We start from the raw sequence: 71,787 nt of genomic DNA on the forward strand, positions 1-71,787 counted from the left end.
CATACGAGCCTAAAGCATTGACTGAATATTTAGAAAATCTGAAAAAAAAAATGAAATCTGAGACTGCACTAAAGAATTGAATAGGACTCTAAATTGATTAATACTGAATGGCTCTGAACAGTTGATCTTGTTTGTTGGAAATCTTCAACCTGTTGTATAGTGGTTTCACACAGCAATAGTAGCTACTATATAGTGGTTACAGTGAATATTCAGCTGACAATGTTAACTTAGTACACTGAAAAGTACATATTCAGAGGAAAATGAACATTCGAACCTGACTGATGAAATGAATGAAATTGATATATCACTATCAAGTTCTTTTTCCCCCTCAAACATAAAACAATGAATCATCTTTATCCTCAAATATCCTTGGACTTGATCCATCAGAGGAAGCAAAATGTCCATGCCTCTCACATGAGTCTGCATCTGCCAGCACACATGCGCAGTGCATTTTAATTAAAATCAAAAGATGATATAATTAAAATCTGGAAAATGTTATATAATTCTTCAACTGTGTTTCTGATTGAGAGCTGGTCAAAAGAAGAAGAAAAAAGACATGACACATAGAAAGTGGAACAACCTTAAGACGGCATAAAACTGAAAAATGGAGAAAAGCAATGAATGGAGCAAGAACTGAATGGAAAAGGCACTCAACCATATTGCACTTAATTAAGAAGAGACTGAATGCAGAAAAAAATGGAGCAAATCGGAATGGTTACTACAAATAGACAAAATGAATTAACACATTCAGAACACCAAATATTCAGAGGTCAATGAATATTTAGAAACCTTAGCATATTGACAATGTTAACTGAATACACTGAATATTTAGAGATATATGAAGATTCAGAACCTAGACTGATGAAATGAATACACTAAGACACTGAAAACTCAGAGAAAAATGAACATCATAAACCTGATAAAATGAACCAGATATTACTGCACGAAGACATAGAACATAACACCGAATATTCATTTTTTAGAATCAATGATAGACTAGACGACTTCCATTATGGAAGTTCCATAGCCAGGGCCTGAGGCGCACCATGGCCACAACCTTGGCCACCACGATCCAAGCTTTGTTGTTGAGCACCACCAGGGCCTGGACCACAACCGGCGCCGAATCCGGGAGGAGCGTCGTCGTTGTCCGATGTACTTGCCTTTTCTTTTGTTTTCATACACTAGCTATAACAACAGACTAATCACAGACTTTGTTTGTGCCGGGAAGAACACACTACTCCATCTAGAGAAACCACGAACACACTACTTTTTTCCAGAGAAACAACGGATAAATTTATAGCACAAGAAAATGGAACACACCACTAATGCGGCAACTGCAACCCAATCCTCCGTTCGCTCCCCGACCGCGGAAACCGCACACAAAAATTTGCAATCGGCGGTAAAAAATTTTTAACAGCTCAGCAAGTAGCAACCCGCGTTAAAGGAAATCTAGAGAAGTATAGAAAGGTTTTTCGGGTGATCATATAAGGTAGTGTAATTGCAATCATGGTGTAAAGGCTGTCGGGTAGCAGAGCTAATCCTTGGCTACATCGCGGGTTCACGGTTTAGGAGTCATTGTATCTTAAAATTCTCTTTTCGTTCTTGAAAGGCAGAGCTCCTGCTATTTATGTTAAAAAAAATTAACTAACCCTAACCAAACTTGGTAACCGACCTGCTACCCTCACGCATCCACAAAAGCCATGTGCTGCAGAAATCAAAGTGACATGAAATCTCAAAATAATCGAAAATGGAGAAAATGAATGCGAAGGAGACGTGAGCTACTCCAGGTAGCGAGAGGAATACGTACAAGAAAACATCATTACCTTCAACGACGTATCCGAGAAAGCAGCAGGCTGCAGCAAGCGCAACAACGTATCCGAGAAAGATAAATGAATGTATTTAGAGATAAATGAATGCTAACAGAAAACCAAAAAAAAAAGGTCCGACAACCACAACAGGCTCACGAACTTGCAATGATCCTGGCCATGGAAATCTGGGTGAGAAACCAACACATAATCACCCGCGAGACAGTTAGAAATTCCGTTTTGGAAAATTAGAGTTTTTTTAGGACTGTTTGGAAAACTAGTGTCCGAGATTATATAACTTGTGGCTGACTGCCGCGTTGAAACGAAATAGGCCCATTTAGGATTTAAAGCCCATCATTCTATTAAATCCAGTCCGGCCCACCAAAACCCGCCATTCGCCTCCCACAGTCCCACTTGTCAGCCGCACTGACCTGATGACCTAGGGTTTCAGCCAGTATATATACAATCCCCTTCCCCCACTGCCCGCCTCTCCGCCGCCGCCGCCGCCTCCAAGCGCCCCCCGCTAGCTCCGGCGAAGCCGACCCCGCGCGCCGCAGGTAAGCAGGCAGGCAGGCAGCATCAAGCATGGCGGACACGAGGGCGGCGCCCGCGGTGACGCTCCGCACGCGCAAGTTCATGACCAACCGCCTCCTCTCCCGGAAGCAGTTCGTGCTCGAGGTCCTCCACCCCGGCCGCGCCAACGTCTCCAAGGTCAGTGCCCTGCGCTCGCCGGGACCTTTGCTCTCCGAGGTCTCTCGTTTGGGCAAGGCGGAGCTTCGGCGAGGCTGACGCGTGCGATCCGTTGGCATTGCAGGCGGACCTCAAGGACAAGCTGGCCAAGGTGTACGAGGTCAAGGACCCCAACTGCATCTTCGTCTTCAAGTTCCGCACCCACTTCGGAGGCGGCAAGTCCACGGGGTTCGGCCTCATCTACGACAACGTCGAGGCGGCCAAGAAGTTCGAGCCCAAGTACAGGCTCATCAGGGTACGCGTCTCGTGCTCCCCCACCCTCCCTTTGCTCACTGACCGACTCTGAATTCTTAGTTTTGCATACTTCATACACTAGCCACAAAACTTCATACACTAGCCTGTATCCGCGGAAAGCTCAAATTTTGCGTACGAGTTCTTACTATCTGTAGTTCCTTACGATTTTGATACGTTTTAGGATTCAGATCAGGTCGATGCTTACCCATTTCTTGGGACATGTTGGTCAGGTCATTAAGATGTTTGTGTAGATGAGAAATGGAGCCTTGTCATGTGATTTAATTTCCAGAATGATTGCATTGCTACCTCATGGTTCAAATCCTGTGTCATGTTGTAGAGTTACCATATATCTCATTGTGTTTGTTGACTTTGTTCCGTGTTTTTCATTTTGTAAGCCCTGAGGTTGGCAACTATCATTACATGTTTATACCCTATTTACTGCAAATGATGTTGCTGGGTTCTATTGTAACTACCATAACCATCCCTTGGCAAGACCTAATTTATTACTGTAATTAGTAGGCTGTTTTGTGAACTTGTCTATGACCACTGTGCTTATGAAACCTGGCGTGGAATGAACAACTGACGGCAGTAATGTTTTTGAGTAAAATGATTCTGCAAATTTATGTTTGCTGAAGTTTTTCGTTATAAATTGTATATACTGAGCACCAAACCTTGACATTGTAATCTGCAGAATGTGACTGAAACAACTTAAACTATGGCTTTGCTTGTTTTTGACAATGTGGTTCTGTTCTGTTTGTGCAGAATGGTCTTGCTACCAAGGTGGAGAAGTCGCGCAAGCAGATGAAGGAGAGGAAGAACAGGGCGAAGAAGATCCGTGGTGTGAAGAAGGTATGTTCATTTGCATTCATCATCAGACTGTTGTCCTCTAATATTTGTGCCTGTTACGGGGGTCGCATTTGAGCTCTCAGGAATTATAAACTGTTTCCTATGAAACCCTGGCATTGCAAACAGAATATGTTAATCTTGAATTTTGTTGGTTGTGACTAAAACCTTTCTTTTATTGGTTGTGCAGACGAAGGCTGGGGATGCCAAGAAGAAATAAGCAAGATTTCATTGTACTCTAGCAATCTTCAGTTTGAGCGCCCGCCTGTTCACCATCAGAATTTTGTACCCATCATCTTGTTGCTGATGCCCCTCTGCGCAATGCTTTATCCACCAGTAGAAAGAGAATTTTGAGCTGTTTCATCGTCTCTTGTTACATTTGATTTGAGGCTCTCCCTCGTATTTGACTTGGACTTGTGGGCTCTATGATTTTACATGAGTTTATGCGCGAACTGTCGTGGTTGTAGCTAGTTCTGGGAGATTCTGAGCTGCCGAAGTGATGGTTGCAAACCATACCGTAGTTCTGCTGCGTTATCCGAGACTGTGCTGTTAGAGTCTGAGTGTTGACTGACATCCGCCCCTTAGCAAAAGTTTGAAGAGGGAAGAGGTCATTTTTTTCTTTGGCGGCCGTGTTGAACTGACTGAATATTCGTTTGCTATGAAAATGTTCCTTTCATTTGAGCCAAGCTCCCCCTGCCCCGCGCATCATGCTTTTCCAAACCTTAATCAACGGAGCCGAGGTTTGGTCATTTTCAGAACTGTGCATAGAGAGGTTTGAATATTACGGAGCTGTGGCACTCTAGGTCGATACAACGATTAGATGTTATGGAATTTCTCCTCTTTTCTCATGTAAAACCATAGGGACCAGTTATCGAATTGGTGAGGTTGGTGGTTCAGTGATCATTTGAGTGTGTCAACAAGTTCAACCACGTTTCAAATAAGCTGTATACAGTATATCCCCTCAATTAAAAAAAAATGCTCATGAGATGACTAGTACTGGAGGCCAAATTCAACCTTTTTCTCTCCATTTTGAGTTGGTTTTACACATTGGGCCGCCCTTTGTTTTACACTTCGGCCCTTTAGCTACATTCGGCCGGTCGGATGCCGACTTTCAGCCCAATATACGTTCAACTGGAATCAATCGAGTACACATATATACGGAAATATACCGTTACGGTCATGACGAAGGCGGCGAGTTCAATGTAGCCTGCTAACCATTTAGTAACAGCTTCACTTACTAAGTAAGCCTAAATCAAACCCATGGTAACAACAAACGCAATAACATTTGGCCCAAACGCAACAATTGAACCATGCTAAATTCGTGACCGCAGACATAAAACATAGAGTAAATTTCCTCGATGCCATTGGAATCTATAGCACTTCTTTTTTGACATTTAAATTCTTCAATTTCCTTCGGTGCCACTACTTCGAATTTTCATTTCCTTAGCTTCTATTTTCGTGAGTTGACCACTAAGTTAGCAGGCTATGATCCGTTGCTGCAGGCTCGGCCAATTCGTTGCTGAGCGCTGGGTGCATTTCATGATGCGTGTCCATGAAGAGAAAACGCCTTTTTCTTTGTTTTAGAAAAAGTCTATTCATCACCCTCAACTATCGATGTTGTCCGATTTTCATCCCTCAACCGAAAAAACCGGATACACGACACCCACCAACTGTTGAAACGGTCTGATTTACACCCCTTGGTGGTTTCGGTAGTGGTTTTAGCATACGTGGCGTCACGTCAATCATCCTATGTGTCACGTCAGCCGTGAGGGGCGTAAACTGGACCGCATTGATAGTTCGAGGGGGTCAACTAGACTTTATAAAAATAAACTTAAATAAAAATATTTTTTTCTTAGAAAAGATATGCATTTAAAAATTCTAAAACCTAGTTTAATCTTAAAAAAATCATTATAGCTTAGAAAAATATGAAATCAATTTTGTATTTTTTTAAATCATGCTCTATCTTACAATGCCTAGTTAAGTATTATTTAAATCTTTTATGATCCTCTTTTGGTGTTTATTTGCTAGAAGTTAGTCTCATTATTTATTATAATTAGTCGATATTGACGACTCGGACTACGTAGAATAGAAGTGACTTGACTCAAGAGTGAACATCACCTCAAATTTTATCCTATTTAGAAATGTGTGACCCATATATAAGAATGGTTAGATCTTTTATTTAATTGAATGATCTATTTTTACAAGGCATTGTAAGATAGTGCATGTTCTAAAAAAAAATATGAAAGTGGTTTCATTTTTTTTCCGACCTAAAATGAATTTCTCATGAATTTTCTAAAACTAAACCATATTTTAGGATTTTAATTACATATCTATCCTAGCAAAAAATATTTATATTTTTATATTTTGATAAAGTCTAGTTGACCCCTCAAACTATTAACAGTCCAGTGGCTGACATGGTGCCACGTAGAATGGCTGACATGGCACCACGTCAGCTAAAACCACCGATAAAACTACTGAGGGTGTAAATCGGACGGTTTCAATAGTTGGCGAGCATGAAATATCGTTTTTTCGGTTGAGGGTAAAAATCAGACTAGGTCGATAGTTGAGGGGTGTTGAATAGACATTTTCCTATTGTTTTTATCCAACGGCTGGGCCGTCTCTCTATATAGGGGAAGGCGGATTTGGGCTTGCAGCTTTGTTACGATATCTCAATTAGCTGGGCCGCTCAAATAAAAAAATTAGCTGGGCCGTTGATTTGAGCACAGGAAGAGCAAGAACTACAGTACCTAGCTCGAACTGAATCAATCGATTTTCTCCCAAACTAGACGTGCGTGTCCAATGATTAGGATTCCTCGGAAGGTGACGGCCTTACGCATGCCCCTGTCGCGTGTCCAATCAAAGATCACACGCGCACAGCACAATGCAATGTAAGAGGCTAATAGCTAGCTTAATCATGGGGCGCATTGGCCTATACTACTAATCTGGCCTGCCTTAATCGGCTGCTGCTGGTGATTAACGATCAGTTAAAGATGGTCAAGGGCAATCAAGACAATAGAGCGTGCGTGCGTATGGGCTTCTTTTCATGCATGTCGCCTACACGCGATCGATGGCTTGTCCATGCTTCGTTTCAAGAAAAAAAAAGGGTTGTCCATGCACGGATTATAGCTAAAACTGAAACATTTCTATCAAAAGTTGTACACATCAGCTGATCTCCTGATTGCATTTGGCCTTTTTCTTTTCTTTTGCACGCTTAGTCGCTTACTACTGCCGGTAATTTCCCATGGTACTACGATATTGCTTTTGAGAGTTTCCTGCTAGCAACCTGCTGGTCCCTTGGCATATACGATATTACCATAAACATGAACGTAACGACCATCGACAAGAAGACCCAGAGAACGGTTCATCTGTAGTTCTTGCCACGTACGTACGTACGTACGTCTGCAGACACTCGGGACCGGCCTCATGCTAGCTATAGCTACCATGTACCGACCGTGCACTTGACGCATGTACATACGTACGCGTCTACACCAGGTTGCCTAGCGTGCACCGCACATCCATCCATCGCACAAGTACAGAGGAATAGTAGCAGGATTGAATTTGCAATCATGTGAAGAGGATGCGGATGGGCGGCCAAAAGTTGGCGCCACCTAGCTAGCAGGCTGCCGCCTGTGGGGGAATATTGGACCACACCCAAAAAGTTAAGAGCTGGATCGATCAGGCCAAACAACATCAAAACACAAAGTTAACGAGGGAAATTAAGAAAGAAAACACTGCTACCTCTGGATCCAGGTTGATCTTAAAACGCACCTCCTGTATTACTATTACACACCCCCTGATACCTGTTACTGTTATAGTTAACTAGCGTCTACCAACAATGCCCGCCAAAGAGCAGGTGTCAATTCATCCTTAGTTGGTCCGAAATATCAAGTTTGTAGTTAACTAGCATCTACCAACAATGCCCGCTAAAGAGCAGGTTTCAATTCATCCATAGTTGGTCCGAGATGTCAAGCAAAAACTCGACGTTCAGGTCTAGCTTTTGCTCCAAAGATGTAGGGGACCAGTGCACTGCAGAGAGCGAGCGGCGACCGGCCAAGATTTCTCTGATGATGCGATGCGATGCGAGGTGGTTGCGAGCGCAGATCGCCGGCAGACGGCAGATGCAATGATTCCTCCGAACCGAACCAACCACCGTGCACACCATGCTTTGCCTTGCGCAGATAGAGAAGCTTAATTATTACTAGCTAATTGGCAAATTATTGGCAAGAAAAATGCATGGCTTTATCTTCCCAGATGCGGAAAGTGAAGTGATGCTTGCTTGGTGTGTGTGCGTGCCTTTTTCAACAGAAGATCATAATGCATGCATGGCCGGTTTCTCCTGTGCTTCGTCCTTGGTTTCATGGTGATACGTTGTGTATGCGGCGCGGCGCGGCGCCAGCCACCGACGACTGCCTTGGAAATCACCATTTTCTTTTGTTTGCCTATCGGCGGTTAGGGAGGGAACTGCATTTGCTTTGGCTATAAAAGTTTCATATTCGTAACCTTAAGGTCATTTGATTCATATATAAAATGATTTAAAATAATAATGATCTTTTGTTTGGTTGGGTGAATTGTACCAACTCATCTAGGATGGAGCCGTCCCACTTGATAATATTATTCTAATTAGAACCATATGATACAAGCAAATTGGTTGAACTACCCAATCAAGGATCATCCGTGCATGCATCATGTGGTGCATGCAACCAAACACACCCTAAGGCCTAAGCCTTGCTATCTATCCTCCTATTTCATATTCTCCTCTCCCTCCTAATTTTTCTTGTTGCGAGGCTGTTACCTTATCCATAACCTTAACTGCGACTTGAATATATACTCGGGTTTTAAACATATAGTACTGTTTAGAAATAGAAAAGTTAATTATTTTATTTTAATCTACAGGCTAGTACTACGTCATATATTCGAAAATATAGATGTACATCTTAACCATCAGGCTGGTAAGATAGTTTTTTTTTAAATGTGTGGAACCAACCTGATTGTAACCCGAGCCACTTGAAAAAGAAACTTATATAATGTTTTGGCCATTTCGTGATCGAGCTGTTGCGGCATAAGTTGTCAATTCAGGCCTACTGGCATACTGACGCATCACTACTAAAAGTCTTTTTCTATCAATCCAAATCCCATCTTGCAACCTTTACCACTATACCCGCCGGCAAAAAAAAAAACTTTTACCACTCTACCAAACACTCGCATACATGACTATGGCAAGTAGGGTACCAGTAGTGGGTGGCCTTTTCTTAGTGCACTTTGTAGTGCCTAATGCTTGTGGTGTGAGCATCCTGTTCCGCTGTTCCGCGTTGATGTAAATAATTTTCTCAGATTTCATTCCAATGATATGCAGCTCTTCTGCATATTCGAGAAAACCGAGGTAATTCAAGAATTACCACAAGTGTACTCTCGTGGTTACGTATGTGGCTTTAAAAAAAAAGCAAGCACATTTCTTTTTCACACACAATAAATTTACGAACGAATGTATAAATATATCCTTGGTTTTTGTGGCGATTTGCTAGGTGCTAGAACCACCGGAAATATATCCCGTCCGTACGCCACGGGAGACCTTTACCACACTTCGAAAGAAAAAAAATCGAAGTTCGGACCCCTATAAAGCGAAGCGAGGGTATGTATGTCACTGTAGAGTAGCATATGCTGCTGCTGATTTTGCTGCTTGCTATACAGACAGTAGCGCACAGTCGATATTCGTGGCTGGCAGAGCATCTTCAGTCTTCAGAGACGCTACCTCACTTTTTCTCTGCTGTGGTGGCATATACGCACGTACTGTATCTCAGCAATATATCTCCACCTGACCCCTGGTCCACTCTCAAATCATTGACCTCACGACATCAACTAGATTTTCTCTTCATAAACCATAATCTTTTAGAAAAATTTTTCTTTGCATATTTGTATTTGAAAGGTGAAACAAGTACTTTGTGTACAAGCACAGACGTCTAACCTTTGTAGTACAGCTTGCAAGTAGTACTACATTGCTACTCAGCCACCATCAATTTTGAGTAGAGTTTCCTTGTTTCTGATATCCTCACACCCATTATTAGCTGCCAAAGCTACTACCACGATGGTACGGCGAGCGTAGCGTGGCAGTGCTAGCTGAGCCAGCCTGCAACGGCAAAGCGCTAGCTCTAGCTGAGGCTGACCCGGCCAGCTCAAGTGAGGAGAAAAAGCGCAGCTTTCTTGAGCCAAGCACCCAACCGTTTTCGACCCATGGGCACGAGAGCTGCTTGCTGAGCGGCAACAGGGGAAAAGCACGGCATATTTTTGTTTGTTGTCACCTTTTGCCTGCGCACTGTAACCTTTTCAGTTTTCAGTCCTGCTGCTGGCTGGCTGCTCAAACTGCAAGAGAGCCCTGTTCCTGACGAGCCCTGGCAGGGGAACAGCAACAGCAATGCGCTCGCAGCCCAACGCGTTGCTGGCTGGGATGCTTGCTGAGAGGGAGAGGGAGAGAGAGAGAGACAGAGGTGATGGACTGATGGCCATGGGAGAGGAGGACAGAGGAAGGGGGCACTGAGCCACTGATGAAGCAGAAAAAAGATGATGCTACTACATGGTAGCTACTAGCAGCTAGGCAGCTAGAGCTAGGAAGGGGAGTGTCTGGTAGCACGGGGCCGGCCAAAAGCTGGGATCGTGCAAATCTTCCCCCGCCTGCACGCCTAATTATCCCCTTCACCCACCCACCCTTGTCGTCTCCTGTCGCTTGCTTTGCTTGCCCTCCTCTTCCCTGCTTCTGCGAGCAGCCAACAGCCAAGCACCGGTCCCCATCGCCATTGCTGACTGATCACCCCCTGCTCCTCGTCCTCTCTCTGTCAAGTACCGTACGAACTCTCTTAACCGACCTCGCTTCGCTAATGCTGAGGGGTTAACCGGTTAACTAAACGCCTGTCACCTTTTCAGAGGCTCTGTGTGATGTGACAAGCAGGAGGCTGCAGCAGGCCTGCATGATGGTAGTACATGGGCAGCAGCAGCAGCAGCTATAGATGCCATATGATCCTGAGCACGTTGGCGTGTGCCGTGCTCCATTCCCGTTTCTGCTTGCCCCTAGCCCCGTGGAATCACCCCCAACCCAAACCCGTCTCCTCTCCTCTCCTTTCCTATCTCTGACCCTCACCATCGCTAGCAGCCAACAGCTCGCTGCCCATTTTGCTTGCGCTCCAGCGGCTCACGAGCGAGTCCACAAGAGGCGACCGCCCCGGGGACATTTGACTCCCGCACGGCAATCGCTTGCTTCCTCCTCCTGCTCTTCCTCCTCCTCCTGTAGCCGCAAGCTGCTGCGTCTGCTCATTTGTTCGCTTCCCTTTGGGCGAGCAGAGGTAGCAGCCGATCCCGACATAGAACACGAAGGAGGCGAGACGGGGGGAGCAGAGGTCACTGTTGATTTCACATCTGCATTTCTTTAACACGATTTCCTCTCCCTTGTTGCCGAGATGAGCTGTTGTTTTGTTTCTACTCACCCTACGTTGTTCCCTTGATCCCTCTCATCCTCTCTGCAGGGTATAAGAGAGCCCACCACAGCACAGCACCTTCAGAGCACGCCGTCCCGTCCAGTCGTGCTTGGCAGCTTCAAGGGAAGGGAGGAGGAGAGATGGGGGAGGCAGCAGAGGGCAACAAGGCTCTTCGCAACTGGATGGGCGAGCCGAGGCCGAGAGACCAGGACGACGAGGAGAAGACGCTGCAGCTCAGCCTCGGGCTCCCCGGAGGTGGGGGAGGAGGAGCCTGGGGAGCGGCGGGCAGAGAGAAGGGGAACCACCACCACCACCACTCTGCTGCCGACACCTCCATGCTCTCCCTCGGCTACTCCAACGCAGCAGCTTTCTCCCCCTGCTCACAAGGTATGTCGTAGGAGTTGGACGCACTCCTCTCTGAATCACAGCACCACAGTTCTCACTTCTCTGCAGTAGTATTCAAGTCCAAATGTTGTTCTTCGTCTGGTTGGCTGGTTGCATTGCATGATGCCGTAGCAGAGTTGCAGAGTTCTAGTCTTTGATAACATATATGAATATGAGCAAATGAAAAATGTGAAGGTTGCATATCTTGAAAATTTGCTGTTTCAGACATGAGTAGAATGGCTGTTTTTTTCTTCCTCAGAAACTAAGTCTACAGAGAACATGATCAAGGCCTAAAAGATCCTGCATACTTTCTCTCTCAAAAAAAAAAGATTCTGCATACAGTCTGATTTCGGAGGGGTTTTGTTATTCAGATACACCTAAAGAGATGTCTACAGATTGGTAATTTTGTCCTAGCTTAAGTTTGTGGCCAACCACACTGTTCTTGCATAAAACTCAGCAATTGAATACAAATAAAATTCATTTATTCCAAAGTAGTATGAGTCAAGCAGTCGAGACTTCACAACTTTGAGAACCAAAATTCGTTCTGTTTCATCTTATGATCTTCGTTTTCTGCTCCAGCCCTTCCATTTGTTCCTGGTGTTTGTTTGTTTCTTCATTTGTTCTCGACTCGGTACTCAGTAGCAATGAAAGTGAAAAGTTCTCGGCATGAACTCATCTTGTTTCTTTCTCCTTGTTCTCGTGCAGGCAAGGCAAAGGGGTCCCCAGCAGCGGCTCCAGCTACAGGGCATGCTCTTGCGTCCACCAACAATGCCTCCCAGACAAGGTGTGGATCAATCATAACCCCTCACATGCCAAATTCCACCGAGGAATTCTTACCAGCTTTTTAGTAGCAAGAGTTGGCAGCTAGCCCTGTTCAAGTGTTTATGCCCCAGAGTGATTTCTTTATTCTTCCCGTCTGCCCCGGCATGAGTTTAAGAGGGAGGTGGTTCCATTTCCTGCACTGGACTGCAGCTCATTCATGGCGAAACCATCCAGGATTCGGGGGCCGGTTGTCTTGTTTGCATCTGCCTGCTGCCATGCATGGAGGCATGGAGCTGGATGTGGAGATGTAGCTCCTCCCATTTATGAGGGATGCAGTTTTTTTTGGCTCTGTTCACTGCTCTTTGTTTCGTCCCTAGTCCCTAGTGGCCAGTGCTTGGATTGGAACATGCCATGTTGCCTCTCTACACTTTACACCCCTTAGAATTACCAAGCCATAGTATGAGACGACGAGGTCTGTATTTACTTTTTTTAGAATAAAAATAAACTGTGCTACTGCTAACTACTAGCATAGTCTAGATTTAATGTTTTTTATTGGGAAGGATGTTTGAAGTTTCCAATCATTTGTTAGAACCGAGGTGTGTGAATAACTATAGACATTGAAGTTTCCTTTTGTTCCACTTCCACTGCAAATTTCTGCTGGAAAGTGCTACAAGCCTTAAAATTTCAAGATTCTTAATATCAGACAACAAAAGTTGTTACTTCAAAACTGTTTTGAACATGAATCGTTTCCAATAAACAAAAAGCCTAAGGGCCTGTTTGGATACCCTGTGTTAAAATTTAACAAGTGTTAAAGTTTTAACACTCTCAAATAGAGTGCTAAAGTTTAACACATTGGGGTGTTTGGATGATGTGTTAAACTTTAACACCTTTGGTGGGAAATGACTCCATTGTCCTCTCATTTATGGCCGGCGGAGAGAGAGGGAGGAGAGAGAAGGAGTAACCTGGGGAAAAAGTGGAGAGGGGGACCACTTTTAACATCTTTAGCAAGTTTTAATACCCCTCCATGTGTTTATGAAAAATGGGGTGTTAAAGTTTAACACCCCACATTTAACACTTTTTAACACTTTCCTATCACAGTATGTCTACCTTAATCTCTGTGCATTCATTTTTGGCCCTGTGCACTGTTCTTTGTTTTGTCCCTAGTTAGTGGCCAGTGCTTGGATTTGAACATGCCATTTTGCCTCTGTTTACAGTTTACAACCCTTAAAATTAACGATGCCATAGTATGAATATGAGTATGAGTTGTGTGTTTACTTTTCTTTTGAATAAAAATAAACTGTGCTACTACTAAATACTAGCATAGTCTAGTTTTACTTTTTTTTAGTGCGAGGATGTTTAATTTCCAATCATTTGTTAGTAGTACTGAGGAGTTTGAAAAACTATATACATGAAGCTTTCTTTGCTTCTGCTGCAAATTTCTGTTTCCAAGCGACATAAGCCAAAATTTCAAGAATCTTAATACCAGTCTTCTGAAGTTGTTAGTCAAAACTGTTTAAACATGAAGCATTTCCAAGAAACAAAAAGCCTAAGATATTTCAGTTAACAGTACATCTATCTTAATCTCTGTGCATTCACTAGCAGGAACTTCTTTGTTTGTTAACTGTAGTTCTTATCCAGTAACCATTATTTATGCTTCTTTCTCACATCTCACTGTTTCATTTTCGAACTTCAGATCTCCTAATGCCCCAGTTATCGGGTGGCCTCCAGTTCGTACATTCAGAAGAAATCTGGCTACCTCTAGCAAAGCATCCCTTGATCATCAGAATGGGAAGAAGGCTGCCAAACCTGAAGAGACCACAAAAAGAGCTCCATTTGTAAAGATTAACATGGATGGTATTCCTATTGGTAGAAAAATCGACCTGAATGCCCTTGATAGCTATGAGAATCTGTCTCTGGCTGTTGACAAGCTATTTCGTGGACTCCTTGCAGGTACATGATCAATCCTACTTGTCTTCGTGTATCTTTTACCTTTGCTCGATATAAGATTATTACAAACATGTGTTAACTTTGCCTTATACGAGTGTCGGCTCCATTTGCTTGATTACAACATTATGATGAAAAGCTATTTTCCCTTTTCCATGCTATCTAGCTTTCAATATTTTGAATGTTTGAGTTGCTTGGTCAGTGTCTCTATTCAAATTGTTCAATTCTTTTATTTCTTCATGCAGCACAACAAGACCCTCTAGCTGCCGGTACAAGGGAGTGTTCACAGGAAGAGGTGGCCATATCAGGTTTACTAGATGGAACTGGCGAGTACACTCTAGTTTATGAGGATTATGAAGGTGACAGGGTGCTGGTTGGCGATGTTCCCTGGGGGTAAGTTTAGCATTTGAATGATATTTTAAAATACGTACCTATACGGATATAAAAGTTGTATCTGATAGTGGCGCCTATAAGCTATTATTCAGGCTTTCAGACTCAATACTTTATTCTCTTAGTTAGATCGCAAAATATATACTTGATAAGATTTAAAATGCCATCTGATTGGCCTAGACTGCATATTCCATTATTCATACACAGATTTTTGTCAAACTTCTCCCAAGAAATGCTGCCCAAAGTTGAATTCTGTCACCTTCAGTTTATAGGTTTGTTTACTGCAGGAAAAGCTTACAGTATGTTATACTTGGATTCCTGCAGGATGTTTGTTTCTTCAGTGAAGAGGCTGCGAGTTCTCAAGACATCTGACCTCTCTTCATCTGTGAGTAACTCTTCCCAACTCGCTGCTTACCTTGACCCTGGCTTCAGATTGCTGACATCTCATTATCCTTGCAGCTAACACCATCAGGCCGGAAAAGAGCGGTGGCTGAGTGTTGACACCTCCCGTGATGTGCCGTGAAGAAGAAAACATCTTCTGAGCTTGTATCATCTTTCTTCCTGGGTGCCTTTCTTTCGCCAAGGGTTCATCGGCGTGGCGAACTGGGATCATCGGGGCGCCAACCTTTTGGGTTTTATGTTCTTATTATTCTGTTTCTGCCTATGGAGATTCCGAGAAGTGATGTGTTTGGCGCAATTTGACATGGCCGTATGTAAATGTTCAGACGAATCAGCACCTGTCTAATTCTATCTGTTGCCTGGAACCTACTAATTACTCGTGCTGTTCTTCGGTTCAGTTCATTATATGCCCCCTTTCTTGAGTAAAGATTCATGCGCTGCATTCCACCAAAATCTGCAGTTGCTTTTATACGGCTAGTATACCAGCCTCGGTAGAATACTGCCAATCATCAGTTTCTCACATGATTTGCAGAAACTATTGAGTAATCGCAGTGATTAATGTATCATGGCTGCAACAGAAAAGAACACAAAAAGGATACTACTACTCTAGTAGGACCAGCAAAGCACTGACCCAGTGGAAAAAGAAGACGCTGCTGTCTCATTGCACCCATCCATTGTCTCCGATCACCGGCCGGCGACGCAGGGAGGCGGGTTCTTGGCCAAACGTGCGTGACGGCCGGACCTGAATGTACCGGCGCTGTGCGTGGAGGTTGGAGACGGGGCAGACAGTTAGCTGGAGAGAGCGATCAGGACGCCCGGTGCTCGGACAACATGTACAGGGCTGCAGAACAAGTCGAACGGTGTCGAGGACCGGCGGCGCTGCTCCACCGTCGCCGTCGCCACGCCGCGCTCGTCGCCGTCGCCACGCCGCGCTCGTCGACGTGCGCTGCAAGGTCGTCGTCGTCCACCGCCGCCGGGTCCGGCACCGGCAAGTCGGATGGATCAGGTGCGCCGTCGGGTAACTCGGAGGGGCAGGGCTCGTTCAGGCCCAGCACGCTGGATGGACGACCGGCTGCGTCGTCGTCCGAGCCGGACCCGACGGAGCCGTCGCCCGCCGTGGCGGCGACACAAGCCATCGCGAGGTCATCGGCTGGAAAGAAGCCTTCTTCTTCATCCTCCGACGTCGGCTCGTGGAATAAGGCCGCGACCATAGCATCACGCACAAGGCCTTCATCGAAGTCCGGCTCGGCATTGGACGCCGCACCCAGCGTGGCGCCGGTGGCAGGCTTGCCGTGCGACTGGAAGCGGCTGCCGTCGTCTTCACCCGGCGCCGCCGCGGAGCCCAGCCTCAGTCTCAGCGTCGTGTCGACGGTCCCTCCACGGTAGTCGCCCGCGAGAGGCCCCACGCCCAGCCTCAGCGTCACGTCGACGGGCTCTTGGCCCGCCGCGGATGCACCCGCCGCCGCGCCGCCGGCGTCGGCGGCGGCGCCCGGGTGGACTCGCAAGAACTCGAACAGTTGCCGCGCGGGAGGCGCGCCGTCGTCCGCCTCGTCCAGCTCATCCTCCTCCTCCTCATCGTCCGGAGCGCCCCGCTTCTGCCCGCGCTGCAACGACGACGCCACGGTTACCTCCGGAGGCAGGCTGCTGCTGCTCCCCGCCACGCCAGCGGTGTCTTCCATCACTACTAGAAAATTGAGCATCAATCCCAATTAGTCTAACCGGGATTAATTTTTCGAGACAAAAAAGCTTCCCGGATCATTACCCCATTTAGTCCTGATTGGTGTTACCAATCGGAACTAAAAAGTTCAAAAAAACAAAAAAAAACTCGTGCCCGCCGGCCGCTTGTCCCGCTCCGCCTCCACCTCTACCCCCTCCCCCGCTCGTCCTCCACCTCCGCCTCTCCCGCGCCCGTCCCGCTTCGCCTCCGCCTCCGCACCCCACCCCCACGTGCCGCCTCCGCCTCCCCGCCCGCCCGCGCCCGTCCTGCTCCGCTGGCCCGCTCACCCGTGCGCCGCCGCCCACCCTCGCCCCGCTGCCGCTGTCGGTGGAGAAGAGGAAAGGGAGGAGGAGAAGAGGAGAGGAAACACCTGTGAAGAAGACAAGTGTGGAGAGCGCTGGCTGTGGGAGGGAGATAAGGTGGAGAGCGCTGCCTCGAGGGCCGCATGCCTCCGGGGGGGGGCATATCCAACCGGGACAAGGAGGGCGTTGCTGCCAAATCTTTACAGCCGGGACTAAAGCTCCTCCCGTCGGTATCCTTTCGGTGCCTCAGTTTTGACCCAGGATTAATGGCACTTTAGTCCTAGGTCCAAAGTCAACCGAAACAAAAATGGTTGGATGGAAGGTCAGTTCTCTAGTAGTGCATGGCCGTCGTCGTCGACGCCGAGTTGGCGATGGCTGGAACGTTATAGGAGGATTTGGTTGGGAGATGCGGCAGCGATCGTACGTACGTGATGCCTGTGTTCTCCGTGGATTGAAGGGTAGGCCAGGTCTCAATGTTATGGTAGGCTTGCACGAGTTGGAGTTGCAGTCGGGCTGGGCGCGTGCGGAACCTAACTCAACAAGGATTCGTAAGTCCGTAGATAGACGATGGGCCTCCATCTTTCTCACGCAAGTGGATTTTCATGTTGCCCTTTCCTAAATGCTCCTCGCCGTATTTATTAGGTAGAACTTCTGCAAATTGCAAAGGTTGCGCAAGCATCGGTGACCACTCTACAAAGTGGTTCGAAAGCCTCGCAATATTTACTCTGGGTGCATAAAAGCATTGGGATTAAGGAGGTGCACAAATCTTGGCTTACCTCTAGGCTAACATCTAGCGAGATGCATTAATTATTTGGCCTAAACTAGCAAATCAAGCCCTAAGCCTATGTGATAAGTAAGGGAGCACTATTAGGTACACTATAAAGTATTTTCATCCTTTACTTCTTCGATAGGGTATATGTTAATACCTTTTTCTCATGAACTTGATCAAACTTAAGACAATTGATTTAATTTGGACAGATATAGAAATAAATGGTTACATTTTGGAATTGTGGGAGTAGAAATTTAGAATTAAATCATACTTGTTAAAAATCATCTCCTTTTGGAAGAGTGATTCAATAAGAAACATGAGTAATAAAAAACATTGCGACACATTGAGACCAATTCCTAAGGATGGCCTTAGCTGTGGAAGCCTTAGCTGCCCAGCTGATCAACCTTTAATTTGTTAATTTTTGGCCACCAATCTTCATCCTACAAAAGTTGTGATGGAAACTAGCGACTCATCCACGTGCGATGGCAACCATGTGTGGATACTGTTGTGAAATACATCGACAACAGTTGAACCTTCTTCCTCTCACGACAAGCATAGGAATATAGGTAGAAAGTAGACAAGATACAAGTACGGGGACTATTCCTTTTTCTCTAAATATCGATGCTCTCTCATATATATACTCTGAACTAATAAGCATGTTCTTGGTAAGAACCTCATATGCAAACCAGATAAGGATTAGAACTTCGTCATTTCCATCTAGGCTAAGTTCGATTCACTACTGGGGAATACGCTATTAGTATCGGTTGGGAATCCCCTTTTAGTACCGGTTTCGCAACCCGCCATCCCCGTCTCCACCCTCCGCCTTCACCTCCATCCTCCTCCCGCCGCCTGCCCGCCGTCCACCCCCACCCTCCGCCGCCCTCCTCCCGCCGCCCGCCTCCGCCCATCCTCCTCCGCCCGCCCGTCGCCGCTCCAGCCTCTGCCCTCTGACCTCTGCCCCCACCCACCCGTCCGCCTGGGCCCGCCGCCCCCGCCCGCCCGCCGCTGCCGCTACCATCACCCGCCGCCGCCGCCTCACCTCGCCTCACCGCTGCTCCTCACTGCCGGTGAGGGGCGAGTGGAGGGGGAAGGGGAGGGGAGGCAGTAGAGGAGGAGGAGGAGGAGGAGGAGGAGGAAGGGAGACAGGATAAGGAGGAGACTGTGAGAGATAGAGATAGAGGAGCGGGTAGCGCCGTGAGATGGGATAATTAAGAGGAGGAGCGGGTAGCACGCGAGGGGGGGGACGGGAGTTTTAGTACCGGGTGGGAACCCCTTTTAGCACCAGGTGGAGGCTCCACTAGGTACTAATGGGTGACCTTTAGTACTGGGTGGAGCCCCCATCTGGTACTAAAGGATGGGGGGGGGGTCCTCAAGGACTATTCGTTAGGCCCGGTACTAATGCTCACATTAGTACCGGGCCAAAATGCAACCGGTACTGAGCCTCGGGACGAATGCTCAGTTTTCAGTAGTGATTGTTTTACAATACATACCGTGTACAGTCTGCTCTTGTTGTTGTGGTACTGATTGGGCAGCCATGTATGACAACATCGATTACACCTGACGCCGCGATGTTGGACCGGGCTTCTCGAACTTTTCTTTCTCTACTCTCATGATTTTTCTAGTTGGATAGTAGAAAAAGATTCATTTATCAGGAGGCTCAACCTACCACTTAGGCCCTATTTGGCATGGCTCCAGCTCCACAAATTTCTGCTCAACTCCACAACTTCAGTTGGAGCATGCTTCATGTGGAGTTGGAGCTGTGTGGGAGGGGTGTTTGGTTAGCAGGATATCCCTAGCTCTGGAAAAGAGGGTTTTGAAGGTGAATTGTCATTCTTGCCCCCAACTCATAGTCCCACCTGTCATCCTCTTATTCCCTTCTTCTTCTTCCTTAGGTAGCCAAGTAGCTCGCGCAGGACAGGACCTCCTTGCACCGCCACTAGGCCCCAATTGAGCTAGCACAGGGGCGCGGCCCGTGGGACGGGTCTGCCGGTGTCGCTGGATGGGGGTCGGTGGCGCGGTTGGGGTGGCAGCACGGCGGGATAGGCACGGTGGCGTGGTGGGATGTGGCGGGGCAGAGAGGAAGGAGAGAGGCCTGTGCTTGGCTGTCGAGGGCAAGAAGGAGAGGGGACAGGGGGCAACAACCTGGAGGGAGCGGGGGCTTGGTGGGAGAGTGCCAACGGCGGCCTGGCAAGGGCCTCATCGAGGCGAGGTGGCCTCTCCATGGCACGGCGACCCCTGCAGGAGGCGAGCAGTGTTGGGAGGAGGTGCTTGGGAGGAGGTGCGGCGGCGAGAATTTAAGGAAGAGGGGAGGGAGGGATGGCGGGAGTGAAGGGCGACGGCGGCGGCGGCCAGGAGTGCACCCGGCGGCGGCGGCGGCCAGGAGTGCACCCGGCGGCGGCGGCGGATGTGGGAGGCATCGGGGAGATAAAGTTGGGAGGTGCCGGGATGCGGAGGAAATAGAAGCAAACCGTTTTTTATGTAACCAGTGGCAGTGGTGAGTAATTACCCTTCAACTCCACGTCTAGGTTCATTTCAAAGTAGTTTGGAGTTGGGAAAGTGGTGCTCCAAGAAAATGAACTAGAGCTCCACCAACTCCATGGAGTTAGGCTGCTCCAAAAAATGGTGAAGTTGGGGTGTTTGGCTGGCTCCACCCAGCTTTGGTATGGAGTTTGGAGTTGAAGTCATGTCGAACAGGACCTTAGTAGCGATAGAACATGTGACAAACATAGACTTCTAAACAAATAAAAATGTCATCACTAAACGCATGCTAAACCTCCACCCATGCTCCTCAAAGATATCCATTGTCGTCTTCGACAAAACAGCATGCAATCTCTAGTGATTAATGTCATGTTTGCAAGTTCCAACCACAAAAAAAATAAAAAAAATAAATGTGCAATTCTTAGGATCAGCAAAATACTGATCCACTGGAGCACAACGCTGCTGATGACAATGTCAACCACGATAAAGAAGAAAAATCAAACACCACGGAAGGAATGCTGCTATTTGACACGATAAAGATATATAGGATGACAATGTGCATGGAGAATGGAGACACCTAGCTAACTGGAGGAAGAGGAGAGCCGCCATGGCAAACCATCTGTGTTCGTCGATGCATTCCTTCGTGTGTTTCACCTTCGGCTTCTCTTCAAGCCGGGGCCTAGGGCCAGGCCAAAGTCCACTGGAAAGCCCAGTCCCACAGCCTAGTAGTAAGTGAGCGTCGCCGACGAGTCGATGACACAGGTGCGCCACCGTTCGGAAGCTCGGGCGGCTCGTCGGCTTCCGGCGCTGCAAGGCTGCCCTCCGCCGGGGCTGGTGAAGGGTCCAGCACGTCGGAGGGGTCAGGTTCACCGTCCGGAAACTCGGCGGGGCATGGCTGGTTCAGGTCGAAGACGAACCCACGGGAGGAGGGGCGAGCGGTCGCGCCGTCCGCCGCGAGCTCGACGGAGCCGCCATCGTCGGCGCCCGTCGCGGCGGCGGAGCCATCGACGACGACCGCGTTTTCCGGGACCACGGGGAAGCCTTCGTCATCCGACACGTTGGAAGACGGCAGCTGGTTGAGGTCGAAGCCGAACGGCCCGCTGGAGTAGGTATCGGGTGCGCCGCCGCCCGCGAACTCGGCGGAGGTGTCGCCGCCCGCCGTCGCCGAGAAACCATCTACGATCGCGTCGTCCTCCAGCGACGCGGGACCGTGGGAGGGGTCGGCGGCCGCGGCGTGCGCGAACTCGACGTCGTAATGGATATACGACGGCGGCAGGAGCGGGAACAGGTACGGTGGGTCCCACCCGCAGATAGTACGGACGACGCGGTCTTCGACAAGCGCGGGAGCATCCGGAGCCGCGGAGCGCGACAGCGCGGTCATGACCTCGCCCATCCCCGGTGCCGCGTCGACGGGGTCTTGATCCGAACCCATCTTCGCGCCGCCGCCGCCGTCGTCCTGGACGACGTCTAGGAAGTCCATCAGGCTGCTGCTCCACCGCGGCACCGCCACGACCTCCTCCTCCGTCGCGAACGACCACGCTGACTTTATTTCCAAGAGGGCGTCGGCGCCGGCGGCCGGGCGCCGGGGCCAGCCGCGCGCCGCGCCCGCGCCCGCGGCCTCGTCGCCGTCTTCCTCAGCGCCCCGGCCGCGCTTGTGGCCGCGCTGCGACGACGGCACGGTCGTCATCGGAGGCGGGCCGTTCGTGTTCGCCGCCGCCGGTGCAGTGTCGTCTTCCATGGCCGTCGTCGGGATCAATGAGGGTTTAGGGCCGGCGCGCCTGCCTCTCGATCGCCGAGTTGGTTGTGGATGGATTGATCGTGATCGGGTTTGGATCGGATACGGAGGCGATCGCGCGAGTTGTTATAGCTTTTGGTCGTGGGCTCGCACGCACGAGTTGGAGTCGGGTCGGGCGCGCGCAGGAACCCAACAAGCTCGACTCGTATCTCGTACGTAGACGTAGCTCGCGATCCGTTCGTGCAGGCCTGCTCTCGTCTCTCTCTTCAATCCAAGAAAACAAAAATCTCGATCTCAGATTGGATCATTGGAAGAGTTTAATTTCGGCTGACAAAAAGACTGAATTCAAACAAGAGAAAAGGACTGTCGTGCGTTTTCACCTCTGAACCTACTCAAAACCATGAGTGCATGCATAGATTGTTCATGCCTGGGACTATTCAATTCTAGTGAACATAATCTGTGACCTCGATCTGAACATAGATTGTCCAGGGCATGTTCTTTTGAGCCTAACATTGTCATGCCATAGCTTGTTAAATACTTCAATTGTTGTTTTTGTCGGTTGCAACCCTGCAATAGCTGTGGCAAGCTACACTTTCTCATACCCAGGCACTTATCTTAGACACTTGGGTTTTTTCTTTACTAATAACTTTGCCACGATTTTGGTTAAGAATTTGTTTTTGTGGCTTGCAAGAGCCACACGTTATTTAACCCAAGTATTGCAAAGTTCGTGACCAAACAGACTGTACATTAACAAAAAATAGTCAATATTTTCTTGTATTTGTATGCATACTAGTAACAAAAGAGATAATAACCAGTTCCCTCTTTCCCAGAAAAAAACCAAAACAAGACAGCACTACGAGAGGAAAGGAACATCACAGCAGCTGGTCATCAGACTTGAACATTCAGAAACTTGGCAGCCCAAAATGGGGAGAACATGAAAGAGTTTGATCTGGGCCAGTTTTTCCGATCCGTTGGGCTGCGCTGGCATCCAAACAAATTTGGGCCGGCACAGATAAAGCTCTTTGTTTTTTTGAGACCAACAAACAGATAAAACGCTTTGCCATGGCCCATGGACCCGCAGCTGATTTTCATCGTTTAGTTGAGACACGATGGCCCTTTGTTTTTCTTATTATAAAAAAACAGAGATCATCGAAATCATTTCCTAATTCCTATGCTATGAGCTTATTGATGTAGGTTTGCACCCATCATTTAACTAGTTTATGCTTTGAACTGTTACCTACATTCGTCATAAACATGCTTTCGTAACAAACTACCAACTTCGACATGGTCCCCGGACCCCAGTGCCACGAGCTCCACCAAGAATGCCAGACACAGGCATCGCTGCTGAGTGCTGACCATAGCTTTCATCTTCTTTTCTCTCTCTCTCTCTCTCACTGCTTGTGTTCTGTTGTGCATTCAACGTTCAAAGTTCATTCTTGGACTCATCCATCCACCAAAGCATGCAAGTCCATTAGTTTTTTCTCATAGGTTACATCGCAACACCTTATCTTCTCTTTAAATTACGTACTGACGCCGCCACTTGGTTGGTCTGGATTCTATCGTGAGTGATTGACTGACGTGCGATACAATTTAATCTCATTGGTCACACGTATTGGATGAGGAAAAAAAAAAAACAAACAAAACAAAACAAACAAACGAAGACGACAATGTTTGTGCCCCACCAAGTCTTTGTCTGATGCTCACTAACCCCTTTAGTATCGGTTGTGCAACCGGTATTACTACTTCGGTACTAATGGGGACCTTTAGTACTGGAACAGATAACCGATACTAAAGGGTATTAAAAAATAAAAAAGAAATCCGCCGACTGCCCGAGCCGCACCCCGCCGTCGTCCGCCGCTCCTTGCCCCACGCCCTCCCGCTAGAGCTCCACCACTCCTTGCCCCACCACCACTCCTTGCTCCACCACACCTACCGACACTCCGCCGCCGTGCCCTCCTACCGGAGCTCCGCCGCTCCTTGCTCCGCCACACCCTGCTGATGATGCTCCGCTGCCACGCCCTCCTGCCGGAGCTCCACCGCTCCTTGCTCCACCATGCCCTGCCGACGCTCCGCCACCTCGCCACGCCCTCCCTTCTTGCCTCCGCCGCTCCTCGCCACAAGTAAGAGGTGAGGGGCGAGCGGAGGGGGGAGGAGAGGGGCGGCGACGGGAGGGGCGGCGAGGTGATCGATTTGTGTGGGGGAGAGAGGGGATTCGGTGGGGAGAAGAAGTAAGAGAGGCGTGGGTGAGAGGCCGGATGAGGGGGACAAGCGGATAAGTACGTGTGGGGAGGGGGAGGTACCCCTTTAGTACTGGGTGGAGGCTTTACCCGGTACTAAAGGGGTCACGGGGCTCCTCGGGGATTGGCCGTTAGGCCCGATACTAATGCTCACATTAGTACAGGCTAAAATACAACCGGTACTGAATCTCGGGATGAATGCTAAGTTTTCTAGTAGTGGCTTGTATATCAGTAGTTGATGGAACATGGAGTGGCCAAGCAGAAATTTGGTACTATGCTCACATGATGAACATCAGTAGACAGAAAGTGGCCAAGCACTATGCTCACATGATGAACATATCCACAATCCACTGCAAAAAGTGGCCAAGCAGAAGACAGAAAGGTGATGGAACATGGAAAGGAACCGGCAGCGGCAGTGAGTTGCTTTGCGTCGTTATAACGTAAGTATAGGGTTCTACCAATGCAGCACTTCTTGACGTACGGGCCGGGGTTGCTTGGCAGGTGCCCCTGGTACAGTTGCTCCAGGGGTAGATATAGAACTTACAAGGACCAAGTGATTGAAATTCCTTTCTTTTCATTCAATTGACGGCAAACTCACAAAACATCTGCATTCATAAGCTTCGTAGTTTATCACCTGCCACGTTTTTCATAAGCATCTGTGCACAAAAATACAGAAGAGAAATACTGGAAGTCTACTAGTTCTTTAGTATGACTGTCCCTTTTCAGCCGTGCTGGGATATAGTTTTGTCCACAGAGAGATAGGGACTCCTCTCGGTGCATAACACTTTCGATCAGTGACACAAAGCAAAATTTTACAAGAAAAATTATGGTCTTAACCCAAGTGCAACCAATCATGTGGAAGACTGGAAATGAACCTTTATTCAAAAGAGAATTGCCTTATCCAAAGAGCGAAATTCAAAGTTTCTTAATTTCTCATCACACAAGCATGGCTAGACTTTTCGTTTTCTTTTCTTATCGTAAATCAATATTTTCTATTAAGAGCATTACATTTATGTTGTAGTATCCTGCCCTACACAGTTTAATACCAGGCAAGCTATGAAATTGTAGTTTTAGGTGATTGAGAGATTGAAAATTTTTCACGACTGAAATTTAGCAAATTAAGCTTCTTCAAGTACTTATATATACCCAAGTTAGGATCCTATGATCGAGATGTGAGTATGTATTGGGTGCTAGATATGCAGGAAAATCGAATCATCTGACAACATTTCATAGTACACCACAGTCTACATTTACAGCTTTATCCCATAACTGAACCGTAAATTAGCTACAAACTAAAAAAATAACAGAAGACGTACACAGCGTTCTTTAATGTGATTGTGTTACATAATTCTTGACAACTCTTTGGAAAATGTAGTTTGTCTGTTTCCCCTGATGATGGATCCTTTATATTACTCTAGATGTAGATTTTGTCTACTTTTAAGCATTTCAAATAAAGTTCATTACTATTGTACCGCTCATCTGATGAATATTCCAGCTCTAGAGTTGGCCCTTATAATTCAGAGTTCTTCATTGATTCTTGGACTCCTTCCATCTCATAGAGTAGAGTCTATATAGGAGTACTTATTAGTCTGTTAAAAATCAAACTCACGCACTTATCTTTAAAAATACTTATTAGGCTATACTCCTACTCAGTAGTTTAGCTAGGGTGGGGAGGGATCTATGGACTATGGTGCCTGATGCCAAAAGGAATTTGGTTCCATCATATCGATTGTCTTTGTGTGCCATCTTCTCACGCACAGATTATTTGTCTCTGATGGAAAAAGATACCGAAGACTATTGTCTGTGTGGAAACCAATGTCGTCTGTCTGTCTCGTGCAGATTTGCACCGTGCATGTATCCAAGCCACCAACAATAGCAGCCCAAAAGAATATATAGGGAAGGAAATCACTAGTCTGGCTATTGTGGTTACCGTGCATGTTATACATACGAGTAAAAAAAAACTGTTCTTATGTGTTGTGTATTGATGCAATATCATTAATTGGAGAAGCAGTTGATGCGTTAGGCAGAGATGCACATCAAGTAGCTAAACTCAAATGCCGTGAAAAAGGAGTAGCTGGACAATAATGCACACCACTTCATTCTCATTTCTTACTGATTGCCTGTTTGTTGTCTGAAGATTGGTGGTTAGGATCGAGGTCAAATGATTCGAAGGAAGCACATATTCTCCTTTATTTTCCAAGAAATATCCCAATCCATGGTGCTGAAAGAGAACAAATCTTTCGCGCGCATGCGGGCCAACTTGATGGAGTCTGATTGCCGTGCGGTTCGGGGCGCATATGATCACTCTAGTCCAGGCACATTGGCCCACTGAGGGCATCACAGTCGTCAAGTCAGTCTCTTAGTTGTACTGGCGGATAAAAAGCCACACCACGAGGATGCGTGGCCACTTGATTGTATTGCATTGCACATCATATTAATTCACTAGTTTTCTTTCGAATTTTGCCCCTTAGTTTTGTCATGACAATATAAGCGTGCTTTGCGGGTTGTCCTGAATGAACACTACATACCTGTTATTTTCTTCAGAGATAGATGATGTCACTGTCTGAAAAGAAGAGAGATGATCCCATATCTAGGAGAGTATAATTTGGTGTCACTCCTTTTTACAATTCTCATATTAGTTCTGATGAATTTACATTCATCTTTTGTTATTAGCCCATTTCCATATTTTGTCGTCTAGACAATGGAAGAAATTAAAGTCATGGCCTCTGCATACCAAGGTACACAAAAGCTCATCCGTAGCCTAAACCTACCACCACACCTGTTATCTCAAGATATCAGTCTGCTCCGTGGCCGTGCAGTCGTGTATCCAACCAAGAAAAGCTGCCAAACCCTACTGAATGTTCCGTAGGTTGGCACATATATGCATATAAAGTATATATGACACTACTACAGTCTACTTGGTTGGGTCTCTTAGCTTGAGGCATGTATTCATGCATGTTGGGTTGTTGGGACACATACAGCGCTGCAGCGGCGTCCTGAGTCACCATTGTTCAAACAGGAAGCATAGGACGAATGGAATCGCCGTGCCCAGTGCCAGCAATCAGGCAGCTAGCTTGTTCAAACCGGCAGGGTCCTACGACGTGCCATTGTTTGCTTTTGTTTGGCATGCATCAATGCATGGCATGGTCCATGAACCCCGTCTTGCAAGTTCGATTCGTCTCTGCTGGCCTGGCTAGCTAGCTCCCTGCAGACGACCACATACAATGCAATCATGGATGAAGGAGATCGATATCATGGTCAGGGACAACCCGCGTCTAAGGGCTCGTTTGGTGCCGCTCCATCCAGCTCTGGCTCCTGCACTGTGCGTGGTAGGAGCGTCAGAGGAGCTGAAGCTGGTGGAGCCAAAATTTGTGGCTCCACCAGCTCCTTGCCGGTTTGTGAGGGAGAGGAGAAGGAAAGAGAAAATAGGTTGAAGAGAAAATGGTGGTGACCGCTGGAGGGAGAAGAGAAGGCGGGTGGTCATCGGATTTCTTCGTGACGACAAGCTAACAGAGGCAACTTCGCTTTACGTGGCCACCGTGCAGCCAAAATAATTGCAAGGCTAGAAATAAAGGTACGACTTCACGTCAATGATATGTCCATTTTGGTGGTGGAAGTTGTGCATATCCTTTCAGGACCCACTGCACTGTCACCCCGATAGGCACCGGACACCAGCCGAAGACCTTCAAAGTTAACAAGTCCATGCATTTTATTGTTATATATACTCTTTCAATTTCAAAAATATACCCGTGGTATCGAATAATCATTAGATTTGCTAAACATAGCTCAACTAATAACGTTTCTTATGATGAATCTATCCGTTCAAATTCTCGACCTGACACAAGTACTCGTATTTTCTAGGATTTAGTTCAGAAAATTATTTGGGCAATTTTTTCAGATGTAGATGATGTGCATGTTGACAGTAAGGTGTATGTGATAGCTAATTCCTTAATCTCAAGATCCGCTCATTTTGTGTCCATGTATTCATAGCAACAAATGCGCACACACGTATGTGTGTCTATGACATGAACCGAGGGAGTAATCATTAAATTCCTACATGATGCCACCGCTTCTGTCAATGACATGTGTGGCCAAGACCCACCTGTGATTGACACACAGGCAGTGGCAGTGACTTATACAAGAGAGGGTAACTTAAACCTACGCATTCACAAACACGCACACACTCAATCCTATGAATACACGAACGTAATTCTACCCTTATGAGCATTGAACCGACAGATCCTTGAGATTGACGAAGTCACTACAGGCGTCTCGCTATCGACAGGCACGCCGCCTACCACTGAAAGAATAGCGCCGGTTAATTTCTGAAATAAATTTAGAAAAATGCTAGCACCAGTGCCGAGTCGAATACTCGAACCCTGGTAAGTGTGTAGGTTCCACCACAAGAAATTTTACCAGCTGAGCTACGCTTAGTTTGCGACTATTACATACCTTTTATTATAACCTTTCTAATATATAATAAAAGTATATGGTTGTGAAACTACCTTTTATGATAAATTACTCATGTTTTTTATGAATATTCAATTTCAATATATAAAAGTAAACCACCTTTCAATCATAGAATAGCTAATGTTGTGGGCTACGTGTAATCAATACCATTATTACAAATTACTATATAGGTGTTGATCGAGCTTGTAGATCTATGAAACCATCACTATATTTTGATAAATATATTAAACTTGTCACGAGAAAAGAATTAAATAGAACCTAAAGGACGGGAGTAAATTCAGAGCACATATATCGGGCTAGTTTAATGATGCTCCTCATTCTATAGATCTATCGTGGGTAGTGATTTTGTGTCTGAGACTAGTTCTCCAAGTTAAATTTTAAGTATCGAGTAATTTTGAGCGGGAAGTAAATAAGGAGAAATTAATTTTTTTAGCACCCAATCCCTCGGTCTATTTTAGAGAATCAGCCTAGCTAGAATCATATCATTTCTATGCTAAAAAAATCATTTAACAAAGCTCGTTCTGGATTAACTGGAAGAGTCCTACCAAACAGGTCCTTTAAGCACACAAGCTCATAATTTTCTCTCAAAAATATGTGACAACTAAACTATTGTAAGAGATGTTCTAATTTTTTATGTCAAGTTTCTAATAAGGACGTATCGCAGTATATAGTGACCTACTATCTATGTAGCCCCTTACACGAAAATAGCCCACATGGATGAAACGACTCTTGATGACAAGTGAGCCCCACTCCTCTTTAGCTCATCCTCGCTCCCTCTTGTTGCTGTTCGTTGAGCTTGGGATTTAGGGTTCGGGAGCTCCAACAAACCTAAAATTGGCGGAGGCTGGACTGGCAGCAGCAGCGCGTCGAGGACAACAAGGTGAGGTGGTAGGGCGACACTTACCATGCGGTGGTCTAAAGCCGGTGGGTGGTGCCAGGGTGAGGACGAGGAGGGCAAGAGTGAGGGTGAAGGTGTGGCACTAGCAAGATTAGGAAGGACACAAGGTCTGGAATAGGCGGTGGTGACCGCTGGAGGAAGAAGAGAAGGCGGGTGGTCATCGGGTTCCTTCGTGATGACAGGCTGATAGAGGCGACTTCGCTTTACATTGCCACTTCAGCCAAAATAATTGCAAGGCTAGAAACAAAGGCATGACTTCGCGTCAACGATATGTCCATTTTGGAGGTGGAAGTCGTGCACATCCTTTCGGGACCCACCTGCACTGTCACCCTGATAGGCGCCAGACACCGGCCGACGACCTTCAAGGTTGACAAGTCTATGCATTTTATTATTATATATACTCTTTCAATTTTAAAAATATACCTGTGGGAGATAAAAAGAAATATAGGGCGCAATTCGATAAGACCGCACTTACTATGGACGCGGGAGGATATGGACGCGGGAGGATATAAGGAATCCTAAGATTAAAGATTCTAAAGATACCAGGACATAATATATGGGAATGCTTCTTTGAGAAATAGTACTCCCTCTATTTTGAATTGTACAAGTTGTTTTGATTTTTCTAGATATATGTATATGGTCTTTTATGCGCCTAGATATAGGTTGTGTCTAGATATACATCATATCTAGAAAAACCAAAGCGATCTATATTTTGGAACAGAGAAGGTATTATATAAAAAATAACGCAAAGTATAATGTACCACGGTGCAGATCACGTATACATGGTGGCGATGAGCATATCGTTTTCCATAGTATAGCACTGGTGAAAGATTTTTCCATAACAACAATTGGATCGCGCTGAGCCAGGCCGACTATTTATTTCAATTCATTTAATATATGTGAAAATCATGGGCGAGCATGGTCTAGAACGAAACCTACCAAAAGCTATTCGAACCTACCTCATGGTGGTATATTATTGGCAAAATTTGCTACAGAACATGCAAAAGCAAATTGGTGTTCATTTGTTGGTGGACATTGTTCAAAACACATTATAATTTGCTGGAAGACACCGCTTTTATTAAAATATTATGTTTAACCTGGAAAGGAGAGAGGAACATGATGAAATGTCATTTTTACCCCCTGACCCCACAAGTCAGATTCTTCTTCCCCATCCCCTTCTATTATTTCTTCTCCCTCCTTTTTTTTCCACTCCGTCCAAAGGATTGCCAGATCTTGCCCACCAGTGGAGCTCCAGTGGGGCACACCTCATCGCGCTGGTCGTGGAGCTTGAGTGGGCAGGGCTTTCCGCGCTGGCCATGGAGCTTGCTCGCACCGGCCATGGAGCTCGAGGGGGCCGGAGTTCGCGTTGCCGGCCGCAAAGCTCGAGCAGTGCTCCGTTGTCACAACGGTCGCAGAGCTCAAGCGGGGCGATGCTCGCCTATGTTGGCTTTGGAGCTCCAATGGTTCGAATTGCAAGCAGACCCGTGATTAGAGGGAGGAGGTGGTGCCGCCACCCCTCCATTCCCTACATCAAAGAAGCTGACGACGGCGTGGATTGGCTCCACCCAGCTCACAGCATGGATCTGGTGGACCCGTGATTAAAGGGAGGAGGTGGTGGATCTGTTGCTGGTGTGCTGTAGGCTGTAGCAGGGAATGGAGCTTCTTGGGGCTGCGGCTTGAAGATGCAGCGGCAGCTACTTTGGTTGGTACGGGAGGAAGGAAGAAGAAAGAACAGAAGGGGAGGGAGGAAAAAAGAAATGGTCTAACCAGTGGGGCCAGGGAAAAATAGACATTCCACTAAATTTCTCTCTCCTACTCAGTCCAAAATATTATTTTAATCACGGCGGCAATATCTTTCAGCAAATTGGTACACAACTAGTGTCACCCAGCATATTAAGGGCCAGCTTGGCAGGGCTCCGGCTCCTCTAAAAACGGCTCCGGCTCTGGCTCCTCTGGTGGAGTGGCTTCTCTGGTGGAGCTGAAGCCGTTTTGGAAAACGTTTGGCAAAACAGCTCCATCCTGTTTTTCATGAATGGATTGGAGGTGTCAAATGTCGAATATGCCCCTTGATATATGAGTTGATTGTTTAGCTGAATTGTATGTTTTCCTTCCATTTATAATTTTAGTTCGTATAAATTAAAAAAATAAATAGAAATATTTTCTAGATCTCATATTTTAGATGGTTTGTGTCTTTGTGATGGTCACGTCTTTGCTCATTTGCAATTACTAGCTACTGGATTTTACAAAAGATGAGGCATAGTCCTCAGCATTAATAGTAGTGGTTTTTACAAAAGATGAGGCATAATCCTCGCATCAACCATAGAAGCCAACATAATGCTCATGATGATCTAGACAGAAATATCGCCCTTGCAAGGTCATCACGGAATCTATCCATTGCTCGATCATTCGATTCAGAAGTTGATGTATCCCTTGCATTTTGGGAAGGAAGATGTCGTGCATATCTTGATGGTATAGTAGGCACATAATCAAGATTCCGATCACATTTGCGAAAATGTTTATCTTGTGCATTGTTCTCACGAATGAAGTTATGAAGGCACATGGTTGCAGCAATGATCATCATTTGCTTCTCCAATGGAAAAGTCGACATCTTGAGAAGTATTCTCCATTTCATTTTCAACACTCCAAAAGCACGCTCTACCACATTACGAAGACTTGAATGCAAATGATTAAAGAGCTCATGCTCACCGCTTGGAGCAGGACCCCTCCTCCATTCTGGCACATGGTACCTTGCGTCCTTGTATGGAGTCAAGTAGCCAGGTCTATTCGGGTACCCAGCATCAACATTGTAATATTTTCCTAAGCACATATGTAAAATTATATGAGTTACATTCTAAATATGTCCATGTGCACACTTATGACAACTATAAGAGAATATGAACCTACCTGCAGGAGGGTGAGGGAATTTGTCATAATCATATATTAGTACATGGAACAACACATTGGTGTCATGCATAGATCCAAGCTATCCAATAGATGCATATGTAAATCGCAAGTCAAAATCAACAACAGCAAGAACATTTAGTGTCACTTTGCCACTTCGCCAATATATCTTATGAGGTCATGAGGAGGTGGTGTTGCCAAAATGTGAGTACCATCTAGTGCACCAATGCAATCTTTGAAATGTGGCATCATCCTCTGATCATTACTGATCCTTGATTGTGTAGTACTGAAGTTAGGATCAATAGGTCTTATGTAGTCCTTACACATACCCACCACACAATTCAAAACCTCAAATTTTCTACTGATGGTCTCTGAAGAATGGTTGAATATACCATCAATAGCACTGTTCGACATACCTTGGCCACACACAAGGAGGAACATAGCAAGTGATTCCATAGAATTTATGTGCATAGATGACTCAAGACCATATGAACTCGCTAGCAAATCATGCAGCTGGTAGAATAGGTGTGGGTCCATCCTGAACATCTTAAGGCTCTGTCCCAAAGTCTGAAGTTTTTCCATAGTCCAACCAAAGCCACTCTGTGATGGAGTTCTATTCTTATTTTTGTCATGATATGTCAAGAAATATTTGAAAGCAAGCATAGCAGTCATAAATTGAATATTTTGAGCACCCCTCAACAATGCAAGAGTTTTTACAGTCCATTCATCATCATCTGAATCACTTTCATCAGTCTCATGAGAAGAATAATCAGATCTGTTCATTACACAAAGAATAATCATTAAAACAGTATCATTATTACAACTCCAAATAGTAGCAATGGAAAGTCATACAAAACCTACATATTACAAACCATTAAACTAGAACAATAAATAAATAGCACTAATTGCAAGGATACAATGGTTGCTCTACTTAGGCACATCATTTCTAGTCATCTAGTCATGCTTTCTAGTCAACCAATCAAATCTCTCTTCAGGTGTGTCCAATGTCATGAACATCTCTCTTTCAGCTTTTTTGGTAAAAACAAGTGATGCAATGAAATGTTCATTTGTTCCTGGAACAGCACCACATTCCTTCACCAATGCCATGACATCCTGGATTGAACAACCAGATTTGTCCTCCCTCCTCGCAATGGACTCACAGGATGCAGTTGTTCGCTCATTCATCTCCACAATCTTGCCCATTTGTTCTTGAAACCAAAGACCTCCACTTGTCTTAGGTTTCTTTCCCTTCTTGTTATCAGCCACTCTACCTCTCTTCCCTCTCACAGTAGTAGGTGTCACCTCCTCTGGTTCACTGTCATCGTCATTGTCAGCTTCATCCTCATCATCAAGGTTAATGGGAGAAGTATCACAATCCAAATTTGTTTGAGAAGGTCTTGCACCACTAGAAGCACACCAATGATCATCCCCGGTGTTACGAAGATCTTCGAACATAATTCCCAAGCTTTCCTCATTTTGGAGCCCTCTGTGCTTAAATCTAGTACATCCCTTTACTTTCTGTAATGCAAGAATAATTGTCAGTACGGAAATAAATCATTCACCAAAACAATGGAACATTGTTAAGCATGAAAAATAACTTGCACTTACTCTTGCTGTTTCCTTCCACCAACTCTCTGGCATAACTATATTTTTTCCTGATTCATCCCATCCTATGCCAGTCTCCTTATTGGTCAGTTGCTTCCAAATTCCATAATCAATTTTCAATTTATCCCATTTATTCTTGAATTGTTTTCTAGTATACAGAGTACCAGTCCTCTCATGAAACCTTTGGATGACATTCTTATAACCTATCTTATTCAAATGAGTGCTTGACCGATTTCCTTTTTGAACTTCGTCTGCAAAAATCTCACAGACTATTCTAGTGTTCTCATCACACCAAGCGGCTTCTCTGTTGCAAATCAGTACGGTAAGCACCAAATAACAAGACATACAATTTTCACCTAGAGATGTATGACAAGGATTTCTGAGGTCATGAACCTCCTGCTGTTTCCATTTTGACAAGGATTTCTTCATGGAAAGATATTAGAGCTGCCCACGGTGAATTAAGTTTGACAATGTAAACAAGTTCAGGCATATAGACTACTTAGAAGTTTATGTTGTGCTAAGTTTATCTAATATCTTATCTCTTTTAAATTATTTTTCAAAACAGAGAAGAATCAGGAAGTCCAAACTTTTGGTCAGGGATTTGTCTACACAATCTTGCTAGAATATCCAGGGAAGGAACAACAGTACGACGAGTTCTGGAAGCTATATTTCGTTATTGTGATAATAACAATGTTCTAAAGGATTTGCACTGTGTGTCCTGCTAGATATGCAAATTGTGATGGACAAATCTGGTATTCATTGTTTCCTCAATATCTTATTTTATTAGTTTACATTTTGCACTTCTGTGATATTTATACTCTATAATCTATATATACGCATGTTTGTCTTCAACCATTATTTTTGGTTCTGATAGATATTTATGTCATTGTATGCCAGGACAGAATGCCATTATTTCGACGGTACCATTTTCACACATAGGTATGTCACACAATACCATTTTCTGATTCCAATATAATAAACCTTTACAATGCCAAATGCAGCATAATTTATCGAATGCGTTGTCTGAATGATGTCATGTAGCAGTTTATCAATTGAAAATTTCTTATTCTTGTCGCGGCAGCTATGCTTTCAAAAATTATGAGCTAATCTGTTCGGTGATAAAGTATAATTTTCTTTCATCTATATGAGCATCGCCGAGCTACTTTTGATTGTAATTCCTTAAAATTTCTAAACCCAGCTCGATGAGACTTCCCTTTGTGGGTTGTCTGGGATAAAAACAGCTCAATAACTTTTACCTTCCATCATCGACGGTTACTGGGGCAGCAGGAATCGGCGCTGGTGTTCTAGGTGCTCGGCCACCGCGTCCTCCTCCACGGCGAGCAAAGGCTCCTCGAACTGGCACCGACATTGCCTCTTCGAACTCGTTCGCCGCCGCCACCAATATGTTAGACAACCACTCCGGCCCGAGAGCTGCGGCCGCCGCTGCGCTGCTCCACCAATCCGGCCCCATCCGCCGCCCGCCATCGAACCAGCAAGTAGCCCACCGCTGACAGCACAGGGGGGGGGGGCGCCGCCGACAGCACAGGGGGGGGGCCGCCGCCGGGCCACACTCCTCTGCGCGCCGTCGATGCTTGGTGAGCCATCTCACCCCCGGACTGGCAAGCCGCCTGCTGCCCTCGCCGTTGGTCGGCCGCCGCCGGTCCGGGAAGGGCCGCATCCGGCCGAGATGCGGCGCCTCCGCCGCCCCCAACCCCTGGATTGAGGTCAGCAAGGCTCGATCCGCCGGTTTCACTGCCCGGAGGACCTTCCCTGCGCGCTGCCGTTGGGCACCGGCCCTGGGACATGGCGCCGCCGGCGCTGCTGTTGCGCGAGGCGAGAAAGCGGCACGGGGGGAGAAAGCGCGTGCGGAGGCCTGAAGGCCTAGCGCCTCTGTTATTTGCGGTGGCAATTGACGTAATTTTGAGAAACTTGTGGGCCATCTCCCTGGCGCAAGTGGGAAGGAGCCGTCGGAGCCCATTTTTCCGGCTCCGTGCGTGCAGTGCAAAAAGTGCTCCGGCTCCGGAGTGCTTCTCGGTGAAGCCGTTTCCGTTTTTTGGTGTTTGGTTCGGCTCCGGCGAAAACAGCTTCGGGAGCCGTTTTTGGAGCTGTACCAAAGGCGTCCTAAGTGGTCAATGGTGTCTTCCAGCAAACCAACATCATTTCGCATGTCTTGTAGCAAATTTTGCCTATATTATTTGGAGGGGATTATTAAATCTAGAGCTAGATGGTTGAACACGAGACACAGTTCGAACTACCAAATATCTGTAATACGTAGACTTGTGCTTGGGATTTATATTCTCAGCGTATAGCGTATTGAATATGGTTTGGATTTTCTGAGAGAGTATCTGCCCATACCGGGAGGCAAGGTTACAAATCTATTCCATATCTAATACTAGTTGGTTATAAGGAAACACGTATGATCTTAACACAAGTTATTTTTTACACATTTGAACTACTCTATCTCTATCTTTTTGCACGACATGCCTGGCTTACTCCGTATGTTACCGTTTGCCCGTCCGAATGGTACCTAGAGATCATATACCCATAGGTATTTTCCACTGGTATTTTGGACCCGAAACGTCTTGGGTTTTTTTGTCAGCCTGCGTTAAGTCCTATACCAGTTCCAACAATAATCCACGTTACGTTATATTAATAACCCATGACAATATATAAGTTTATCACATTTTAAGTAAAATATTTTTAATCTATCTACATGCATGGTTTATTTTTAAGAAACATAAATATTTTAGATTGGTATTATGTTAATGAAATGAAAAAAAAGAGCCGCACCAGTCTCCTTTGATTCAATGAATTCACCACTGTCGATTTAAGTTGAGACTTAGACCCTGTTTGGGAAGGGGGTGTTAAAGTTTAACACCCCACTTTTAACACTTTTTAACACTTTCCTATCCAAACACTTGTGTTAAAAGTGAGGTGTTAAAGTTTAACACCCCATTTTTCATAAACACATGGAGGAGGTGTTAAAATTTGCTAAAGGTGTTAAAAGTGGTCCCCCTCTCCATTTTTTCCTAGGTTACCCCTTCTCTCTCCTCCCTCTCTCTCCGCCGGCCATAAATAAGGGGGCAATGGAGTCATTTCCCATCAAAGGTGTTAAAGTTTAACACATCATCCAAACACCCCAATGTGTTAAATTTTAGCACTCTATTTGAGAGTGTTAAAACTTTAACACTTGTTAAATTTTAACGCAGGGTATCCAAACAGGCCCTTAATATTTTATAACCGGAGGTTATCGAAATATCAAAGCACAACTCAAATCTGAACAGTAGGACATGCAATTCATTTGAAGCAAAAGTAATCGATTCTGGTATTCCTCTTATATGTATCTCAAAGGTTACCCAAGATCACTTGCATATTGGTTCACGACATCGACATCATCACATTGCATATAAACACATAAAATTATTACAAAACTTGATGAATAAATTTGAAATATATATGCGAGAACACAAAATTACATGCATGAATGGTTGACTTTCACATCAACTAGACAAGCTAACAACTTATGAAACAAGTTTGGAAGTCAGCTGGTAATGCCTTTGCCAAAGGCATGACCAAATGATATTATATCATAACATAATCCATTAGGACCTGCAAAACAACAACAAAGGAATGGTGAGTACAGAGGTACTCGCAAGACATACTCCCATGTGGGTATATATTTATCTTGACGCCATGGATCATGCATTTGGCTCAAGTAGCAAGTAATAAAAGTCACAACTTGTTGGCAATTTTGCATGAAAAAATCTTACAAATTTGTACAACCTCAATTTTTGAACATATAAGTCACAGTTTAAGCATGCAACTACAACCATGTAATTGAACATGTAAGCTAAACCCAAATCTATATAGTGTCCAAATTAAGTATAAGAAGTTGTAATCATATCCATTACCCATATTTCACAAGTTCCATTGTTTTATCATGAGTAATTGTTGGTGATCAAGTGGTGCTCATAACTGAGTGCACAACAATTCGAATTGATTTACCAAACCTTGCAGCATTTTTTTTTGTTGGGGTGGGGGTGGGGGGGGGGGTGTTCATCAAGCACTCGACATATGAGTCCAACTACTTGGCCCTGCCAAACCTTTTTTTCTCCACACATGCCCACACGTTTGAACCATCCTCGTGATGTCATGAGTTGTCTATGCCCCTGCTTAAACTAGGATGATACAGTGGTACATGCACACTTATATTGCTATTAGCTTCGCAATTGCACGGGCCACTCCTCTAGTTATACACAAACACCGACAGGTGGGACTGAGACACGTGCCATAAAATCAGCTTATCCTTATGGGTTCCTCTGTTTTTGTTGAGATACTCCTATAGAAATCATGGTGAAATTTCGAACGGGGTCTAAAATTTGACAATCTGGTACCTAGGCTTGCTCTAGGCTTTAGCTGAACTTGCCTGTTAATAAACAATTTACAATCCTAGCCAAACAAGTTAAATGAGAATACGAATTGCAGTCATTTCTGGTTCAGTTTTTCAGCCTTTTCCTACTGTCTAGAGAGTAGAGACTGATTTCAGTCTTGCACCACTGTAGAATCTCGCCTTGCAAATTTCTTGCACTGCCAGCTCAACCGTTCACTCATGACAACGGCTTGGCCATTCAACAGTTACTCCTCCGCTGCTTGCTGCCGATGCTGACGCCGGAATAACACAAACACACACGCCTCATCCTTTCGTCTCTGAATCTGATGGAGACGCAGATTAGACTTGGAGAGATCTTGCCTTCGGGTGAAGCTAGCAGAGGACTATACAGCGCAGTGCGAATCATTATATTCGTCAGAGTTTTTCACACGCGAAATCACGCCGGGGGACTCGGCGGCGCTCATGGTCGATCGACAGGACGGTGCTGCATATATACCCTGCTTGCTGCTTTCTGCTGGAAAGAGGTGACATATATATGTAAAGCACACAAAAATTAGATGGAACAGAATCCAAAACGTTTGGAGAAAGGCGAACACAGTAGATCAGGCCATGATCTCTGTTCTTGTGAGCAGCATCTGGCTAGCAAAAAATAAAGCGAAATTTTCTTCATTGACTAGCCCTGCCTCATACTACCAGTCTTGGTCATCAGTGCGGACGTTGTAATTGATGATCTGGGCCCCAAATCGGATCTAGAAGCATAAATTAGTGCTTGATAACAAATTTTTCAGTCAGAGTGCCTTTCTCATAATTTATTGGTGGCTCATGCGCGAAGACTTGACTAACGGGTCGTTAATCCTTGTCCCAATCATCGCACGCCTAAGAGTCCACTGGCCACATCTTATAAGAGTATACATGTTGAGGAACCACACCATATCCGAGCCTCAAGCTCACACACTAACACTAACACTCACAGAAATGGTTCACTCCTATCTCCTCCTCCTAGTGTTCCTCTCTTTCATCTCCAGCTCGCCATCCATGGCGCAGATCAACTCCAGCGACTATGAGACACTCCTAACTGTCAAGAAAGCCTGGGGCAGCCCTTCTGCTCTCAGCTCATGGACTTCCCAGAACTCTTCCTACTGCAGCTGGGCAGGGGTAAGCTGCAACAATGGCCGAGTGACCAAGCTCTCCTTTCCAAATTTCAACATAACCAATCCGATCCCAGCTTCCATTTGTAGCCTCAAGAACCTGTCCTACCTAGACCTTTCCTACAACAACCTCACCGACCACTTCCCGATAGTGATCTATGGCTGCTCGGCTCTGAGCTACCTCGATCTGTCCAACAATCTCTTCTCCGGTGCCCTCCCGGCCGACATCGATAAATTGTCGTCGGAGATGGAGCACCTCAACTTGTCGTCCAATGGCTTCACAGGAAGCGTGCCATCAGCAATTGCTGTCTTCCCCAAGCTCAAGTCCCTTGTTCTTGACACTAATAGCTTCAACGGGACATACCCGGCCTCGGCCATTGCAAAGCTCAACGAGCTCGAGACGCTAACTCTAGCAGATAATCCTTTCGCGCCAGGCCTGATCCCTGACGAGTTCAGCAAGCTTACCAATCTGAAGATGCTGTGGCTGTCAGGGATGAACCTTACCGGTGGCATCCCCGACAAACTCTCGTCGCTCACTGAGCTGACCACGTTGGCTCTGTATAGCAACAAGCTTCACGGTGAAATCCCGGCGTGGGTTTGGAAGCTTCCGAAGCTTGAGCGCCTGTACCTTTACGCGAACAGCTTCACCGGTGGGATTGGGCCCGAGGTCACGTTCTTCAACTTGCAGGAGCTCGACCTGTCGGCGAACTTGTTCACCGGAACGATACCGGAGGCGATCGGCAAGATGAAGAACTTGACAACGCTAAATTTATACTACAACAAGCTCACCGGGTCGATTCCTCCGAGCATCGGGCTGCTCCCCAACCTCCTTGACATCCGGCTATTCAATAACAAGCTCTCCGGACTCCTCCCGCCGGAGCTCGGGAAGCACTCGCCACTCGGCAACCTGGAAGTGAGCAACAACTTGCTCTCCGGCAAGCTCCCAGACACCCTCTGCTACAACAAGAATCTGTACGACCTCGTGGTGTTCAACAACAACTTCTCCGGCGTGTTGCCGGCGAACATTGGGGATTGCCAAACACTGGACAACATCATGGCGTACAGCAACAACTTCACCGGGGAGTTCCCAGAGAAGGTATGGTGGGCGTTCCCTAAGCTGACCACTGTCATGATACAGAACAACGGCTTCACCGGCACTCTGCCCAGTGTGATATCCCCCAACATCACACGGATTGAGATGGGGAACAATCTGTTCTCCGGTGCCGTGCCGTCATCCGCACCGGGGCTGAATGTCTTCAAGGCGGAGAACAACCAATTCTTCGGCGCGCTACCGGCGAACATGTCGGGGTTCGCCAACCTCACCGATCTGAACCTCGCCGGCAACCGGATATCTGGCTCGATTCCACCTTCCATCCAATCGTTGAAAAGTCTGAATTACCTGAACCTTAGCAGCAATCAGATATCCGGCGACATCCCGGCGGCGATTGGGTCGCTGGCGGTGCTCAACATGCTTGATCTCTCCAACAACAAGCTCTCCGGCGACATACCACAGGAGTTCAACAACCTCCGTCTCACTTTCCTCAACCTCTCTTCCAACCAACTCACCGGCGAGATCCCCCAGTCGCTGCAGAGCACTGCATTCGACAAGGCGTTCCTGGGGAATCGTGGCCTCTGCGCCACGGCGAGCCTGAACATGGACATTCCGGCGTGCCCTTACCACGACCGCAACCAGATGACAACCGGCCTGATCATCTTGTTCTCGGTGGTCGCCGGCGTCCTGCTCATCGGCGCCGTCGGGTGCTTCGTCATCCGGCGGAAGACGCGCGAGAGGGACCTGATGACGTGGAAGGTGACGCCGTTCCGCAAGGTCGACTTCACCGAGAGCGACATCCTCACCAAGCTCGGCGAGGAGAACGTCATCGGCAGCGGCGGCTCCGGCAAGGTGTACCGCGTCCCGCTCCGCGGCGGCGCCGTGGTGGCGGTGAAGAAGCTCTGGAGCAGGGGCAAGACCGAGGAGAAGGCTGGCAAGGAGTTCGACTCGGAGGTGAGGATCCTCGGCGACATCCGCCACACCAACATCGTGAGCCTCCTCTGCTACATCTCGAGCGACGACACCAAGCTGCTGGTGTACGAGTACATGGAGAACGGCAGCCTCGACCGGTGGCTGCGCCCTGCCGGCGGCGGCGGCGGCGTTGCCATGGCCCCGGCGCCGCTGGACTGGCCGACGCGGCTGGGAATCGCGATCGACGCGGCGAGGGGGCTCAGCTACATGCACCACGAGTCCGCGCAGCCCATCATGCACCGCGACGTCAAGTCCAGCAACATCCTCCTCGACCCGGGCTTCCGCGCCAAGATCGCCGACTTCGGGCTCGCCCGGATCCTCGTCAAGTCCGGCGAGCCCGAGTCCGTGTCCATCGCGGGCGGCACCTTCGGCTACATGGCCCCAGGTAAACTAATGGCAAGATCGACACCAACTCCTCTGATCTCAGACATAAATGGAGATTACTAAATACTGATACGTGGTCACTCTGCTCTGGTGTGGTTGCAGAGTGTGGACGTGGCGCGAAGGTGAACGAGAAAGTGGACGTGTACAGCTTCGGCGTGGTGCTACTGGAGCTCGTCACTGGCCTGGCGGCGAACGACGGCGCCGCCGAGTGGTGCCTGGTGGAATGGGCGTGGCGGCGCTACAAGGCGGGGGGACCCCTGCACGACGCCGTGGACGGGGGCATCCGGGACAGGGCCGTGCACGTGAGGGACGCCGTGGCCGTGTTCTTGCTCGGGGTGATGTGCACCGGGGAGGACGCGGCGTCCCGGCCGACCATGAAGCAGGTGCTGCAGCAGCTCATCCAGTACGACCGCACGGCCAGCGTCGCCGGCGCGTGCCGGGACGCCCGCGACGATGACGACGACAACGCTGCGCGGGCGCAATTAGGCAAGGGGAAGAAGGGCGACCGAGGTGTGAAGGGAGCGTTGGATAGTGGAGGAGAGTTTTGGGATGGTGATGTGGAGATGAGCAGCGGCTTCGTAGCACATCCCGTTTAAGGCGTCTTTTTTTAAAAAAAACTAAGAAAGGAAAACTAAGCAAGATGGTCCGTGTAAATAGTGCGGTTAGACCTTGGCCAATCATTACTTATGGTAAGAAATGTAAATATTGTTTTATTACAAATCCACAGCTTTGTCCACACACACACGAAATGGGTGAAGGACAAGTATCAGCAGTCAGGGAAACGAAGGACGGTGAAAAGGAAAGTATGCAAGATAAAATACAAACTTATTATTACTGTGGCAAGGTATGCAAATAAAATATTACTGTGGCACAACAATTTGGCCATGCTACAAAATTTCCATTCTATAGTATTCATCCTTTAAACGAGACAAAATTTTTTTTTAACGAAGCGGGCACGACACCGTGCCAAATTCATTGATCTAGAAGGAATCAAACGAGACAATAGAAAAGGTGACATTTTACCATCAATCTATGCTGATGACATCTTATGTCAGCAACTTGGACCTGGGTGTTCTGAAAGATAAACTACAGAAGTTTTGGAAGTAGACGGGGAGACGTACAGCAGGGCAGCGAAAAGATAAGGTTGAGAGGAGAGAGGAGTGGGCGTAAGTTTGGTCAAAACCAATAATGATAAAAATTTCGGGTCCGACAATGCCATCACCAACGGCTCATAATAGCAGCCAGCGGTGATAAGTATCACCGCTTATTTATCTTTGGAACCGGCGGTGATACTTGTTTTCACCGCCGGTTCTAACATCCACTACGCCCATTCATCTGCGAACCGATGGTGATACTATATCATCACCGGTTCACCTCAAATTGATGGTGATAGGCTATTTGTGATGGCTTTGTTCTGTAGCAGTGGATGAACCACATTCACCTTAGTTAGGAAATAGATCTGAATCGGCAAGCAGAGGCAGCTTGGGTTCTGCGTGCCTTTTGTGATGCTACTGCTACCAGATTATCAGTTGACCATCACTTCTATAAACAAGAAAATAATAGGATTGTGCATGCTTAAAATGCTGGATTTATTGTGTACCTTCACACCTAGAAAATAGAATACACGAGCAATGAGGTAAGGAAGGATTACACACCGTGCATGTACTACTTTTTGTATCTTATTATATACTAATTGGAGTCTCCTTTTGAAACCTCCACATGAAGCCACTTAAGAATCGTAGGTAGACACTCTAGAAAAAGAGAGAAATCTTAGAAATTCTTTCAAAAATGCAAAACATCTGACTATTAATTCAGTGCTCAAATCATCATAATTGGATCTATTATTTTTCAAAAAATTACCTACCTATGCCATTATGAAAATAGCCTAAAATAATCCCCTAAATTTATATCTAAATTACCCACCTATGCCATTATACAAAATAAACTAAAGTAACCCCTAACCTTTATCTAAATTACCCACTTATGCCATTATAAAAAATAATTTAAAATAACCCTCTAAATTTGCATCTAAATTGCCCACCGCTAAAATTATAAAAAAAACTTGAAATACCCCTTAGATTAGCTTCTAATTACCGGCAGATGCTATTATTAAAATTCAAAACCAAATCACCTTCATAAAAATATACCCAGAGGTACATGAATATATAATTTTAAATTATCTATTTCTTACACTGTTAGTATGTAAAATAATAACTAATGTATATACACATGATGTCTCACCATTTACCAATATATAGAGAAAGTGATGATAATATAGATTTGTGTGTTAAGATATAGTTTAAACTTAGGATCCATTAAATAAATTTAACCACGTCCGTGCAATGAAAAGTGAAAAAAGATTATAAATGTGGATGGAAACATTCTGAAATAATTACTAACTAAAGTGTATCACAATCGGTTGAAGATAATAATTATATATCTATATAAGAATTGTGTTAGAATAGTTAGCAAATGAGAGAGAGAGCTCAAGGTAATAATTTTGATTGTTAGCTATATGCCCTTATTTTTTTCAATTGAAGACTCTATGGGCTAGGAAAAAAAGATAAATACTAGAAATTCTCACAAATGTATGTGTATCAATTCTGAAGGCTCTAATAATTATAGCCATTGATCTATATTTTATAAAAAATTACTCACTACTATTATTATGAAAATATTCTAAAGTAAACCTCTAAAATAATATCTCAATCACCCACCTTTGCACTTCAAAAAAAATATTTTAAAATAATCATATAATCTTCATCTAAATTATCAATACATGTCATTAAAAATAACTTAAAATGCCCTTTTAAATTTGTATAGAAATTACCCATGTATGTAATTATTAAAAATAACTTAAAGTAGACACCTAAATTTTAATCTAATTATCTCCATATTTATTATACAGGAATGTCCAAAAGTATACAAATATATGTTCTAATTACCTATTGCTGTTGTTTTTAATATAGAAATATTAAATTAAGGTATATATGCATATTATGTTAAAATAATAAAATAAATTTGTGAATCGTAGATCAATAATTTTGATTGTTAGATAGGATCTAATTTTTAAATAATTCTAACATAAAGATTCCTGCACGGGTCGATGAACTAGTTCATTCAATTACGAATATTCTACCACATACAAAAGAATCAAAATAAGTGATCCTTTTTTTGAGAAAATCATGTGGGTTAGGGTGTCAAATCTTGAAAGGTTTGCGAATTTAGGGTCAATTTTTGAAATTTCTCCCCATGATCACCCGCCCACAAAACCCTTCCTCGACAAAGATCATGTCCTGGGTGGAGGAGTGGAGGTAGATTACTGTGAGGCAATGGGATTGAGAGCAAAAGAATAAAGAGAGGTGCTGTCTTGGAATGATCCCACCAACCGAACAATGCAGTGTGCACCATAAAGAGATCGGAATATAGGCAGTGTGCCATCTTGCGATTGTAGCATGGTAGCTCTACAAACAATTTGATTCCCTGTAGTGGACATCACATACGACGTTGCACTATGCCTATAGACCCAGAGGGGCAGGAGGAAGGACGAGAGGGAGAGGGTGCGCGTCGCTGGAGCTGCCGGCGGCGTGGGGAAGGATAGGAGAGTGGCAGCGATGACGGGTGTCGCAGCATCGGAGGAAGGCGGCCGTTCAGAAGAGGGAGGGGAAGAGAGAGAGAGAGAGAGAGAGAGAGAGAGAGAGAGAGAGCGAACCAGAATGGGTGGGGCCGGTAGGCCAGGGATGGCGATGCAACGCAGGCATTGAGCGGTGGGTGGTTCCTAAATGTAGTAGCGAATGGTTTTTTTTTTTTGGCAAAAGCGACACGAAATCGGAATTTTCTCTTCTTGGTATTGAAATTTTTTTGAGCCCATGGGGCGTGGCGCAAAGAAATCAAACGTATTTACTGTAGCGCAAGGGTCTACGTGGACCAATCTACGATTATAGAAAAGGTGAAGGTTTTTTTTCAAAATTGTGTGCGCCAGCGGCAGCCTCTGAACCACACGATCGGCCACTAGCCAGCGGAGGTCTTGATTTGCTGGAAGACACTGCCTCAATTAAAATATTATGTTGAACCTGAAGAGGAGAGAGAAACACGTTGAAATATCATTTTTACCCCTGACCCCACAAGTAGGTTCCCCCTCCCCTTCTATTATTTCTTCTCCCTCCTTTTTATCCACTCCGTCCAAAGGATTGCCAGACCTTGCCCACCTGTGGAGCTCCAGTGGGGCACACCTCATCGTGCTGGTCGTGGAGCTTGAGTGGGGTAGGGCTTTCTACGCTGGCCATGGAGCTTGCTCGCACCGGCCATGGAGCTCGAGGGGGGCGGAGTTCGCGGTGCCGGCCGCAAAGCTCGAGCAGTGCTCCGTTGTCGCAACGGTCGTAGAGCTCAAGTGGAGCGATGCTCGCCTGCGCTGGCTTTGGAGCTCCAATGGTCCGAATTTGCAAGCGGACCTGCAGCCCCAGTGCCGCCACCCCTCCATTCCCTACATCAAAGAAGCCGACGATGGCATGGATTGGCTCCGCCCAGCTCACAGCATGGATCTGGTAGACCCATGATTAGAGGGAGGTGGTGGTGGATCTGGTGCTGGTGTGCTGTAGCTGTAGCAGGGAAGGGAGCTTCTTGGGGCTGCGGCTTGAAGATGCAGCGGCAGCTGCTTTGCTTGGTACGGCAGGAAAAGGAAGAAGAAAGAACAGAAGGGGAGGGAGGAAAAAAAGAAATGGTCTGACTAGTGGGGCCAGGGAAAAATAGACATTCCACTACATTTCTCTCTCCTGCTCAGTCCAAAAATATTATTTTAGTCACGGTGATGTCTTTCAGCAAATTGGTACACAACTAGAGTGTCTCCCACCATATTAAGTGGTCAATGGTGTCCTCTAGCAAACTAACATCATTTTGCATGTCTGCCTATAATATTTTGGAGGGGATTATCGAATCTAGAGCTAGATGGATGAACACAAGACACAAAAGATTAACCAGGTTCATGTTACCAAATATGTATAATACTCTACATCTTGTAATCGGAATTTGTATTCTCAGTGTATAGCGTGTTGAATATGGCTTGAAGTTTTCAAGGGCATATCTGCCCATCTTATATAGCCGGGAGGCAAGGTTACAAATCTATTCCAGATGTAATACTAGTTGGTTTTAAAGAAACACATACGATCGTAACATAAGTTATCTTTTACATATTTAAACTAGATCTATTTCTATCCCTATCTTATCTTTTTGCACGACATGCTTGGCTTACTCCGTATGTTACTGTTTGCCCGTCCGAAATGGTACCTAGGGATCATATACCCCATAGGTATTTTCCACTGGTATTTTGGACACGAAACGTCTTGTTTTTTTTTGTCAGCCTGCGTAAGTCCTGTACCAGTTCCAACAATAATCCACGTTACGTTATATTAATAACCCATGACAATATATAAGTTTATTACATTTTAAGTAAAATATTTTTAATATATCTACATGCATGGTTTATTTTTAAGAAACATAAATATTTTAGATTGGTATTATGTTAATGAAATGAACAAAAAAGAGCAACATAGAAAACTTTTCTTTGTCGTGGGCTCTAAATTATCCACAAACTTCTAAATTCTAATACTTATGTCTATTTAAAATATTTACGGCTCTTAAAATTTCTTTCACGTGTAGAAGTTGGACTAATTATTTAGTGAATGACCAACAAAAGAAGCCCTCTCTTAATTTCTCTCTGAAGTCCTAGAAATTACCAAGTTAACTAGGAAAAATACACATCATCCGCCATGGTCTATATCTATTTGAGAATTTCCTACCATTGCCATTAAAAAGTTAAACAATACAATACCACTGTACCTAATATAAATTAGCCACCACTAGTCTATCAACCCGTGCTCCCACACGGACTAATATTTTTAAAAATTATTGTATTTGAAAACTATTTAAAAATTAAACTCTTAGCTAATTATCAAAATTATTTACCTACTACTCTCTCATTCTTTTCAATACTGCAACATAATACTCATATAGATGTGTATTTACCTTTCTCCAATTGTGATTTATTTTTTAGCAGTAATTACTCTATACACTTTTTTATCCACATTCACACTTTTTTCAGTTTGTATTCTACCTCCATACATTGTGTTTAGCATAAAAATTAATATTTTTTAGCATTTCAACACATACATGTATAAATGGTATGGTCTACATACTACTCATCATGCATATATACCTTAACTTAGTATTTCTATATTAATAATGAAATAAAAAGGTAATTTAGAATCATATATTAGTTCACTTTTGAACATTTATGTATGATGCATATGAAGATAATGAGATTAAGATTTAGGTGTTTACTTTATATATTTCTAATTAAAAAAATACATGTGTAACTTAGATTCAAATTTAGAATGATATTTTAAGTTATACTTTCTAATGATATGCATGCATAAATTTGATGAAAATTATAGGGTTACTTTAGATTATTTGTTTTAATGGTAGAGCTCAATAATTTAGATATAGGTTTAGGATTTATTTTAGAATATTATCATAATGATAGTGGTGGCTAAAAGAGACTGTTTTTATGACTTCCATGATATAGCCGTTCCACCATGTAAAAATACAAAGCCTGTTTGAGATCTGACATTATGGGGATAAGATAAATAGCCTGCATCTGTATATCCAATCATAGTTTTGTCTTAGCCAAATTTATAAAATAAGCCAAGATCTATTGTTCTTTAGAGATATCTGAAGATATTCTTAACTCCCGCCCAATGGCATTTTGTTGGAGCAGCGCTATGTCTAGCTAGTAAGTTTATCGCAAATGCAATGTCATGCCTTGTGCAATTTGCGATATACATTAGCGCTCCAACGACACTGAGGTATGGAACTTCTGGTCCCAATAACTCTTCATCTTTATCCTTTGATCTAAATTGATCTTTATCAATATCAAGAGATCGAACGACCATAGGTGTTTTGGATGGATATGATTTATCCATATTGAGTTTCTGAAGAATTTTCTGGATATATGCAGACTGATGTATTAAAATCCCTATCGGGAGATGCTAAGTTGTAAGCCTAAGCAAAATTTGGTTTGAACTAAATCTTCATTTCAAATTCCATCTTAAGATGGTTGCGTGCTTCATTTATATCTTGTGTATTCCCAATGATATTGAGATCATCAACATACATAGATATAATACAAAATCTAGTTAATGATTTCTTAATGAATACACATGGGCAATCATCATTATTGGAAAAACCCTTCTGTAGAAGGAATTCCTTTAGTCGGTTGTACCACATTCTTCCCGACTGTTTTAAGCTGTATAATGACTTTTGAAGTTTTACACCATACATGTTGTGAAAATGATTCTTGTTCGCAATATCAAGTCCTTCAGAAACTTTCATGTAGATATCCGAATCTAGTGACCCATAAAGATATGCTGTCACTACATCCATGAGATGCATGGATAGACCTTTTTGTATTGCCAATGATATGAGATATTGGAATGTTATAACACTCATAACTGGAGAATATGTTTCATCAAAATCGATGTCGGGTCTCTGCGTGAACTCTTGTGCTACAAGCCTCGCTTTGTATCTCACCACCTTGTTGTTTTCATTCCTTTTACGAACGAAAATCCATTTTGATCCCATAGGAAAATATGATGAGGAGTAGGTATCACTGCGGAGAATACCTCTCATTTTTTGTGCGAGCGCAATTCTGCCTCAATTGCTTCCTTCTATTTGATCCAGTCTGAGCGCTTGATGCACTCTATCATGGACTTAGGTTCTGGATCAGGTTGAAGGTCACTTACAATCTTGGAGGCAAAACAAATATTGACATTTGTAGTCTTTCTATTGAATGATTCTCAAGAATCAATATAGTTGATGGAAATTTCATTTACCCCTTGTTACTCATCATGATTTCCCATAATAATAGAGTTAGGATCTTCCGATGTCCTAGCACTTACATTATTGTGTGCACTTGTGCTGCGTATGTGATGTATCTATTGAACATCCACATTATTTGGATTTACAATATCCAATTGGTGTCTATCAACTTGATGTTGATTTGCATCTACCGCTTTGGAAGTAACCTTCCTTGGTTTCTGTGGAGCCTTTTGTACAGTCTTATCCTTTGTAACAGTATCTCTCCCCCTCTTATTTTGATTTGGGAGATCGTGAGTAGGAATTGCTACTCTTTGTAGTGAATTAACAACAGGATTATATGAGTTTGTGATAGTCGGTAAATGCCTCTGGCAGATTATTTGCAATTTTTTGCAAATGAATAATCTTTTGAACTTCATGTTCAGATTCAAAAGTACGTGGATAAAAGGACTGAATACCAGTGGCATTCCAATTTATTTCCTGGCATTTTGTTTGGTACATAGTGTCTCCCCCTAAGGCCCGGAAATTGTCCTCATCGAAGATGCAAATAGCATGCCAGGCTGTGAATATGTCCCCTGTAAGGGACTCAAGGTGTCCGTGTTTAGATCCGGTAACCTACCGAGGGGGTACCCGAGGTAGTATTTTATGCGTGGGGCTCGCCGAAGATCAGGAACTCGAAGGTGAACTCGAACACACAATTTAGAGAGGTTCGAGCCGCTTATGTCGCGTAATACCCTACATCTCATATGTTGGTTGGATTGTATTGATGGATGATTGTTTGGATGGGGTCCATACCTCGTCTTATATTGCCGGTGCTAGGACTTTAGGTCGGTTGTTGTACAAGAGTACTAGACGGATTCTACTATATGTTGGTTGGATTGTATTGATTGATGATTGTTTGGATGGGGTCCATACCTTGCCTTATATTGACGGTGCTAGGACTACAGGTCGGTTGTTGTACAAGAGTACTAGACGGATTCTACTAGAAAGTCCTACTCTAATTGCTACTAGTAGTTTCCTAATCCTTGCCTAGTCCTTGTCCTCCATGTAGACCATGTTGTCATGCACCGCAGTCTCCATGTCTCATACATCTTAGTATACAACCCCATATTGTAGGACTATCCAAGCCTCCTAGTGGGCCCATAGATGTACGGCCGATAAGCCCCCGAGTACTTTTTAGTCAAATGCAGCAATCCCGAATACTTCTGCAAATATTGTCGACTAGTTTGTGGTGTTCCTTGTGAGTACTCGATCGGATTGAGTCTTCGAATGTGTTCGAGTACTGCCATGCGGCTAGAAGTTACTCAAGCCTCATTTAACTTAGTCTTTAATCTTCAAATTTGATCTTTATATGAAAGTGCGATAAAAATTGCACTCCATATGGAGTAGTGTTGGGATATGAGGTAGGCTACACTAGCGCAAATCAAAAATTTTCTACCGCGTAAACCAGGAAAACTGCCGTATAAGGATCACAGGATTACCACTTGACGCACTAATGCGGAAGATGTAGATTCGCGTCAATGCAACGAAGTCGATCAGTGTAGTCGTATGTAGTCGATCACGTCGACGTCCAGCAGCTCCTCAGCAGCTCGTCCACATGCAGCAAGATTGCCCTCGTGCCGCGGCTCGTCGTCGGCTCGTTGTGGCTCGTCAGCGGCTCGTCGTGGCTCGTCCAAGTGCTGCAGGCGCAACACCTCCAAGGTATCCACACGTGTAGGGAGGAAGCGTCGCAAGCCGGACTGCTAGGTCTGCGAGTTGCAACAGGCAAGGGCATGGGAGGCGCGACAGATGTGTTTCGCCAAAAGGATGTAAACCCTAGGGTGCCCCCACCCCTCTATTTATAGAGGTTCCTAATGGGCCTCTACGTCCGAGGCCCATTAGTACTTCTAAACCTAATCCAACTCGGATCACATCCGAATTGGGCTTCCAGCCCTTTAAGTGTGTGACCCTATGGGTTCGGATACGTATAGACATGGCCCGAGTACTCCTACTCGGCCCAATAGTCGGTAGCGGCCTCTAGCAAGACGTGCCAACTCCTATACGCACACGAAGGTCATATCAGACGAACCATCACAACTTTATATACATGCTATTCCCTTTGCCTCACGATATTTGGTCTAGCTTCAAGCTGACCGCTCTTTCTCGATCCTATGATTCGGAATCCCTTTGTAGGTTAACTCTTAACCGTATGTTGCATGGCTATGCATTTTCGGATCCGATCACTCGAGGGGCCCAGAGATATCACTCTCAATCAGAGAGGGGCAAATCCCATCTTGATTGACCATGTCTCATAGCATGCTTCTTGACAAACCCGAAAGCTACCTTTATAACTACCCTGTTATGGCGTAGCGTTTGATAGCCCCTAAGTAAGTCGATCCACATCTTGAGTACATGCGACAATCTCAGGTCTAAGGACAAAGCGTACATGTTGTGTAAAGAGAGAACTACTTCTCGTGTTGGGTCAGTCCTAGCGCATGTCTCCACATGTGCCCACATTATTAGTTCAACATCTCCATGTCCATGACTCGTGAAATATAGTCATCAACTAATACATGTGATAGTCTAATATTCATGTGTGTCCTCATATGAACTCCGACTAGGGACGACTTTAGAATAACCATACAAGTAAAGAGTTTCACATACAATTCACATAATTGCAAATCAATGCAAGTAGCCTTTAATGGATATTCAAGGAACACAATATAAATCATGGATACAAATGGAATATCATCATCTCTATGATTGCCTCTAGGGCATACCTCCAACAAGTAGCCCCCGAGCCTTAGTTTGAATTGAAGAATCAGGCTGAGGGTCAATCTTGTAATTTCACACCTTTTTCCCTTAAAACTCAAGAGAAAAAATATTTTGTCCAACAAGAACGTGGTACACAACCCCCAAGCCGTTACACGACTAGTTTGGGTATAACGGCCAACCACTGGTCCAATGTGACTGTTCACCTTCAGAAATCTTATCTCTTCTAAAAAAATTGGTAATCGTTCTGGTGATAACTGATGGCTAAAAAGAAGGAGGTCCAGCTGCAGGCACCCAAGTACGGGAAGACTGACCAGACAGCGCCACTGAATCAAGTCTGTGCCTGGAAAAGATCCATCTTGAAAGAGGCAGATGTCCAGGTACTAGTGAATGCAAATCTGCTCCAGGAGAAAGAGTTCACCGATTAGAGGGAAGCAGCCAGCAATGCGTTGCCACTGGAGAGTTACCTGGATGAGACAGTCATCTTCGCGCACTTCGTTGAGCGTGGGCTGGCTTTGCCATCGTCCAACTTCTTCAGGGGTCTGTTGAGGTACTACAATCTGGAGCTTGTCCACCTCAACCCCAATTCTATCTTGCACTTTGCTATCTTCGTGCACCTCTGCGAGGCCTTTCTGGGCATTCAGCCCCACTTCCAGCTGTTCAGAATGTTCTTCAGAGTGAAGCCCCAACCCTGGATGGACCACATAGAAGTAGTCAAAGGGGTGGGGATCCAGCTTCGAGAGGAGTACGAGAGCCAGTACATCGAGTACGAACTTATAGACTCCCATTCTGGTTGGAAGCAATGGTGGTTCTACATTGGAAATCATGAGCCCCATCTTCCCAAGATTACTGGCCACCGTCCAGTGTGGAACAATCACTGGCTGGATGAGCCAAGTACTGCTAATGGCTTTTAACTGCTGGAATTGATTACCAAGATCGCCCGCCTCAAGGAAGATGGCCTGACTGGCGTCGGTGTAGCCTTCAGCTTCATGAGGAGGTGTGTCTAGCCCCTGCAGTTGCGTTGCACGACAGGGTACGACTACTCGGGTCCCAATGACCCATCGCGGATGACGTCGGAGGAGCTATCCCCTGATGATGTGATGGTGCGTCTGAAGCGCTTCTTCAAACGCGTCAAGGCTATCCCGGCGATCTTACGAGAGCACTGCACCGCTAACCCGTCAATCTTGTAAGTACCCATGGCCTGCAGCCCCCGAGTACTAGTGTTGATGTTTTGTCAAATTGCTGACTAGTCTTCTTGGTTGCAGGATGAACTTAGCTTGTATGTCTCGAACCCTCCTCCGCCTGGTGCTGACGTCACGCCCCGTATGCAGTCCCTCGAGGCTGTGCAGAGGGCACTCGAGGAGGAGGATGAGAAGCAGAAAGAGAGGGAGGATTCACCAGATTGGTCCTCCTTCAGTAGCTCTAACTCAAAGTCTGCTGAAAAATATGTTGTCAAACCACAGCTTTCTGACAATGCAGAGTGATCATCTGGGATGTCCAAGCGTGCAGCCAAGGATGTCTAGGAAGTTGAAGTGGCGCCACCCCCGAAGGCGCGTACTGCTGCCGCCAAACGTGTGGTGAGGAAAGTGTTGGCTGATGAAGTCCCACCTCCAGTAAATTTGTTTGACAAGATCTTGAGTATCGAGTACTCCTGATATGTTTGCTTTATCACCAGAATTTGACTCCGACATTGCTGATGTATAAGTAGTCAAGGTGGAAACAGAGACGGAAGAACCGACTATTGTAGTCGTGCAGCAAAGGCTGCCGACTATAGAAGAAGTCCCAACGCCGAGTACTCAATGTGAGGAGATAGCGACTAAGGCTGGCAGGGATCCAACTGTGATCCGGCAAGCCACGCCAAAGAAGTCATCACCTACCGTTAAGGTACTATTCCTGGGAACTGGGCCCTCCATCAAAATAAAGAGGTCCACTCAGTAAGTATCCGTGTACCAATGTTAACTTGATGTTGCCGAGTAGTGTGTTATAACACTTGTGTTTGTTGCAGGAGATCCGACAGTGTGGAAGCTGAGGGCCCGAGTACAAAGTCTGGTGCTGATGGCAGTAGCCACTCAGCCTCGGAGCTCGCCTTGGAGCCTGCCGTTCCACCACTGAAGGAGCAGCCCGCACCCTATGTGGCTCCAAGTGCGGTGTCTCTTGTAGCAACACTTACACACGATATATTGTCATCATTTGACGTCTCTGTAGTGCCAGCCCCTAGCTGCCGGAGGCTGAACCCGTCGTGGAGAGTATTTCCATGGTGGTGACGGAGTTGGTGGGCCAGATGCTAAACTCGGAGGTCGAACCGGAGCCAGAGGCTGAGGTTGAGGCAGAGGCTGAGGTGGTAATATGCAATGTAGCCCCCGAGCTAGAAGCTGACGTGGAGGCTGCTGGGAATCTGAGTAGTAGTCGAGGTCCTCAACTGGGACTGTTAATCACATCTACTCCACATGTAGCACCCGAACCAAAGATATATCAAAGAAAAATAAGTGTTAGAAAGTGGAAAAGTGAAAGTGATGTAATGGAATGGTTCATTGATTTAAGGGTACTGCTACACACATATACAAGCTCAAAGGGCATGAAGGTGTTCATTCGGGAAGGACATGCCCCTTCCCCAATGGCCCCTTCGGTAACTTATCATTAGTAGTTGCTAATAATATCATTAACTAATAATTAAGTAATTAGAGTAATTGATCACTAATAACTGTGTTTCACAGCAATAAGAAGTGCATGCAATAATAATAAGTGCATGCAAAGTAGAATCTATCTGAATAAAGCAAGATAATAATAATAGAAGACCAAAAAAGTGAAAAACATTTTTGTCTGGTAGACACACAAGGATTCGAATTATGACTACCAAGGAGCTGTGTAATGGTAACAGAAAGAAGGCTGACCCGGTAAGCAATGTACTTATTATTGAGGAGCCGCACCAGTCGCCTTTGATTCAATGAATTCACCACTGTCGATTTAATTTGAGACTTAATATTTTATAACCGGAGGTTATCGAAATATCAAAGCACAACTCAAATCTGAACAGTAGGACATGCAATTCATTTGAAGCAAAAGTAATCGATCCTGGTATTCCTCTTATATGTATCTCAAAGATTACCCAAGATCACTTGCATATTGGTTCTAGGCATCGACATCACCACATTGCATATAAACACATAAAAGAGTTGTAAAGGTAGCACCTAAAACTATTACAAAACTTGATGAATAAACTTGAAATATATATGCGAGAATACAAAATTACATGTATGAATGGTTGACGTTCACATCATCTAAACAAGTTAACAACTTATGAAACAAGTTTGAAAGTCAGCTGGTAATGCCTTTGCCAAAGGCATGACCAAATGATATTATATCATAACATAATCCATTAGGACCTGCAAAACAACAACAAAGGAATGGTGAGTAGAGAGGTACTCGCAAGACATACTCCAATGTGGGTATATATTCAGCTTGACGCCATGGATACAGGGCAGTGCGAATCATTATATTCGTCAGAGTTTTTCACACGCGAAATCACGCCGGGGGACTCGGCGGCGCTCATGGTCGATCGACAGGACGGTGCTGCATATATACCCTGCTTGCTGCTTTCTGCTGGAAAGAGGTGACATATATATGTAAAGCACACAAAAATTAGATGGAACAGAATCCAAAACGTTTGGAGAAAGGCGAACACAGTAGATCAGGCCATGATCTCTGTTCTTGTGAGCAGCATCTGGCTAGCAAAAAATAAAGCGAAATTTTCTTCATTGACTAGCCCTGCCTCATACTACCAGTCTTGGTCATCAGTGCGGACGATGATAATTGATACTCTTATCAGCTATTGATGATCTGGGCCCCAAATCGGATCTAGAAGCATAAATTAGTGCTTGATAACGAATTTTTCAATCAGAGCACCTTTGACTCATAATTTAGTGGTGACTCATGCGCAAAGACTTTGACTAATGGGTCGTTAATCCTTGTCCCATTCATCGCATGCCAAGAGCCAACTGGCCACATCTTCCAAGAGTCTACATGTTGAGGAACCACACCATATCCGAGCCTCAAGCTCACACACACTAACACTAGCACTGACAGAAATGGTTCACTCCTATCTCCTCCTCCTCCTAGTGTTCCTCTTTTTCTTCTCCAGCTCGCCATCCATGGCGCAGATCAACTCCAGCGACTATGAGACACTCCTAACTGTCAAGAAAGCCTGGGGCAGCCCTTCTGCTCTCAGCTGATGGACTTCCCAGAACTCTTCCTACTGCAGCTGGGCAGGGGTAAGCTGCAACAATGGCCGAGTGACCAAGCTCTCCTTTCCAAATTTCAACATAACCAATCCGATCCCAGCTTCCATTTGTAGCCTCAAGAACCTGTCCTACCTAGACCTTTCCTACAACAACCTCACCGACCACTTCCCGACGGTGCTCTATGGCTGCTCGGCTCTGAGCTACCTAGACCTGTCCAACAATCTCTTCTCCGGTGCCCTCCCGGCCGACATCGATAAATTGTCGTCGGAGATGGAGCACCTCAACTTGTCGTCCAATGGCTTCACAGGAAGCGTGCCATCAGCAATTGCTGTCTTCCCCAAGCTCAAGTCCCTTGCTCTTGACACTAATAGCTTCAACGGGACATACCCGGCCTCGGCCGTTGCAGAGCTCAACGAGCTCGAGACGCTAACTCTAGCAGATAATCCTTTCGCGCCAGGCCTGATCCCTGACGAGTTCAGCAAGCTTACCAATCTGAAGATGCTGTGGCTGTCAGGGATGAACCTTACCGGTGGCATCCCCGACAAACTCTCGTCGCTCACTGAGCTGACCACGTTGGCTCTGTATAGCAACAAGCTTACAACAAGAAGCTGCACGAGCTCGTGGTGTTCAACAACAGCTTCTCCGGCGTGTTGCCGGCGAACATTGGGGATTGCCAAACACTGGACAACATCATGGCGTACAACAACAACTTCACCGGGGAGTTCCCAGAGAAAGTATGGTGGGCGTTCCCTATGCTGGCCACTGTCATGATACAGAACAACGGCTTCACCGGCACTCTGCCCAGTGTGATATCCCCCAACATCACACGGATTGAGATGGGGAACAATCTGTTCTCCGGTGCCGTGCCGTCATCCGCACCGGGGCTGAATGCCTTCAAGGCGCAGAACAACCAATTCTTCGGCGCGCTACCGGCGAACATGTCGGGGTTCGCCAACCTCACCGATCTGAACCTCGCCGGCAACCGGATATCTGGCTCGATTCCACCTTCCATCCAATCGTTGAAAAGTCTGAATTACCTGAACCTTAGCAGCAATCAGATATCCGGCGAAATCCCGGCGGCGATTGGGTCGCTGGCGGTGCTCAACATTCTTGATCTCTCCAACAACAAGCTCTCTCGGTGGTCGCCGGCGTCCTGCTAATCGGCGCCGTCGGGTGCTTCGTCATCCGGCGGAAGACGCGCGAGAGGGACCTGATGACGTGGAAGGTGACGCCGTTCCGCAAGGTCGACTTCACCGAGAGCGACATCCTCACCAAGCTCGGCGAGGAGAACGTCATCGGCAGCGGCGGCTCCGGCAAGGTGTACCGCGTCCCGCTCCGCGGCGGCGCCGTGGTGGCGGTGAAGAAGCTCTGGAGCAGGGGCAAGACCGAGGAGAAGGTTGGCAAGGAGTTCGACTCGGAGGTGAGGATCCTCGGTGACATCCGCCACACCAACATCGTGAGCCTCCTCTGCTACATCTCGAGCGACGACACCAAGCTGCTGGTGTACGAGTACATGGAGAACGGCAGCCTCGACCGGTGGCGCTACAAGGCGGGGGGGGGGGGGGGGGAGATGAGCAGCGGCTTCGTAGCACATCCCATTTAAGGCGTCTTTTTTTAAAAAAAAACTAAGAAAGGAAAACTAAGCAAGATGGTCCGTGTAAATAGTGCGGTTAGACCTTGGCCAATCATTACTTATGGTAAGAAATGTAAATATTGTTTTATTACAAATCCACATCTTTGTCCACACACACACGAAATGGGTGAAGGACAAGTATCAGCAGTCAGGGAAAGGAAGGACGGTGAAAAGGAAAGTATGCAAGATAAAATACAAACTTATTATTACTGTGGCAAGGTATGCAAATAAAATATTACTGTGGCACAACAATTTGGCCATGCTACAAAATTTCCATTCTATAGTATTCATCCTTTAAACGAGACAAAATTTTTTTTTAACGAAGCGGGCACGACACCGTGCCAAATTCATTGATCTAGAAGGAATCAAACGAGACAATAGAAAAGGTGACATTTTACCATCAATCTATGCTGATGACATCTTATGTCAGCAACTTGGACCTGGGTGTTCTGAAAGATAAACTACAGAAGTTTTGGAAGTAGACGGGGAGATGTACAGCAGGGGAGCGAAAAGATAAGGTTGAGAGGAGAGAGGAGCTGGCGTAAAATTTCAGGAATGACAATGCCATCACCAACGGCTCATAATAGCAACCGGCGGTGATAAGTATCACCGCTGGTATGTCTTTGGAACCGGCGGTGATACTTGTTTTCACCGCCGGTTCTAACATCCACTACGCCCATTCATCTGCGAACCGATGATGATACTATATCATCGCCAGTTCACCTCAAACTGGTGGTGATAGGCTATTTGTGATGGCTTGTTCCGTAGAAGTGGATGAACCACGTCCACCTTAGTTAAGAAATAGATATGAATCGGCAAGCAGAGGCAGCTTGGGTTTTGCGTGCCTTTTGTGATGCTACTGCTATTAGATTATCAGTTGACCATCACTTCTATAAACAAGAAAATAATAGGATTGTGCATGCTTAAAATGCTGGATTTATTGTGTACCTTCACACCTAGAAAATAGAATACACGAGCAATGAGGCAAGGAAGGATTACACACCGTGCATGTACTGCATTTTGTATACTAGTTTTGTATACTAATTGGAGGCTCCTTTTGAAATCTCCACATGAAGCTACCTAAGAATAGACACTTTAGAAAAAGAGAGAAATCCTAAAAATTCTTTCAAAAAAGCAAAACATCTGACTATTAATTCAGTGCTCAAATCATCTTAATTAGATCTATTATGTTTTCAAAAATTACCCACCTATGCCATTATGAAAATAGCCTAAAATAATCCCCTAAATTTATATCTAAATTACTCACCTCTGCCATTATACAAAATAAACTAAAGTAACCCCTATCTTTATCTAAATTACCCACTTATGCCATTATAAAAAAATAATTTAAAATAACCCTCTAAATTTGCATCTAAATTGCCCACCGCTAACATTATAAAAAATAACTTGAAATACCCCTTAGATTAGCTTCCTAATTACCGGCAGATGCTATTATTAAAATTCAAATCCAAATCACCTTCATAAAAATATACCCAGAGGTACATGAATATATGATTTTAAATTATCTATTTCTTACACTTAGGATCCATTAAATAAATTTAACCACGTCCGTGCAATGAAAAGTAAAAAAGATTATAAATATGGATGGAAATATTATGGAGTAATTACTAATTAAAGTCTATCACAATCGGTTGAAGATAATAATTATATATCTATATTAGAATTGTGTTAGAATATTTAGCAAATGAGAGAGAGAGCTCAAGGTAACAATTTTGATTGATAGCTATGTGCTCTTATTTTTTTTCAACTGAACACATTAATTTTCATGAGATGCGCTAGGAAAAAGATAAATACTAAAATTCTCACAAACGTATGGGTATCAATTCTGAAGACTCTAATAATCATAGCCATTGGTCTATATTTTCTAAAAAATTACTCACTACTATTATTATGAAAATATTCTAAAGTAAACCCCTAAAATGATATATAAATCACCCACCTTTGCATTTCAAAAAAATATTTTAAAATAATCATATAATCTTCATCTAAATTATCAATACATGTCATTAAAAATAACTGAAAATGTCCTTTTAAATTTGTATAAAAATTACCCATGTATGTAATTATTAAAAATAACTTAAAGTACACACCTAAATTTAATCTAATTATGTCCATATTTATTATATAAGAATGTCCAAAAGTAAATATATGTTCTAATTAAGGTATAGAAATACTAAATTAAGGTATATATGCACAATATGTTAAAATAATAAAATAAATGGGGGAATCGTAGATCAATAATTTTGATTATTAGATAGGATCTAATTTTGAAATAATTCTAACATAAAGATTCCCGCACGTGTCGATGAACTAGTTCATTCAATTACGAATATTCTACCACATACAAAAGAATCAAAATAAGTGATCCTTTTTTTGAGAAAATCATGTGGGTTAGGGTGTCAAATCTTGGAAGGTTTGCGAATTTAGAGTCAATTTTCAAAATTTCTCCCCGTGATCACCCGGCCACAAAACCCTTCCTCGACAAACATCATGCACACGATGAATGATTCGCTGCCTAAAACTCCAGCAAGCCGGCCAAATTCACCTATTACAGAGAGCTAGACCATGCAGCACGGTGTATCTTTGGGCCAGTGTATCTCTTTATTTGGGCTTGGGAAACCTGGGCTTAACTTTCTCGGCCCGTAGAGGACCCAGCTTTCCATTAGCCTCCTTCTCTTCAGTGTTTACGCCTTGTCCACCGGGCGGGAAGACGCCCTCACGAGAATTTTCTATATTTTCTATATTTTTTATTTTAGTATTTTAAAAAATATATAACCTAATAAAAAAAATTGCAAATCTATACCTACACCGTCATTTGAAACAGCGGAAGGTGTACTGTAGCACTTGTTGCCGCTGCCGGTTCCTCCTCTAGGTGGTACACTTTCAAAAAATAATAACTAATTCATATGAACTCGGATGGAGATAAACTTTATATAAAAATTGTAGATCTCGACGAGATATACAACTTTGTAGTTCAAAATTTTTTCATTTGGTGTCATCTTGGTTCTCAAATAATCGACATAAGTTTCAGATCTAAAATTTAAATTTTAGATCTGAAACAAGGCAGCACATATTCAAAAAATCATAACTAGTTCATATGAACTCGGATAGAGATAAATTTTATATAAAAATTGTATCCCTTAATGAGATTTAAAACTTTGTAGTTCAAATTGTTTTCATTTGGTGCCATTTTTATGCTTAAATAATCAACACAAGTTTCAGATCTAAAATTGTGTCGATTATTTGAGTATCAAGATGACACCAAATGAAAAACGTTTGAACTACAAATTGTATATCTCGTTGAGATCTACAATTTTCATATAAATTTTATCTCCATCCAAGTTTATATAAATTAGTTATGATTTTTTGAAAGGACCTACCGCCGGGACAATGCACCTTCCGTTGTTTCAAACGGTGGTATAGGTATAGATTTGCAAGTTTTTTGTTAGGTCATATATTTTTTAAAATACTAAAATAAAAAATATAAAAATAAAAAGGAACCCCTCACGACTCACGGGCGCCTTCAGCAACAACTGGGCCTTGGCTGCAGAGCGGGGGCATGGCGCAAAGGTGAATCGAGAAGGTCAGCATGTGCAGCTTCGCCATGCTCGTGTGATTTATATATCCTCATACGTGCGGCTCGTGTTTTGGAATGGCAAAAGCTTCTCTTGTGGCAATGTCAAGTAAACGATGTATGCAGAGGACTGATTGCGTTAACAGTCGCAAAAGCAGAGGTGATGTGTCAGCACGAACATGGAAGATAATTCAACGCTGCCCTTTTTTGCATCCATTCTGAGTTTCATCATGTAGAGCGCTTCTTATTGCCACTGCGCCACCACGCGTTCATACATTGGTATTACACCATTCCAACTAAAGATAACCTTTTTTTAAAAAAAAGAAGAGCTAAAGATAATTCATCTTTTTGGAGCATTGGACTTGGCAATCTTGCAGCGTAGAACCGCAAGTATGAACATCTCCATTACAGCACCAGCACAGATTAGACGTGCAACTAGGATGTTTGGCTTGGAAGCATCCTCGTGCATGAGTAGTATTCACGTTGCCCATTCCCTCCAAGACTTGGCCTGTATAGGTAGATAAGACATGCCTGACTGTAAAAAACTGTAAAGCAGTAGATCTTACGATAGGGAAGAAAAAGAATGAGAAGCCGAATTGTTTATCTTGAGCAGATAATTGTCCAGTATGCAACAGCCATTCATGAAATGAAATGCAAGCAATATTTGTTTTTGTTTCACTTACATTGAGCATGAACTGCAAAACATCCGAGAAGAAGCAGGGATAGCAGGACTAGTGCGTTTATGTGCTTCTCCATGTAGGCACAACGGTGAAAGACGATGCTTGTATGTGTTGTGACCTCGCGACAGTAGTTTGTGTCCAAATGGATAAATGCTAAGTGCAATGCTAACTTGTTCTACACATGGACCATATATACAGGGAAAAATGAAAATAAGTGTTAGCTAGCAATTAATTAATTAGCATGATTTTATCACACATACAAAAATGATTCTATGATTCGTAGTTGTTAATAATATATTGCAATTGTTAGTTCACATTTATGAGATAATTCCTTGTATATATTATGCACTAAAAATTGATGACTGACCTACTAGCTAATTTTCATGAAAAATAAAAATACGGTAAAAATTCAGTGGCCCTTAATCATGACTATACATCCATCCAAAAAAAACTAGTGTGGTAATTCTCCATCCAGTGACCGGTGACAGCGAATGGAGTGACTCATTAATTTATACTCTTTTTATTAAGTTAATACACACTCCCTCCATCCTAAATTATTAGTTATTTGGTTTTTCTAGGTTCGTAGATTTTTCTATGCACCTAAATATATATTATGTCTAGGTGCATAGTAAAAGATATCCCCTCCGTTCCATATTGTAGGTCATTTTGACTTTTCTAGGTTCATAGATATTATTATGCACCTAGACATGCACTATATCCATATGCATAATAATATCTACGAACCTAAAAAAGCTAAAATGACCTACAATTTGGAACCGAGGGAGTATGAACCTAGAAAAACACATGAGAGTAGATCGTTATGTATATGTGTGTACTTTTTCTGCTAGAGAATCGAATAGACAACTTTATTAATTATGACTTGTTAGTACTCCATTTGTTCCAAATTATAGGCCATTTTATCCTTTCTAAATAAATAGCTTTTGATATGCATATAGATATATATTATGTCTAGATAACTTGTAATTTTGTTGATGTTATGACTTATGAGTAATGAAATTCAGGTTTGTCCTGGTGTGGAAAAATGAGGGTAAGTAAATGATCAAGTGGTACTTCGGGGACTGACTCTGCATGGTTTTCAAAATTTGGTGATTTTCCAAAAAAAAAGTTGTACAGTTGAGCTACGAGTAGCATGTTTAAAGCCATTTGCTACAATGTTCATATCTACAAACGACATGCATCACTTGCTAAAAGGGATAGCCACGTGATCACTAAACATGCTGGTAATATATACTGGGTCCACATCTTGACTGGGCGGAGAGGAGGCCGATCTTTAGGCAGGCTTGAGCACAGTGCGTGCAACGTTGTGTGTGATGTCCACTACAGAGAATCCGCTATCATGCTGCAATCGCAAGATGGCACAGTACTGCCTAGGGCTTTGTTTTGTTTAGTTGTCCAACTTTGGGCAACCAAAATTACTGTAGCAACATTGTAGCGTTTCGTTTGTATTTGTGAATTATTGTCCAAATATTGACTAATTAGGCTCAAAAGATTCGTCTCGCAAAGTACAACAAAACTGTGCAATTAATTTTTGATTTCGTCTACATTCAGTACTCCATGCATGTACCGCAAGTCTGATGTAATGGGGAATCTTCTTTTTGCGTAGTGCCAAACATGATCTAGCTTCCGATCTCCTTGACTTCAGGTTGACACTGCCAGTTCCGATTATTGTGCACACTGCATTGTTCGGTCGGTGGGATTATTCCAAGAGACAGCACCTCTCTTTATTCTTTTGCTCTCAATCCCACTGCCTCACAGTAATCTACCTCCACCCAAGACATGATCTTGGTCGAGGAAGGGTTTTGTGGCCGGGTGATCATGGGGTGGTGGTCCGCGAGGTCATGAATTCGATCCCAAACGGTGCTGTGTCGACCAGGCCCCAGGCTAGGATGGACAACGCCCTTTTCAAACTTAGTAGCGGCTAATTTCCTAGTATAAAATTGAGGACTCAGTTAACGAAATAAATGCATTGATCAAATGGATTTATTACTTTCTTTACCCATTTCACCAGATAAAGTATTTTTCCTGTGTAGATCTGTAACTAACTAAGCTAAGAAAATTAGTTTGGCATTTTTATCGTCTTTTTGCAATTTACTAGGCATTTTACAAGATTCTAGCCGTTTTATCTAGGAAAAAAATCTAAATTACTCCCTTTAATTATAGCAAAAGTCCATATAACCCCTAAACTATATTTTTGTTCAATTTACCCCCTAACTATATTATTTGGTTCAACTTACACCATAATGCAATTTGTCATTTTTCTTTCTCCATACACAAATTGAATTTTAATTTGAGACTTTGTAGGTGGTAGTCGACATCATAATCTATATTAAATATATATTTTATGAATTTTTCAACATTTCTTGTTATATAAATTTGTATCTCAAGGATAAATTTTATTATTAAATATCCTACCCTATCAAAATAACGATAAAAAATTCATGATACATTTTTCTAACCTGTCTTATGGTATCTGCTACCATCTTGCAAAATTTGAACTTAAGACTCCACTAGTGCATGGAGAAACAAAAAGACAAATTATGTTAAGGGGTAAATTGAACCAAATTGTATAGTTTAAGGGGTTAACTGAACCAAGAAATACTTTATGGGTTATCCAGACTTTAGTTATACTCCCTCCGTTCTTTTTTATTTGACATTGTTTACCTCAAATTTGAGCAGCGTCATGTAAATCAGAACATTCCTTTTATCTATATCAACGAAAAAATAGGAAAAATCCGAAAACCTCTATTAGAACCTTCCACACCCGGCCTCTGTCTACCCCTCTTCCCACCGAAAGGCTGACAGGCGGGCCTACGGTCAACTACACAGGGAAGCACTGTTAAGGAAGGGCCGGCGCGGTCAAGGCCTCCAGCCACCAGCTTTGACCGGCTGTCCCTCGCCGTCGGAGATGTTGCCGGCGATGAGGTTGCAACCTACAGCATCAGCTTCAGGTGGCTCGGGTGCGTGACTGGGAAGGTGTAGGATTTGGGTACGCGCCGATTTGGTTTTCGTGTGGGGGAGGCGATGGATTTCGCCGGCGACCTCGGTTGTTTTCGGTTTGGTGGGTTTGGCGGATGGGATTCTGGCGATGGCCGGCGGTGAGAGGATCGGGTAGCCTGGGTAGGGTTAGTGCTGGCAAAGAGAGGTGGAGGGAGAGTTGAGGGGCCTACGGGTGCGAGGATTCGATCGATAGCTGCTTGGCTTGCTCGAATTTGGCCTGTTGTTTGTGCTGTGCGATTGATGGGAGGATGAGCAATCCACCCGGCCGGGAATCCACCCCAGTTCGTTGTCTACTAACACCAGACGGCCAGGCGCGGGGAGAGGCCGAGCGGGTCGGTGGCCGGAGTTTGCCGGTCGCGTGGCTTCGTGGCTCTGAAACGGTCGGGCGTGTGGGTGAACTGAAAGCTGGGTTCAGTGTTTTGGTCCAACAAGTCAGAGAGTTTGGTTCCAATTTACTCGATATTTCGCATGTAAACTTGTCAAAGTGTTGAACTAAGATTTGTAGATGGTAAGATAGGCTACAATACTCACTACTCAAAACCTCAGCTTTAGTCCCGGTTGGTATGGACCAAATTTCTCTAAAAATCATCCGGGATATAGTTTTCGAGATGAAGGGGGTCTTTAGTCTCGGATCATTCAACTGGGACTAAAGACCCCATTAGTTTCGGTTGGTAAAACCAACCGGGACTAAAAGGGCTGCCATGCTAGCACGGGACGGGCCCCTTTAGTCCCATTTAGTTTTTCCAACCAGGATTAAAGGGCATGCACGAAATTACAGGTGCCTGCATGGTGCTTGTAATTTCATGCATCATGTACCCCTTTAGTTACCCTCTAGTATTTAAGATTTTTTTAGTAATGAAATCAAACTAGTATTTATACAATTACTATATATACAATTCTTAGTATACCATACAATTCTTAGCGCACTATACAAATCTTATCATATTATACAAATCAAACTAGTATTTATTCAATTAGTATATATATACAAAAATTTGTCCCAATCATTCCTAGGATCTTCCTGTCGAGGTGTTGCATGGTGCGTCTAATTTTCGTCTGTTGTATTGAAATTCTCCTTGTGGATTTACCACCTCGTCCACCAAGAATCCCACGAGACCTTCACATATTGCCCTTATTCTTTCCTTCTCCAAGAGTTTTTGTTGAATATTATGCATCTGTAATTTGGAAATATGTGAATGTTACACGAACAATTAAATATAAGGAGCTAGAAAATAATTAACTATTAATAGTTTTATTTTACGTACTTTCATCTCACGCGGCATCGTCCGGCCCTTGGGTCCCACAAAATTGTACATGTGCTCATAGATGTAGTAGCCACATAGATTATTCTCGGGTTCCTATCTTAAGCACTTCAGTGGTGAAAAAAATAAGTTATGAAATATTCATGCTATAGAATGTACAAAATGTGCAAACTTCATACGTACCGGGAAGTCTATGTTCCATGTAACTTTGTGTTTCTTGAGGAATTGTTTCCATGCGCTGCGGATTAAAATAATGAATGATACAATTAAAATTTAGAAAACAAACTTTTGCATAGAGATAAAGGTCTAGAATTATTACAAGTTTAGCATGTATTGAATGTCTTGGTAGTCCGTTGGATTTTCCTCAACAAATCGAAGACAGTGACGTGGCTTCTATCAAGCTCAATTATTAGGAGGATCCAATGGAAACTACATACGTAAATGTTCATATTAGAGCTAACTAACATTAATCAGGTAGGAAAAAGAAAACAAAAATAGACGGTATACCCACACTTACTCAAAGTTGTATGGTAGTAGTATGTAACTCTTGTAATATTGTTTGTCCAGGAAATTGTATACTTCCATCAACGTTTTCTCTGGATGATCCCGTATCTAGTTTTGGTTAACTAGGGATGGATCCATGAAGCCAACATGGAAGTACACTTCTCGTCGGCATGTCTGAATTAGCATCCTACATAAAATGGAAGATGAAGTTAGTAGGGCGATGAACGCACAAAAAATAATGATATGAGCCAAAATTTACATATAGATAAATGAACACTTACAGAGCCCAGGCACTGATGAGAGAGACATCAAGAGCATCCTGATGGTACACTTCGTATATATCCTTGAATTGCAGCCACATGACTTTCTCGCCTTCGCCGAAAAAATCTATCGGTTTTACCTTAAGACCGAACATTTCCCTCTCGTCGGCACACTGCTTCATATACCATTCATGGAATTCATACATCTTGCCTAGCTCAAAGGTCCATTTCGGTACAACTGATTATGCAGCCGGCAGATCAACTTGCCCTAGACATTCAGCAAGAGACATACCTGTTTCTTGCATGAATTTCACTACTTGTGCTTGTTGATCCAAGGGCATTGCTGCTATCTTTTCAGTGTCTTTTTCTAGTAGATGCCCAAGGTGGGGGACAGTACCACTTGAAGATGACTTTCCTTTCCTTTTTTTGCCTCTCACCAACCTTGACTAACGCCCGATCGTAGTTCGATAGTTGTGGCATCATCTTCTTGGCTGCTTCTGCATCTCTTTAAAAAATTTAATTGTCTTCGATCTACTGGAGATGGCTCCATCTCCTTTGCTTTTCTTTTTTTAGCCTTCTTCCTGAACCACTCCCTGCATTCTGCTTGGATTTCGGCCCAGCGTTCCTCATGAGTCATTGCCTCCCAGCGTTCCTCATGAGTCACTTCAGGCTCCTTTGTTTTCTTCTTTTGCTGTCTTGGCTTGGAAGGCAGTGGTCGCGACTTCTTAAGTGGTGCTGCAGGTTCCTTGCTCGATGCGGCTCTTAGTCCCGACAATGGTGATCGGGAAGGGGTGTTGTTGTCGTCGTCGCTTGCACCACCATGATGTGCTGGAGATGGAGACCGTGATCGAGGAGGAAGCGACAATCCCGGTGGTGACGATGGTCCTAGAGCAGGTTGTGCTGGAGATGACAGTCTTGGAGCAGACCGTGGTGGAGATGACGGTCTTGAGCTTTGAGGAGATGGTCGCTGCTAGGGATCTATGGGGAGCGGTGATGCCTCCGTGCCGGGGATGATGATGTAGCGTTTGCGCCATAAAATGATCCTGTGAAGCGCATCTCCTAGTATCCTTTCCTCGTTGCCTCCCGTGAGGTCAAGCTCTAAGCCTTCATATTGGCTATCAATGAGCTGTCTAGGCTAACGCTGGTGTAGCCAGGTGGAATCTCCATGCCATGGCTTGTCTGCCCTAGCAGGATTGGTAAGGCATTCCTATATGCCACCTATACATATAGCAGAAATAAAGAAATTATTAAACTCCTGAGGTATGGATGGATTGAGAAGATTGCATAAATATTATGTATAAGTATACCTTAATGGTGATGTTGCCAAATGGTCTATGCAGCTCATATGAGGTGCGTTGCGTGATAACATCCACATGGAACCGTTGCTTGTCCACAGGTAATCTTGGCGTCTACTCCTTGGGGACCCTTATGGAAGAACAGCTGCTCCCGAGGCATTGAGAAGGGCTGACAACGTTTGGATCCGGCAGTGCTCCAGATTGGGCCAACTCGGCAACTACCAGAGCCACTCGACGATTGATTTCTTTCTGCATTCTTACTTCTTGTGAATGCACTTTGGATTCTAACATCCGCGCCAGCTCTACTCTTGTTGTTCCTTTCTTCGCTTGTGGCTTCTGTACGAGTTGATGTCCCCTCGGAAAGCGTACTTCCATGGAACAACCCTTTACCCTCTACAATGTCCTAGGTGCTCAAGATTCCCGAGGGCCAATGTGAGCTCATCATTCTCTCGATCCACCTTCAACCTCCAAGCTTTAGCATCTTCAATGATCTTGATAAGCCTTTCGGCCTTCTGATGTATTGTCTCATTGAAGACCAGTGTCCCATCCTCTTGGCTCAAGTTGCCTCCATGAGCGTAATACCAATTTTTCGATCGATCGGGCCAGTCAAGAGTTGCTGGTACGATACCCTGATCAATCAGGCCTTGTTCCATATTGCACCATCTAGGAATTGCAGTGTTGTAACCACCTCGCCCTAGATGATAATGATACTCCTTCTTGCTAGCATTTGCAACGTTGATGCGAACCTTATTTGCACTGTCTTCGCTCGTCTTGTATTCAACAAATGCCTCCTAGAAGTCCCTCAACTTTGGCCACTCATCGAAATCCAGAGTTCAGCCCTTCTTGATGAAGGTGGCATCCAGCATCTTCTTGAATATCTGGATGGGTGGCCATCTTCTTCAGCGTCCACGCTTTCACATCATCTTCATTACATCATTCGGGAAATGTGAAGTGTTTCTTCACATCTAACCACATCATATTCTTTTGTGTATCCGGGAGCGCGTATGGATCATTTCTTTTGCCCTTCCATTCCCTGATGTTGTCCTTTGTGATTGCCCTGATCTGACTCACTTACTTTCTTACCACGTTTCGGGAGCAACCGTCTTGCCCTCTTCTGTGACTTTCGTGATGATAAGTCTTCCCTCCATCACCTTTGTACGACTTCGGGGCTTGTGACGGTTCGTCGATCCAAAGGGCTAATAGTTCAAGATTTGTTAATTAGTACATAGTAATAATGAATAAGACATTATAGATGGGGCAAAATAATGGAAATGATATATATATACCTCGTCGGAACCTTCCGTCACAGCAAGGTTTTGCTTGGGCTTGGGCTCTTCATTGCCATCGCCGAACATGTTGAGAAACATGTCCGCCTGGCTACCCTCTTCATCGGTGTACGTTACAGGCAGGTTGGAGTCACTACCACCAGCAATAATCTGCTCCATTATATACCTTGCGATCACATCGTCTGCCATCTCAAGTACTTTAAACACACATAAAATCATAGATACATGTACGTTAAGGTATATACATGAAATCATAGAACAACAATGAAAAAAAATAAACTGATTGAAATGTACACATGAAACCATACACGAAATGAAACTTACATGAAAACTTATAACAAATTTACATGAATGTCTTGAATGAAACTTACACGAAATGTCTTGAATGAAACCTACATGAAGTGTTTCTACAAATTTCAAAGAATTTTTCTACCAAATTTGAAGTGTTTCTACAAATTTCTACTAATTCCTACTAATTTTAAGTATTTCTACCAAATTTGAAGTGTTTCTACAAATTTCTTATTTTCTCTAAGAATGTCTACCAAATTTCTACTAATTTCTAGCATTTCTACCGAATTTCTACAAATTTCTACTAATTTCTAAGAATTTCTACAAAATTTCTACAAATTTCTACTAATTTCTACGAATTTTGGAAGCATTTGTACTAAATCAAAGTAATGAACTAAAAATTATACTAAATGTATACAAAATTATACTAAGCATTTATACTAAATAAGTCTAAGCATTTCTAAAAATTTCTACTAATTTACGAAACATTTATACTAAAACATAGTAATTTCTATAAATTATACAAAATGTATACAAAATTATACTAAGCATCTAAGTATCTGAAGTAAATTATACTGATTTTCTACTGATCATAGTAATTTCCTACTGATTTTGTACTGATTTTCTAATAATCATAGTAATTTCCTCTGCTTTTCTACTAATTTCTACTAATCAAAGTAATTTCCTAATGATTTTTCTAATTAAAAAAATAAAAAAGGGCCCTTGCGTTAGCAAGTGGGGGCTTGCGTCAACAAGAGCCTTGGCCGAGAGAGGGGTGCGCCGCGCGCGGCGCCTCTACCGAGTCCGGCGTGTGGCGGCCGGGGCGGCGGGCAGATGCCGGCTAGGGTGGGTGACGGCGGGACGGCGGAGACCAGCGGCGGCAATGCGGGGTGGTGCATGGCGAACAGCACGGCCACGGCGGGCGATGGAGGTGACGACAGAGGCGGCAGGTGATGACGGGAACGGGGCGATGGAGATGGAGGCGGCGTGCGGTCAGGACGACGGAGAGAAGGCGCGGGCGACAACGGCCGGTGATGGAGGTGGACGAGCGGCGACGGAGGCAGACGAGCATGGGAT

The 71,787-nt window shown here is 44.5% G+C and overlaps 4 protein-coding genes and 1 pseudogene across 4 annotated transcripts; 4 read left to right on the forward strand and 1 right to left on the reverse strand.

The window, feature by feature from the left end:
- Positions 1-2,282: 2,282 nt before the first annotated feature.
- On the forward strand, positions 2,283-4,102 carry LOC101777605 (40S ribosomal protein S24-1). The gene is made up of 4 exons (XM_004951339.3): positions 2,283-2,516; positions 2,620-2,790; positions 3,552-3,638; positions 3,823-4,102. Exons 1-4 carry the CDS (start codon positions 2,391-2,393, stop codon positions 3,850-3,852), a joined length of 414 nt encoding a protein of 137 aa, XP_004951396.1. The 5' UTR covers positions 2,283-2,390; the 3' UTR covers positions 3,853-4,102.
- Positions 4,103-10,647: 6,545 nt separating this feature from the next.
- Positions 10,648-15,376, forward strand: LOC101778027 (auxin-responsive protein IAA7). The gene is made up of 7 exons (XM_004951340.4): positions 10,648-11,017; positions 11,144-11,482; positions 12,185-12,263; positions 13,935-14,191; positions 14,431-14,578; positions 14,900-14,960; positions 15,035-15,376. Exons 2-7 carry the CDS (start codon positions 11,236-11,238, stop codon positions 15,074-15,076), a joined length of 834 nt encoding a protein of 277 aa, XP_004951397.1. The 5' UTR covers positions 10,648-11,017; positions 11,144-11,235; the 3' UTR covers positions 15,077-15,376.
- Positions 15,377-31,918: 16,542 nt separating this feature from the next.
- Positions 31,919-35,557, reverse strand: LOC105913935. Its single transcript, XM_012844421.1, has 5 exons — positions 35,444-35,557; positions 34,090-34,179; positions 33,497-33,999; positions 32,898-33,256; positions 31,919-32,397 (listed from the first exon to the last, which is right to left on the reverse strand). The coding sequence occupies exons 1-5, from the start codon at positions 35,555-35,557 to the stop codon at positions 31,919-31,921; spliced, it is 1,545 nt and encodes a 514-aa protein (XP_012699875.1).
- A 3,738-nt stretch (positions 35,558-39,295) lies between these two features.
- Positions 39,296-42,889, forward strand: LOC101778682 (receptor-like protein kinase HSL1). Its single transcript, XM_004951342.4, has 2 exons — positions 39,296-42,032; positions 42,134-42,889. The coding sequence occupies exons 1-2, from the start codon at positions 39,299-39,301 to the stop codon at positions 42,625-42,627; spliced, it is 3,228 nt and encodes a 1,075-aa protein (XP_004951399.3). The 5' UTR covers positions 39,296-39,298; the 3' UTR covers positions 42,628-42,889.
- Positions 42,890-56,477: 13,588 nt separating this feature from the next.
- LOC101776943 lies at positions 56,478-58,783 on the forward strand (annotated as a pseudogene).
- Positions 58,784-71,787: the final 13,004 nt, after the last annotated feature.

This window comes from Setaria italica, chromosome I (genome assembly GCF_000263155.2).
Source record: "Setaria italica strain Yugu1 chromosome I, Setaria_italica_v2.0, whole genome shotgun sequence".
Lineage (NCBI taxonomy): Eukaryota > Viridiplantae > Streptophyta > Magnoliopsida > Poales > Poaceae > Setaria > Setaria italica.

Bases quoted from the DNA above. Each gene is read 5' to 3' on its own strand.
- LOC101777605 (XM_004951339.3), top strand. From the start codon at position 2,391: ATGGCGGACACGAGGGCGGCGCCCGCGGTGACGCTCCGCACGCGCAAG. The intron at 2,517-2,619 runs GTCAGTGCCCTG...TTGGCATTGCAG, and splicing joins GCCGCGCCAACGTCTCCAAG to GCGGACCTCAAGGACAAGCT. The intron at 3,639-3,822 runs GTATGTTCATTT...TTGGTTGTGCAG, and splicing joins AGATCCGTGGTGTGAAGAAG to ACGAAGGCTGGGGATGCCAA.
- LOC101778027 (XM_004951340.4), top strand. From the start codon at position 11,236: ATGGGGGAGGCAGCAGAGGGCAACAAGGCTCTTCGCAACTGGATGGGC. The intron at 11,483-12,184 runs GTATGTCGTAGG...GTTCTCGTGCAG, and splicing joins TTTCTCCCCCTGCTCACAAG to GCAAGGCAAAGGGGTCCCCA. The intron at 14,579-14,899 runs GTAAGTTTAGCA...GGATTCCTGCAG, and splicing joins GTTGGCGATGTTCCCTGGGG to GATGTTTGTTTCTTCAGTGA.
- LOC105913935 (XM_012844421.1), bottom strand. From the start codon at position 35,557: ATGGGGCCGGATTGGTGGAGCAGCGCAGCGGCGGCCGCAGCTCTCGGG. The intron at 34,180-35,443 runs GTTCGAGGAGCC...GGAATTTGGAAG, and splicing joins AAGAGGCAATGTCGGTGCCA to CAACTGACCAATAAGGAGAC. The intron at 32,398-32,897 runs GTATGTCGAACA...ATATGTGCTTAG, and splicing joins CCTCCTTGTGTGTGGCCAAG to GAAAATATTACAATGTTGAT.
- LOC101778682 (XM_004951342.4), top strand. From the start codon at position 39,299: ATGCGCGAAGACTTGACTAACGGGTCGTTAATCCTTGTCCCAATCATC. The intron at 42,033-42,133 runs GTAAACTAATGG...GTGTGGTTGCAG, and splicing joins CTTCGGCTACATGGCCCCAG to AGTGTGGACGTGGCGCGAAG.